The sequence below is a fragment of the Heptranchias perlo genome, chromosome 6 (assembly GCF_035084215.1).
Source record: "Heptranchias perlo isolate sHepPer1 chromosome 6, sHepPer1.hap1, whole genome shotgun sequence".
Classification (NCBI taxonomy): Eukaryota; Metazoa; Chordata; class Chondrichthyes; order Hexanchiformes; family Hexanchidae; genus Heptranchias; species Heptranchias perlo.
In genome coordinates, this window is record NC_090330.1 from 35,484,764 (window position 1) to 35,556,852 (window position 72,089).

The window sequence follows — 72,089 nt, forward strand, 5'->3', positions numbered from 1 at the left end:
TGAGTGTGCAGGTTGGTGACTTTGACCGTCAGGAGGGGGGTGGTGGAGGCCACACTTTGTCCCAAGTGACAGAGCGGCCTCCTGCAATGGGTGAGGGTCTCCCCCCCCCACCCCACCACCTGTCAAATGGACCTTTGCAGCTGCCACAGGCTGACGGCTGCAACACGTCCAGTTCAACTAGGACTGTTTCCCCCAGTGTGTGAAACAGTCCCATGTTTCTCCAAAATCACACACAGTCCCTTAATCAGGTCAGTTAATGACCTGAACAAGCAAAATAAATACATTCAAGTGGCATCCCGCTGGCTTTAATTGCCTACGGGATTCCCACCAGCGGGGGCTACGCACGCACCCCAGCACGTCATCGGGGAACCCGGAAATGGGCGGGATCGTGGCGCGATCCGGTCACGTGCCTGGATATCGGGATTTTCGGGGCCCCCCCGCTGGAAACGCACAGGAAACCCGCCGGTAAAATCGAGCCCTATGTTAAAGAAATTCCTCTCCGATAGTGCCTTTTTTACTCTTGGGTCAAAATATAGCTAAGAGGGCAGTAATCTTGCATCACAAGTGAGAAATACAAGTGCAGTCTACTCTGCTAATTGAAATTGGGTATGATAAAAAAAAACTTTCCAATGAAAATTTGTTGCTTAATTCAAACATCTTAATTTGAATCATGGTTACTTTGAATTCCCAGACCACATGGGTCTTGACCATGAAATCTGCTACTTAATTCCAAAAGGCCAGAGCAGCTAACCTATCTAGGCTATTCAACCTCATCTTGCTGGAAAAGGCAAATAAATTCACAAAATAATTTGGATCTGAACCATGGATCGATTGCTTCAAAAACTACCTTGCAATCAATCTCAAGTCTATTTATGAAGAGGCAAGTGACATTCCCACAGAAAACATCCAAAATTGGGTGAGTGATAACATTTATGAGATTTTGTTTTGAAAGCCTGAAGATATCTTTAATGCTGATAAAACTGGCTTTTCTTTATGAAGACAAGCTGCACCCAAGCAGAACACTAGCTTTCATCAACAGAAAAAAAATGCTCAGATAGGGGGTTAATAAAAAAAAAATCAAAGCAGCAAATTGCCATCATGGTTTAAGCTAGAACGAGTTGGGTGGGGGGGGGGGGGGGGAGGAGGTGGGGAAGAAAGCAGCTGGTGATTGGGAACCAGTGTTTTCATTGTGTTATTAATCTGCCTGCAACCTATAGAAAGGAAAAGACATGGAAGACCAGTATTCTTTGAGGAGTGGCTGCGTCACTTTACTGGAGCACGGCAATGCAAAGTGGAAAAGTCACTGTGATGGATGGTAATTGTGGGGTTCACATGAAGTGCTCATGTCTCAAAGCAGATTCTGCTGCACTGCTTTGAAGCTGCATCTGACAGTTGAGAATCCCACACAGGCAACAACTGCTGATGTGCAGCAGTGAATCTCTTCGACCACAAATTCTCTTATACCTGCTGCAGTTGCAAGTTTTGAATCCACTGTCGGTATTGATAAGGAAGTTTTGACAACCAGATTGATGGCTGACATGAAAATTATTAATGCTGTGGGAAGATGCTGCTGGTAGTGGAAGTGAGGAAGAAGCCCAACCGAGTGGATCCAGTGAGCAGATGAAGGTAGAGGAACCAGCCCCTACCACAGACATGACCTTCAATTCTGTGTGATTGCTGAGGAAGTGGCTAACAACTAAGTCAGATGTTCCAGTTGAACTTTCCTCTATACTTTGTGAACAAATGTGCTGTCAGCAGAAAGTAAACTATAATCACAATATTTTGCAAAATGACTGAAGTTTGCATTGTGCTGCTTGTACATTGCTCAAACTTCAATTACATGCATTTCAAAGCTGCTTTGATATTGTAACTTTTTTTATTAAAATGTTCCTGTAGTGTTGTCATGCCATTTCATTAAAATTGCAAATTTGAACTACTGGATGATTCAAATTTATTTGAGCAAAAAGAAACTTCAAATCAATAGCAGACTATACCTGCAATTAAATTGTAGTTTACTACACAATACAAACCCCTATACATTTACTGGCCATCTTAGCAATGCATGCCTACCACACTTTTTTTTTAAAAAAAACAAGAACTTTGGCAGCACATTTCTAGCTTCTCTGATGACCCAATTGGTGTAGTACAAAGCCATGCTGACCAGAAAATCCCAGGTTTGATCCATGTTCTGTACTAAATTAGCTGATCCCAGTCAGGGCATTATAATTGGACTCAGTGTTGTTGGGGAGAGGGAAAAATACAAGAGTTCTTGATTGATACCTCGTAACTTTCGCTGCAAAATACATATGTGAGCATTGTCTGAACAGGTTTGGGCTTGGCAATAATGTCTTTGATGGTGCTAACACTCATATAGGCTCACAAAGAATAATTACTTGGGTGAGCAATTAGAGGGCTGCTGGAACCTATGGACCCACACCCCATCAAGAGTCAGCAACTTCAAAAAAAATTGGGGGGTGGGGGGGGAAATTCTACAGCTCATCAAAAAATAGCATCAATTTCCAATACCCTGAAAGTACAAAGATTTCTGAATGTCCAACATCCAACATAAATACTTGGATCATTGCAAGATCGGTTATTCGATATCTTGTTGGATCATTAGATTGCTCTTCATTTTCTCTTGATGGCACCAGTTCTGTGATAATTCCTCTGCACCATGCACGAAAAATATTGCTTTTAACAATAATTCTCTCACCTGCATTAGAAAGAGAAAAGTAATTTCCTTTGAAATTTACAAAGAATATTGCAGATTGGGTAAAACAAACCGAATAACCCAAGAATAACTATTAGAAAATATCACAAGATACAGACTGGGAAGACCATTTACCCATGCTAGCTTGTTCATCCCAAAAAAAAAATCTACAATCTCTTACTGAATAGCATCCAGCCATTTCTTAAATTATTCCGAGGGAGGAAGAGAAAGCAATGAGGAGGAGGAGGAGGAAAACAAAGATGGGAAAGGAAGAAGGGCAGGCAATATCAGAGGAGAGAAGGGAAAGGCTGGCAATAGTGGCTGGGGGAGGGGGTTGAAAAGAGAGTTTGATTTAGGTGAGAGATGAAAAAGCAGGAGTACCTCTTCTGCCACGTCCTATACCAGTTAAGGAGAAACAGATTAGACAAATCAACTCCTGGCTTGACAGATGTGAAAGGGAGGGTTTCATATTTCCTGGGCAATGAGATGAGCTCTGGGGCAGAGGGAAGCAACACAAACTAAAACAGGAAAGTCAAGGGCAGTATGGAAGACATACTTTAGGACAGATAAGAAAAAGGTTAAGGAAAAAAAGTGAAAGAAAGACAAACAAATGACGTTTACAGCACACTGTGTATGTGCCAGCTCTGCTACAGCAATCCAAAACTAATCCCACTACCCTCACTCTTCCTCTACTTCAAATGTTCATTCATGTTTCTCTTAACATGCAAATGTCTCTACTTCAGCCACTCCCGGTGGCAAAGAATTCAATGCTCTAACAAGTCTCTACAAACACAATTTTTTCCTAAAATTTCTCCTCACTCAATAACAATTTTAAATTGATATCCTTGATCATTGATCCCAACTGGAGGAAACAGTATTTCCCTATTTAGTCAAAACCCATCAGAATTTTTAAAAAACTCAAATTTCTCCTTCAAGCCTCTCTTCTCCAGTGGAAATTATCTCAATATGTCAAGTCTCTCCTCACAACTATAGTTCCCCATCCCTGGCATTATTCTGATGAATCTACACTGTACACTTTATAATTGGATGGGCAAAACGGCATCGACTACACAGTGGTCTAACCAATACCTTTTACAAAACTGTTACTTCTTTCCTCTTGAACTCTATGCTGCTATTTACAGAACTCACAGTGTCATTGGTATTTTATGGCTTCATCTAGTTGCACTTTCACTTTGAAGGAATTATGTATTTGAATCCCATGGTGTCTTTGTTCATCCACATCCTTCCCATTGAGTGTATATTCCCATTCCTTGTTTTTTCTTCCAAATTGTATTACCTCCGATCTATCCACATTAAATTTCATCTGCCGCCCATAACACTAACCCATGTCCATCTTGAAGTCTTTACAGTTCTACTGGCTGTTGCCAAACCTCCTACTTTTGTATCAAATTGGGCAAATTGTCTACATATATACACACATACACACGAACAGTGGACCTAGCACTGACCCCTAGGATACACGACTTCCTATCCAAGTAACCACCCCCCCCCACCCCGGCCTAACCCTATTTCTTTGCATCCTGCTTCATCTCCTTTTAACCAACCATACACCTGAAATTTTAACAAGCTTCCACAGGTACCTTATTGATCACCTTCTGAAAATCCATATACACATCTATTGCATTCCCTTCACTGCTTCAAACAAAAATATAAAATTTGTCAAACACTACGTTAAAAAAATTCATGCATTTCTAAATACTTATTAATTTTATCTCAACTTATGTACTCAAAGTTTGCCTACAAATGGCATTAGACTAACTTGTCTGTAGCTGCTCACTTTATTCTCTTCTTCCATCTTAACAGGTGTTACATTGGTTACCCTTGAGTATCTCCGCACAATTTGTATATCTAAGGAGGATTGAAAAATTATGGCTAGAGTCTCTGCTATTTCCTAGCTGACTTCCTTTAACAGCCAAGGGGGCATGCCATCAAGGACTTGGCTACATCGAGTTCTAAGTTTTGAGAGAGTGAAGTGGGAAAAGCAGTTTTCACTGATTGTCAATCAGTAACGGGTTTCAAGATCACGACTAGAAGAACAAAGAAATATTTTAAGTCTGTGGATCTTCATTGCCCTGGAGGGCACTCAGTTCTAAACTACAGAAAACTGGCCAGCAACTTCCACAATATAAGCTGAAGTAATAGACTCTAAGATCCAGATTTGATAAATGTTCAAAATAAAAAGTTTAACTTACACTTTGTACTGGTATAAAAAAAATGTTTCGAACCATAAAAAAGAGCAATACTGTAGTTACCAAGTTCTAGAGCAGCTGCAGGCCATTTTTGTAACTCCATACTACGGTAGAGGTTGTCCGCTTCTGCAGTCAAGATAGCTGCCTTCTTTTTCTCTGAAGATTTCTGGACGTAGAAATGGCATGGATTTATCACATGACTGACTGAAACTAATCCCTGAAAACCTGAAGTACAATAGTTAGTTAAATAAAACTGAACAGCCTAAATAACATTTTATAATGAGGATACAGAGTACATGCGTATCCAAAATCCTACCTGCATGACAGCCAAAGGCTACGTCTGAAACATGTTTCTTATGAAAAGGCCTCTTCTGCCTCTTTGATATTGGTCTTGGAAATTGTGGATCATTTTCATCAACTGTACCTGAAACAACTGAATATGAAATTTCTGAAAACAACCTCCAAAATATAAACAGATGGCTATATATGATTACAGAACCCAAAATAATTCTGCAAAATTTAAGTCACTTTCATAACCTTTAGTAAGGTTATATTATCAAAAAAGTGTCACCCTCTTTTCTGTTTGGAAGAGTTTCTTGTTTAAAAAAAATACTGGTTGGAATAGGCAGTCTTGGAGTCTAAACAGATGTACTTTATTCAAAGATCTCTACACAAAAATTGAAGAGGACATCAGAAGATTCAAAATGGAGGTGGAGTTCATTTAAAAAAAACTCTCCCAAGTATCATCAGTCCATATTAAATAATTTGGATTGATTCCCACTGACAACACGCTAGTCCTCTACACTTCAAAATATTGCTAAATGCAATAATTTTTCAAGTGTGTGATAATTACCAAAATGTGTGAACTAAAGGGCTGATTCCCTAATGTGGACCCATACATTTAGGACATGCACATAATGGAATCAGGCAGGTGGACCCATGTGCCAACAGCAAGGCATTCCAGATTCTGCAATCGATCAGTTTTAAAGCATGTGAGTTTTTTTTTTGAAAAAGTAAAGATCCTAATATCTCTCCTAGGTTAAGCTAAGTAGTCTATAGTTCCCTGGGTTAGTTCTTTCTCCCTTTTTGAAGAAAGGAATTACATTTGCTGTTCACTAGTCCTCTGGCACTATTCCTTTTTCTACTGAATTTTTAATATATGAATACTAGTGTCTTCGCTATCTCCTTCCTAGTTTCTTTGAGTATCCCACAGGTGCAAGCCATCTGAAACTAAATTCAAATCTTAATGTTGGAACACTTGCAACTTCTTTTTAAAAAGTTAGATTTCGATGCAATGTTTGGATTCTCATTAGTTATATGGATTGACATTTTTCTAATTTTATTCAATATAAAACCATATAAAATCATTGAAGCTCAATAGAATTCTATTTTGCTTAGGATAGATAATTAACCATACTATTCTGTTTTATTTCATTTACTTCAAAAAAATAGCTTGAATCACACAACACCAGAGAGGTGCATTAAAATTCCATTCCAACCTGCTGCTATAGCGCTTTTACTGTACAGGGAGCCTATTTCCATTATTTAATGGAGCTGGTGTCACTGAACCCAGTGATGGCAGTTCAATACTCTATCAGCAACGATTTCAGGATCAATTTCCCCATATTTTGGGAAATGTCCCGTATAAGTTTATATATTCAGAAATGGATATTTCAACATTGAAGAAACTGGTGCCAATCATAAAACTTGGTTCCTATAAAAAGTAAATCAACAGTAATACATACTTGTCTTGTCATCTTGAAATATTTCTTCAACAACAACATCTGTATCTTGACTTGGTACAATTTGAGGTGTGAGGGATAACCTGTTCTGACTGTGCAATGAAGACTTTTCCCTTATTATTGGACTATTTCCCACCTGGGAAACAACCCTGACCAGTTCATTCACATCATAGTGCATTACAGAATCCATCTTCTGCTTTTTTTCAGAAGATTCAATTTTGCAGCTTGCATGATGCTGTTCTTTTCTAAATGGACTGTTTTGCTTTGTCATCGTTCCAAAAATATCTTTTGATAATTTATTTTCTATGCTTGAAGCAAGAAACCTGCAGACAGTACGAGAATGGCAGAGAATCAATTAACATTAACTGAACAAATTTTAACAATTAAAGGAGGTTGAACTATTAACAGACAGGATTTCACTGTATGCATGGATTATAGTAGAAAGTTTCAAGTGTTGATACATTTAATAATGTAACTGCCAACTCCTGAACCTTTCTTACAATATTTTGTCAATGCAAATAGAAGCACACCATATGAGATACCACAAGTTATCTGTAATAGTTTCAGTTTGGTTTTAGTTAACTCAAATAGTGAAGGAACATGAGTTCTCTGTACATTTCTGTAGTAGTTTTTCATGCTCGGCTGGCTTGACTCCAGCTACATATTCTCAGTGAGCTCCAGGTCTGGTAGGTTGCTAGCAGATAAATCTGTGGACAACCCATTTTGTCAGATGACTAGGACCAATTTGTTGTCCTTCCCGAGTACACCTGTGATGATCCACATTCCAGTGGTAAGTCATTGTTGGTGAAAGGGGGAGCCAAATGCAGCGGGCAAGGTTTCCTTTTCCTGGCCACTTACTAGTTGCACTTTCTAGATTGTCTAAATCATGGGATCAAGTCCCCTCTGGCCCAAAATGAAGTCTGCCTATTGAAGGCAATATTATAGCAGGCATCAAGTTGGGCTGGTTGTAATTTTGGGCATTACACCAGGCAGAGCTTTTACTCCCAACTGTTGCTCCTTAAAAGCTTTCCAGGGTGCACCTGACTTGCTCACCACAGCCCTGTTGCCATGAACAGTTTAGCATGGAAGTAAATGGGAAACCCTAACAACATGCATATCTAATCACTGTTATCCTGGCCGCTGCATCAAGGGCAACCATAATGGAGTGCTGTAATAGTTTGTCGATCATCTACTTTAGCCCAGGTAAAAGGAAGAAAACCTGCATTTATATAGCACCTAATCAGATCCTCACGATACCCCGAAACACTTCACAATTCAAAATTAATTCACTGATTGTAGTCACTGTTAGATAGGCACAGTAGTCAATTTCCCTCAGAGATGAACTACCAGTTAATCTGTTTTTGGTGGGGTTAGTTGAGGGAGGAATACTGGCCAGAACACAGGAGAACTCCCTGCTCTTGCTTAAATAAGTGTCATGGGATCTTTTACCAGAATAGGCAAATCTCATCCAAAGGGTGGCCAGTCCAGAATATGTGCTTAAGTCTTGGTGGAAGGCTTGAACTCATAACCTTCTGGGCTCAGCAAGAAGCCATTTACAATTACTCTCGCCATCGACTCCATCCCCCATTCTATCTGTTCACTTAGGTTAAGCCAGACTACGCGAAACCTCTGTACCTTGTTCAACTAGAGCCAAATTTTAAATACCATATCCTATCCATCACCAACACTTACTTCCACTTTTGCATCACCACCACTCTCCAACTCATCTCCTGTGCTGCCCAAAATCCTTATTCACACTTTTATTATCTCAATATTCTATTTCTCCAATACCCTAGTCATTGGCCTGATTTCCACAAACTGCAACTTGTCCAAAACTCCACCACCCACATCTTATCCTGTGCTAAACCGCCATTCAGCCATCACCCTTACCCTCGCTGGCCTGCCTTGGATCTTTGACCCCTTAATCTAAAAATGCCTCCATGGTTTCACCAATCCTATCTCTGCATCCTTCTGCGTATCCTCCAATCCCTCCACCATCAGTGACAGAGCCATCAACAACCTTGCTCATATCCGGCAGAACTCCCTCACTATTTCTTGCTCCATCTTTAAAAGCTTCCCAAAAATCTATCTGCTCAAACAAGCCTTCAATCACCACAATTCTTCTGGTCTAGATTTGATTGCCTAGAGATCAGAAAGGAATTTTCCAGATTTTTCCCTCTTTAATTGGCCTTGGGTTTATCACCTTTTCCAAGAGATTAAGTGGCACCTAGTGGATAGGGAGTGTCTTGCAAAAGGCATCACAATTGTATGAATCAGATGAGATGGACCAGCTGGTCTTTTCCTGTCTGCCACATTTGTATGTTCGTAACTCCCCCACAAAGGTTCAGAGACCATTCCTTTCCCTGAGTGAAGTTTAGGATGTTTTTTCTATGTTCAAGGTGCTATACAAGTACAAATTGTTGTAACTATTGCTGTGTGCCACTAGAAACCAACACAATCATGGAATAGGGGAATCACTTTGGCCAGAGACTCTAGATCCCCTGCTATACTGCAATGGATAACTTCCCCATGGGCTACATCTACTTCAGATCCATGGCACACAATGAATAAGTAATGCACAAATATATTCAAGAAACAGTGAACATCAACTTACATGTGTGTTCCCAATTCAATCTTTCCTAAATTTGCAAGGCCCATTACTAATGGTGCAGGTTGGATTTGAAATCTGAAATAAAAACATGAAAATTAACAGTGAGATCTGAAAACAATTCTTTACTTTCCCATTCTGCCAAGTCCTATCCCTCCAATTTGTTCTCCCGCTCCTGAAGGTGCAAACTCACTCTGGGGTATGGTTCCACAGGTGCCAACCACCCTCCAGGACCAGACTCAAATAGTCATCCTTGATGTAAGCTTGGACAGCAAGTACTGGCAGGCCATTCAACTTTGGTGGAAATCACAGCAGATCCTGACCTCCTAATCACCCAGCTCCCACAAATGCACAATTTCCAGTGTGGTGGGGTGGGGGAAAGAGAGAGAATCTGTACAGCAATCACAAGTAGGACTCCGATCTTTTTCCTCTCACTAGATCATGAATAATGAAGCCAATTTTAATATAATTTCATCAATATCTTAAGACCTCAAGAAGTTGAACCTAGCTTTCAAGTCTAGCGTGCAGTTTTTCTAAGCAGATTTAGTAATTCTAAACAATATATTCATTATGTTCTAAGGTGCTCTAAACATGTATATGGAATTTAAAGATGGCAGCAAGTTGAATAAAATTTATGGGGTAGATTTTAACCCTCCCGCCACCCAACGCCCTGCCCGTCAGGAACGTTGCAGGCAGAGTGGTTAAAATGGTGTGGGGGATTTGCACAGTGTTCTCGATTCGTTCCGGCGCACCCCCCCCCACTTTAACTTACCCAAGAACAGGCATAGGAGGAGGCCCAACCCCAGCAGGCAGGGACCTACTTTACATTGGAAAGTCGCAGGTTGATGACGTCATCGGAACCCCAACGACAGTTTAACTTCCGTATTCGGGGCCAACTGAAAACCGAGCCATGATGGGAAGTTTATGCTATTATCTACAGAATACGCTGCAGCACTTTCCATCCCTGCAGCCTCTACCATTGAGAAAAAGCAGCAATCTTGTGGGAACCTCCCTAGTTGCACAACATCTGGATTTGGACAAATAATGCCATTCCTTCTAGCCTTCCCCACCTAACACCATTGTGGAATAACCATCATTCCAAAAACAAATTGCAATTTTCTCTGATCAATAATTTGAAGAGTCCAAAATAAAGCAAGTACTTACGTCAGATCAGTTCTAGACTCTAGTGCCTCCACCATATTATTTGCTTGATCTAAGTATTTCAAATTTTCAATAATCTAAAATCAAAAAACAGGAAATAAGAACAAAAAAATGCAGAAAATGCACAGGCTAATTAGCAGTTGTAAACAGCAACGGCAGGTTATGATGTATGTATCTTTCGTCAGAAGGTATCAGATTTAAGACACAAAGGCAACCCCCAGATATACAACTTGAATGATGACTAGTTACCAAGTTTAACTGCATCTTCCAGATAAACTTGGAGGTTCTAATAGGGCACATTCCTCAATTTCTTGGCGATAATTATGTAGCTGGATTGTCATCTTTGCCCTGAGACAGTTGCTGGAGGTGCTAAAATCAATTTTTTGGGAACATTAAAGCATTCACCTATGAACACAATTCTTTATTGGGAGATCCAACACATCTCCAGGATTACAGACTCAATATTCAAGCATGAGGTTGGTAGTACTATAGTCTTGAAGCATCCATTTAAATAAAAAGAAATAGCATTTCAAAAGTGGGAGAAAAGTTAATATTCTTTGGTAGAAACACCCAGAACAAAACATTTCAGCTCCACAAGGTATTTCAATATTTTTTTATAATGCAGCTTATATATCTTGGTATATCAAAGTCTTACCTGCTGTGTAGTACAACAGGTTGTGAAAGTTTCACATTTTCCCTCCACTGCAACTTTTATGGCAGAGTCTAAGCCATTGATCTTCTCCTCTAGTGCCTTTTGGACGTTAGCAATCCCGTTAAGGTGTTGCTGAACCATAAATTCTAGCTCTTTCAACAATATTCCTTTCCTGTAAAATATAAGGTCAAACTGAATCATATTCAACAGATTTTGTTAATCAAATATACAACTATTCAAAGACACTTAACTATTTCTGTATTTGGAATAAAACTGCAAGTGCAATTGACCATTTACAAAACTGCCTTAACTTAGACACGCCCAAGTGGACAATGTACCAACATGGAGACATCCTTGCAGGTTCCTCAGCATAGATTTGCGATTTGCGATTCCAATGTGTCAGCTGACGTTTCTGCTTTGGATACTCCCCTTTTTGACTCACTCAATCTACCACTGGTGGATTAGCAGTTTTTTGAACTTTGCTTTTTTTGCACAGATCAGACATTTGTTTCAGTGTTGATTTTCTTTGCCCCCCTTTTCTGCATCAATGCTACAAGGAAAAAGGAATGCAGGACAGAAAGCATTGAATCCATCGCAGTTCAATTAAATCCCTCCTGCTCTCTACTGGCCTCAGCCTTCCCATGCAACAGTGATTATTTTCTGTTTGGAGGAAGAGGATTTGGAAACAAAGTACAAGAGAAAATAAAACAATACAAATCGAAAGTAATAGAGGAGACCTTCCGTAGAGTTGGGTCGAGGCAGATGAAGGCTTCTCACTGATGGCAGGGCAAAAAAGAGGGCAGGATGCACAAACGTCTAGAGTCTTAGGATCAAAGACAGAAGGGAGTAAGGCCAACAGCATACGTGTAGAAGCTGATAGAAGAGAAAGTGCAGAATTTCCTACCAATCCAACCCCTACTCCCTCACACACTGCAGCTTGTTCCCATCTCTCCCTCAGCAGTCAGTTTAATTTCCTTTATGAAGCCCATCACCTACTCAAAACCAGCTTTAGATCATTAAACTTGCCCTTCTCAGCCAAAATAGTCTAACTCTCCTTTTCTTAAGACATTGTTTCCTACCCTTCGTAAAAATATCACCCTTTCCTTAAAAATCCTACTGGTGACCATTGCTCTTTCAAACCTGCCCTTGCTTTCCAAGAATGTTGCTGCCATCCAACCACATAGTAGCTTCTCACTTATATCCATTCAAATGCTTCCAATCCAGTTGTGGACCAGCCCACATCACTAAAGCTGCCCTTGTCAAAGTGACAGAGGGGTAGCAAAAACATGAATAAGAGCAAATGAAGAATGGAGAGCTGGGACACAGCAAATGTGACCATGCAGGCATGGGCAGAGAAACAGTATGATTATACTGGGGGACAGGGAGGATTGGCCACAAAAATGAGATCCTGTCTGACTGCAACAGCTTTGGCACTTTTGATCACTGCTGATCTATCAAGCAGCGACTTTTGAACGTTAAATAGGCACCCGCCTGCCTTTAGCAGGAGCCTCAACAATGGCATGATTCGCCGGTATAAAAATAATAGTGGTCAGGAACGCGGCGAGTTGGAGCCTGGAGCTAGATTTTTCAAATTTTAACCCCTCCCACACACCACTCTCGCTGGGCAAGGGGGGTTAAAATCCTAACCAATATGTCCAGGTAGGTGGCAAGCTTTTGCAAATATCAGTCTCTCAAGAAACACTATTGCTGAGAGAATCAATGATTTAACTGAGAATCTGAACAGTAAACTCAGGCAAAGCAATGTCATTTGCTACTTTTTCAATTGCAACTGATGAAAGCACTGATGTTTCTGTTGTGGCTCAGCTAGCAATATTAATTCATGGAGTTGATGAGAACATGTGCATAGCAGAGGAGTTTGTAGAATTGGTGCTAATGATAGACACAACAGCAGCAAATGACCTCTTCCACAGCTTAATGGGGGTTCTGGACAATTTGGATGTGGAACAGACAAAAGTTGCTAGAATGCACAGATGGGGCACCTGCAATAGTGGGCGAGAAAGCTGGCAAAATTGAAAGCTAAATTGCAAAGTATCAACCCAACCCAGCACTTTACATCAACAACAGCTTGCATTTATATAGTGCCTTTAACGTAGTGAAACATCCCAAGGATCATCAAGAAGCTCTGTGTAGTAAAACGTTGAAAATGAAATGAATCATGATATGGATATTATTAAAACTGTGAATTTTATTTGAGGAGCAGTTCTCAACCACCAGCAGTTTAACAGGCTGAAGAATGTGAAATTCACCCGGACTGCCATATCCTACTGCAGGTTCGTGGCTAAGTTGGAGAACTATGTTGAAACACTTTTTGAATTGTGTGGCGAGATCCAATTGTTCTAGGATCAGAAAGATGTTACTAACTTACAGGACAATGAATGGCTTCAAGACCTTGCTTTCATGGTGGATATTACGGAGCACCTCAACTTGCTCAACATAAGAGTACAGAGACACAACCAAGTGGTGACAGAATACTATGACAACGTTCAAGGCTTTGAGATGAAGCTTCACCAGAATAACATGGCACATTTTCCAGCCTTGAAATCACTACGTGACACTGTTGAGACTCAATGCAATGGCGCCACAAAACAGTATTTGGGAAAATTGCTGAACTGAGAAAGGAACTTCAAGAACAATTCTCTGCTTCAGGAACCATGAAGGAGGGTTTGCAATTTTCAGCACAACATTTTCTGTCAATGTGCAAAATGTAGCAGAGAAGCACCAAATGGAAATTAGTGAATTGCAGTGCGACACTCTGTTCAAGGACAAGTTTTCCAAAAATCTTGGTACCAAGTTTTATCAATACCTGACACCAAATTATTCCAAACTGAGATCTTTTCATCAAGAATTCTTTCAATGTTTGGGACCATATACATGTGTGAACAAGTACTCTCCACTGTGAATACCAACAAGTTTAAACTACTTTCTCAACTGTGTGACAAACTTGAACTCAGTACTCAAGATAGCCATAGCCCAGTCATTTGCTCCAAATGTTGATGCAATGGTTCAAGCCAAGAGGTGCCAGGTATTGGGGAGCAGCAAGTAGAACTTTCATTTTATATATAGTGCCTTTCACGACCTCAGGATGTCCCAGAGCACTTTACAGGCAATGAAATACTCTAAGTGTAATCACTGTTGCAATATAGGAAATAAAATTCAAATACAAGTGAGTACCAATATGTTTTATCTTTATCTATTTCTATTTTAGTAACTATTGCTGAATGTGGCCCTCACCAAGTACTAGGATACTGCATCAGCACACCATGTAAAATGAGTTTGACACCCCTGCTCTAGATTGTTTTGACTCGTGTTTTAGATCACTCATGAGCAGGTCCTAACTCCCCAGAGCCTCAAGACACAGGTAAGCTTTCAGTAACTGCCTGGGATAATGAAACACAAAGCTCAGTCTGTTAACTGTTTTTACCTACTACACTTATCCTATGCCTACATAGAAACCATCACAACTTTGATGAACAGAAACAGCAACAGTAAGGCATAGTTGCCAACTGTCCACATGGACAGCATTTTCAGGCCCCCACTCATGCCAGTTTACCAGTCCTACCTCCCTGTGCCAAATGAACGAACCGCGACTGGGAAAGCAAAGTGTCTGCGCAAAAAGGAGGTTGGCATATATGTAACCCCTTAGTATGGGCTGAACTATGAACAGATATACATGTCACTGTATTGTCCATAGCAAAATGAAACCGTTACAATGACTAAGTCAGATCTTATCTCTGTTCATGTTGCAATGAGTGGTCCCAACCTATTAGCATGTTTTTTGACTATACCAGGCTTACAAATAACAGACTTGTCATCTGCAGCAAAATCAAGTCAACTGCATCAGGGCTGCAATTAAGTGCTAACCAGCTTTGGGGAACCTTATCAGAAACTGATTATTCATAATTGTTGTCAAAGTGCATTCTTTGAATTTCAGTTTAATTGCATTGGCAAGAGATAGGTTACAAATGAGAGATATGTGATGAATTCTGGAGGTTAAGGTCCAAAGCAGGCTGAAGACTGTAAATTGCCTAAATAACAGATGAGGCGGCAGGAGATGAAAAGTAACTGTGGATACAAAATAAATCTGCCATGAATAGTTCTAGGAATCATGTTTAATCCCCAGCAGTACTTGAAACAGCACCCTCTCCCCAGTGAGAGATACATAAGCCTACAAACCAAGCTTTTTGCTGTAAACCCAGCATGCTGCTTCCCGCAGCCAGACCGGGGGGGGGGGGGGGGGGGGGGGCGGGGAGGGGAATGTAGGTGGACATCTTATGGCATGGGGCAGACTATCGCCTGCAGCAGCTCCCAGCCAAATTCAGCAACATACAGATCTGAAAACACTGTCTGCAGTAGCTTTACTCACTATACAACAGCTGTGGATTATGGGTTATGCTCAACAGTCCTCAAATCAGATGTTGTCCCAGAACCTGCACAAACAACGTGATGGAGGCTGAAAAAAATCTGTCCGTGGATGGTTAGCAACTATGCTCAGAACAAAAGGGCCCGACACCATCTGGTTTCCACTGTCACAGTATTAGCCAAGTGGAATTGTTGACTTAATTTTAAGCTGTGTTTTGAATTTCACCACTTTACATTTTCAATATTCTTCTTTAGATGTTTTAGTTGGACTTTTGATTCCATATCTAGCATACATAAGGTAATAAGCAAATTAAGCTTGTAATTCTATCTATAATGAACCCAAGTGCACACAGGTACCATTTCCAATATGAATTTGATAATTAATAAGTTAAACATAAAATAAGCAGCTTTTCTTAATCCAATTTTTTTTATATATGATCAACCACTCCTGTGCATCCAACTTACTGAATTTAGTATGTACTTTTAAGAAACTGGTGTATACACAATCTCATGAATATTACCTGTTCTGAAGAGATTGGTGAATTTTCTCAAATTCTTTATGTATTTCCTTTCTAATTCCACTACGATCTTTTTCAATTGAAAAGCCAATGCCTTCCAGCCGCTGTGTAAAAGCAAAGCCATTTTAACATGGTTTGATACTGCAATGTAAGTATAGTAGTCGATTAGTCACAGGAAAAAAAAGACAAAGGCTATGGGGAAAGAATAGGGGGACGGAACTAATTGGATAGCTTTTTCGAAGAGCCAGCACGGGCACGATGAGCCGAATGGCCTCCTTCTGTGCTGTATGATTCTATGCGTCTATAAGTATGGGATGGGGAAAGAGAGAAAAATCACAAGTGTCAACATTTAAACCTGGTAACCCAATATATTAGTGGTTAACCAGTATGCAAATGATGAAAGCTATTTAACAGATTTTTAAACCCAGCCTGCTTAGATCTCATTGGCCATGTATCAGGCAAACAGATGAAGGTAGCACCCACAGAAGGAACAGAAGTTCTGCGGCAATCAGAACAGAAACAGACATTTTCATAGGACCTGAAGATTCTCCCATCTTAAAAAAACACACCATGGAGGTAGAAAATGACACTATTACTATTACGTCATGCAAATTACAAGATTTGTCATGGGATACAACACCATGGCAAATAACTGCACAGTTTAAGAAGTGAAAGGCATTGATAATATGGCTGAAAGCAGAATATTGCCAAGTTATAACTTCTCAACACAGCAGAAGACACAAAAAACATACCGGAAATAGTGGGGAACCAATGGTCTAATGAGAGGGAGTAACTTGTGATTAAGAAAAAGTATTAGAAAAATGAATGGGTCTAAAAGCCAACAAATCCCCTGGACCTGATGGCCTACATCCTAGGGTTTTAAAAGAGGTGGCTGCAGAGATAATGGATGCATTGGTTTTGATCTTCCAGAATTCCCTAGATTCTAGAGCGGTCCCCATGGATTAGAAGGTAGCAAATGTAACACTGCTATTCGAGAAAGGAGGGAGAGAGAAAACCGGGAACTATAGGCCAGTTAGCCTGACATCAGTAGTAGGGAAAATGCTAGATTCTATTATTAGGGAAGTTGTAACACCACTTAGAAAGCCATAATATGATTAAGCAGAGTCAACATGGTTTTATGAAAGGGAAATAGTGTTTGACAAATTTATTCGAGTTTTTTGAGGATGTAACTAGCAGGGTAGATAAGGGGGAAACCAGTGGATTTAGTATATTTGGATTTTCTAAAGGCATTCGATAAAGTGCCACACAAGAGGTTGTTACACAAGATTAGAGCTCATGGGATTGGGGGGGGGGGTAATATATTAGCATGGATTGAGGATTGGTTAATGGACAGAAAACAGAGTAGGAACAAACGGGTCATTTTCAGGTTGGCAGGTTGTAACTAGTAGGGTGCCACAGGGGTCAGTGTTTGGGCCTCAGCTATTTACAATCTATACTAATAACTTAGATGAAGAGTGTAATGTATCCAAGTTTGCTGACAATACAAAGCTAGGTGGGAAAGTAAGCTGAGGAGGAGGATGAAAAGAGTCTGCATAGGGATATAAACAGGTTAAGTGAGCGGGCAAGAAGGCGGAAGATGGAGTGTAATGGGGGGAAACGTGAAGTTATTCGCTTTGGTAGGAAGAATAGAAAAACAGAATTTTTTTAAATGGTGAGAAACTATTAAATGTTGGGGTTCAGAGGGATTTGGGTGTCCTTGTACACAAAACACAAAGTTAGCATGCAGGTACAGCAAGCAATTAGGAAGGCAAATGGAATGTTGGCCTTCATTGCAAGGGAGTTGGAGTACAAGAGTAAGGAAGACTTGCTGCAATTGTACGGGGCTTTGGTGAGACCTCACCTGGAGTACTGTGTACAGTTTTGGTCTCCTTACCTAAGGAAGGATATACTTGCCTTAGAGGCAGTGTAACGAAGGTTCACTAGATTGATTCCTGGGATGAGAGGGTTGTCCTATGAGGAAAGATGGAGTAGAATGGGCCTATACTCTCTGGAGTTTAGAACAATGAGAGGTGATCTCATTAAAACATAAGATTCCAAGAGGGCTTGACACAGTAGATGTTGAAAGGATGTGTCCCCTGGCTGGAGAGTCTAGAGCCAGGGGACATAGTCTCAGGACAAGGCGTCGGACATTTAGGACTGAGATGAGGAGGAATTTCTTTAAAGGGTCATGAATATTTTGAATTCTCTACCTTAGAGTGCTGTGGATGCTGAGTCGTTGAGTATATTCAAGACTGAGATTGATAGATTTTTGGACTCTAAGGGAATCAAGGGATATGGAGATCGGGCAGGAAAGTGGAGTTGAGATCAAAGATCAGCCATGATCTCATTGAATGGAGGGGGAGGCTCGAGGGGCCTTCAATATCAGGCTGTCAAGCTTACTAAGGACACAACTGAAGACGCAAGGCTGGAGACAGAAATGGATTCCCATTAGTAGGCAATGTTAACGAACTGCTTTTAAAAAGAACTCAATAAATTGGTTATTGGAGACAAAGTTAAGTGTGGATAAAACTATACGATGTCTTCAGTTATGTTGAAATCCTGCAATCACGAACACAGAAAGGAACGGTCAAGATGTTAATGTTAAAAATACTTTGGCTTTCACTCAATATTCAAGGGTGGAGATATAAATTTCAGCTTTCCCTAGAATTTTAACCAGTTTTTAATTCACCTCAATAAAATTGCAAATTATGCAGTTTGTCAGAAGAAACTAGCTCAGTTAGCCAAATGACTACTCATTCTGTCTGCTGATAAATTTCAAAAAGTTCTAAATTTCTTTTAGATATCAGATTACCATCCAAAACTATAATCTAAATTTAACTTTAGAAAATTAGTTGTCAGTACATTTTTGGTACCCAAAGTTAACTGCATACAAAGATTATTTTTGTTTCCTCATCATTCAATACAAGTGACAACCATTAGCCCATAAAATTAAGCATCCTTAAACCACAGACTACTTCAGTTACCCTCAGTGGTCTCATAGAAGGCAAGGTTCAAACCGTTAACTCAGAACATTCTCTCTGTCCCATCCCAAACACTGAATATCATATTGCTGTACACATATCAGTCTACTCACACACTGAAAAATCCCAGCCAATGTGGATTGGACAGACAGCCGATACTTCTCAAATGCAACACATCCAAGTGTGAATTTTGCTATGTTACCCCACTTCACCCTTCCAGGGAATGCTGCACAGCACCTCCACGCTAATTATCACTTTGTCCATTTGTGCTTGTCTACATGCTAAGTGAGACGGCATTATTTTTTTTTAAAAAATCACAAGTAAAACAGAGTGCCATATACTAACTATTTCATTTAATAGTCTATGTGACTGCTGCCATAGGCATCTTAGACCTCTTGGGCTTCACCATGGCCTTTAATACAGTTGACCATTCCATCTTCATTTACCATTGCTCTTCAATGATCCCTCTCTACAGCACCATTAGGTAGCTCTTTCAAAGAGCCGACACAGGCCTCCTTCTATGCTGTACCATATAATGATATCACGGCTCTATGTATCCCAATTCACATACCCATCATCTTGCCCTCGCTGAGCTCGTGGTTCCCTAGCCCTCAGCCCATCAAATTCAAAGTCCGCATCCTTGTGTTCAAATTCTTACACTGTCTCACTGTATTCTACCCTCCCAATGTTTCCAGCCCTACATCCAAGCTTGCAGGCTCAGTTCTTCCAACTACTACTTCCGACAGTAAGTCCCTTTTAATAGAGCTTTTAGTCTCCCGCACTCTGCAATTCACTTCCCAAACCCACATTCTCCCTACCTTCAAACGCCTCAAGATCTCTCTCATTATGATTAGTTACTGTAACTTTGAAATGGGAAAGGTGCTGAATGAATGCAAGCTGAAACTCAAGATGATATGGAGTCTGATCAGTGGAAAATAAAACAAGACGGGGAAGATTGGTGGGGTGTGGGGGGGGGGGGAAACGGAGGAAAGAAAGAGAACGAACAAAAATAAACTGCAAGTCTCTGGGAGGATTAGAAAGGAAAACGAAAAGCAGCACTGTAAAGACAGAATGATGCTGCCTGCCAGCTTTCCTTCACGGAAAACAGAAGCTATCTCACATTAAATTTTGTTGCTGCATGTGCTGAAAAATACATGATGCATATTGTAAAATAAAACTGAAAAACTGCAAATGCTGGAAAGCTGAAATAAAAACAGAAAACACTAGAAATATACAACAGATTAGTTGTTAATTGTATTGATTTATATCAATCAGTGTTAATTGTATTCAGGTGGTGTGTGTCAATTGGGGACTCTCTTGTATCCTTTTTATATGAGAGCTTATCTAGAGTGGTGTGCATAAGGGGGAAATCGCTGTGTGAATAAAGACTTGGAAACAACTGAAGACCACGCTCCAGTATTCTACGGTTCACCACCAGGCTATCCAGTTATAACATTAGTCCAGCATCTATAAAGAGAAAAGATAAATCACAATACTGAATGTGTGCTCAACACAGGGATCTGTGTTGGGGCTTTAACTATTCACTATTTATTAACAACTTAGATGATGGGATAGAGAGCCACATATCCAAGTTGGCCAATGACACAAAGATAGGCAGCAATGTAAGCAGTGTAGATGGAAGCATAAAATTACAGAGAGATGTTAATAGATTAAGTGAATGAAATCCATTTGCCACAGTTTTGTCCAATGTAGGCAAGTGTGAGGTCATCCACTTTGGACCTAAAAAAAGGATAGATCAGAGTACTTTCTAAATGGTGAAAAGCTTGAAACAGTGGAGGTCCAAAGAGACTGGGGGTCCAAGTACATAGATCATTAAAATGTCATGGACCGGTACAGAAAATAATCAAAAAGGCTAATAGAATGCTGGCCTTTATATCTAGAGGACTAGAATACAAGGGGGTAGAAGTTATGCTAAAGTTATGCAAAGCTCTGGTTAGACCACACCGAGAATACTGTGTTCAGTTCTGGGCCCTGCACCTTAGGAAGGATATATTGGCCTCAGAGGGAGCGCAACGTAAATTTACTAGAATGATATTTGGACTTCAAGGGATAAATTGCGAGGAGAGATTACACAATCTAGGGTTGTATTCCCTGGAATTTAGAAGATTATGGGGTGATTTGATCGAAGTTTTCAAGATGTTATGGGGAACTGATAAGGTAGATGGAGAGAAACTATTTCCACTGGTTGGGGAATCTAGGACATAGCCTAAAAAAAGAGCCAGGACTTTCAGGAGTGAAGTTAGAAAACACTTCCACACACACAAAGGATGGTAGAAGTTTGGAACTCTCTTTCGCAAATGGCAGTTGATGCTAGCTCAATTGTTAATTTTAAATCTGAGATTGCTAGATTTTTGTTAACCAAAAAGGTATGAAGGGATATGGGCTAAGATGGCTATATGGAGTTAGATCATAGATCAGCCATGATCTCACTGAATGGTGGAACGGGCTCGAGGGGCTAAATGGCCTACTCCTGTTCCTATGTACCTTTCATCAGAACTGAAGACTAATTGCATTGCAGTTTGAACTTTTAAAGAGTGATGGATCTGTAGCAGCTAAGAGAATATAATTCTCAACCACCTGGCTGGGAATTAAGTACCAGGTTGTTTATAAATGTATATTTGTATATTTAAAATTATTTTTAAAAATGGCACAGTATTCTGGCATTGTGATGCTACATTCTTCCCCGAAGTAGATATTATACAACACACAAGTGTGCAAGAATAAGTGTTTTTTTTTCCAAAAAGAAGAAACTTACCTGAAGCAAGTTATTAAACTTGTCCCGTTCATACAACATTTTGCAAAAGCCATCATTAATTGCATCTCTTTCCTAAGAAAAAAAGTGAATTAAATTGTTTTGGTAGTCATCGTTCTTCATATGAAATTGGTAACATGCCACATCTTAAAGAATACTATCCAGCTGGGAAATCGAACACATTTATGCTTCAATTCTGGAGATATCTGACAGATTCACAAAACATCCCAAAGTGTGTGTGAGATCGACATACACACAGCCTCACATGTTTGCTTGTGCTGAAATCAGGATTCAACATGGTGGATGAACAGGCCTTTAGACTCTTTTGAAGGATCAATAAACTAAAAAGTAGGACCTCAAAAGGTAGTAATCTCAGGATTGCTACCAGTGCCACGGGCTAGTCAGAGTAGGAATGACAGGATAGCTAGGATGAATACGTGGCTTGAGAGATGGTGCAAGAGGGAGGGATTCAAATTCCTGGGCCATTGGAACCGGTTCTGGGGGAGGTGGGACCAGTACAAATTGGACGGTCTGCATCTGGGCAGGACTGGAACCAATGTCCTAGGGGGAGTGTTTGCTAGTGCTGTTGGGGAGGGTTTAAACTAATGTGGCAGGGGGATGGGAACCGATGCAGGAAGTCAGAAGGAAGTAAAGTGGTGACAGAAACAAAAGACAGTAAGGGAGAGTGTACAAAACATGACCGGACAGATGGTCTGAGAAAGCAGGGCAAAGACCAAGGGAAGTCTAGATTAAACTGCATTTATTTCAATGCAAGAAGTCAGATGGACAAGGCAGATGAACTCAGGGCATGGATGGGTACATGGGACTGGGATGTTATAGCTATTACTGAAACATGGCTAAGGGAGGGGCAGGACTGGCAGCTCAATGTTCCAGGGTACAGATGCTATAGGAAAGATAGAGCAGGAGGTAAGAGAGGAGGGGGAGTTGCGTTCTTGATTAGGGAGAATATCACGGCAGTAGTGAGAGGGGATATATCTGAGGGTTCGCCCACTGAGTCTATATGGGTAGAACTGAAAAATAAGAAGGGGGAGATCACTTTGATAGCATTGTACTACAGACCCCCAAATAGTCAACGGGAAATTGAGGAGCAAATATGTAAGGAGATTACAGACAGCTGCAAGAAAAATAGGGTGGTAATAGTAGGGGACTTTAACTTTCCCAACATTGACTGGGACAGCCATAGCATTAGGGGCTTGGATGGAGAGAAATTTGTTGAGTGTATTCAGGAGGAATTTCTCATTCAGTATGTGGATGGCCCAACTAGAGAGGGGGCAAAACTTGACCTCTTCTTGGGAAATAAGGAAGGGCAGGTGACAGAAGTGTTAGTGAGGGATCACTTTGGGACCAGTGATCATAATTCCATTAGTTTTAAGATAGCTATGGAGAATGATAGGTCTGGCCCAAAAGTTAAAATTCTAAATTGGGGAAAGGCCAATTTTGATGGTATTAGACATGAACTTTCAGAAGTTGATTGGGAGAGTCTGTTGGCAGGCAAAGGGACGTCTGGTAAGTGGGAGGCTTTCAAAAGTGTGTTAACCAGGCTTCAGGGTAAGCACATTCCTTATAAAGTGAAGGGCAAGGCTGGTAGAAGTAGGGAACCTTGAATGACTCGGGAGATTGAGGCCCTAGTCAAAAAGGAGGAGGCATATGACATGCATAGACAGCTGGGATCAAGTGGATCCCTTGAAGAGTATAGAGATTGCCGGAGTAGAGTTAAGAGAGAAATCAGGAGGGCAAAAGGGGGACATGAGATTGCTTTGGCAGATAAGGCAAAGGAGAATCCAAAGAGCTTCTACAAGTACATAAAGGGCAAAAGAGTAACTAGGGAGAGAGTAGGGCCACTTAAGGATCAACAAGGTCATTTATGTGTGGAACCACAAGAGATGGGTGAGATCCTGAATGAATATTTCACATCGGTATTTACAGTTGAGAAAGGCATGGATGTTAGGGATCTTGGGGAAATAAATAGTGATGTCTTGAGTGTACATATTACAGAGAGGGAGGTGCTGGAAGTCTTAACACGCATCAAGGTAGCTAAATCTCCGGGACCTGATGAAATGTATCCCAGGATGTTATGGGAGGTTAGGGAGGAAATTGCGGGTCCCCTAGCACAGATATTTGAATCATCGACAGCTACAGGTGAGGTGCCTGAAGATTGGAGGGTAGCAAATGTTGTGCCTTTGTTTAAGAAGGGCGGCAGGGAAAAGCCTGGGAACTACAGACCGGTGAGCCTGACATCTGTAGTGGGTAAGCTGTTAGAGGGTATTCTGAGAGACAGGATCTACAGGCATTTGGAGAGGCATGGACTGATTAGGAACAGTCAGCATGGTTTTGTGAGAGGAAAATCATGTCTCACGAATTTGATTGAGTTTTTTGAAGGGGTAACCAAGAAGATAGATGAGGGCTGTGCAGTAGACGTGGTCTACATGGACTTTAACAAAGCCTTTGACAAGGTACCGCATGGTAGGTTGTTACGTAAGGTTAAATCTCACTGGATCCAAGGTGAGGTAGCCAATTGGATACAAAATTGGCTTGACGACAGAAGACAGAGGGTGGTTGTAGAGGGTTGTTTTTCAAACTGGAGGCCTGTGACCAGTGGTGTGCCTCAGGGATCGGTGCTGGGTCTGCTGTTATTTGTTATTTATATTAATGATTTGGATGAGAATTTAGGAGGAATGGTTAGTAAGTTTGCAGATGACACCAAGGATGGTGGCATTGTGGACAGTGAAGAAGGTTATCTAGGATTTGATAAATTGGGCCAGTGGGCCGATGAATGGCAGATGGAGTTTCATTTAGATAAATGTGAGGTAATGCATTTTGGTAGATCGAATCAGACCAGGACCTACTCCGTTAATGGTAGGGCGTTGGGGAGAGTTATAGAACAAAGAGATCTAGGAGTACAGGTTCATAGCTCCTTGAAAGTGGAGTCACAGGTGGATAGGGTGGTGAAGAAGGCATTCGGCATGCTTGGTTTCATTGGTTAGAACATTGAATACAGGAGTTGGGATGTCTTGTTGAAGTTGTACAAGACATTAGTAAGGCCACACTTGGAATACTGTGTACAGTTCTGGTCACCCTACTATAGAAAGGATATTATTAAACTAGAAAGAGTGCAGAAAAGATTTACTAGGATGCTACCGGGACTTGATGGTTTGACTTATAGGGAGAGGTTAGATAGACTGGGACTTTTTTCCCTGGAGAGTAGGAAGTTAAGGGGTGATCTTATAGAAGTCTATAAAATAATGAGGGGCATAGATAAGGTAGATAGTCAAAATCTTTTCCCAAAGGTAGGGGAGTCTATAACGAGGGGACATAGATTTAAGTTGAGAGGGGAGAGATACAAAAGGGTCCAGAGGGGCAATTTTTTCACTCAAAGGGTGGCGAGTGTCTGGAACGAGCTGCCAGAGGCAGTAGTAGAGGCGGGTACAATTTTGTCTTTTAAAAGCATTTGGACAGTTACATGGGTAAGATGGGTATAGAGGGATATGGGCCAAGTGCAGGCAATTGGGACTAGCTTAGTGGTATAAACTGGGTGACATGGACATGTTGGGCCGAAGGGCCTGTTTCAATGTTGTAAACTTCTATGATTCTATGATTCAATAAGGTGGTACCAGAGGTCAAACCAGTGACCCCAACGAAAAAATATATTCGACAAGTGCCCTTCCCAAGAGGAGAGCACTGTGTCCTCTTCCTGACAATCAATGCCCAGGCTTCCACTAAGCTACTTATGTCATAAGAACATAAGAAATAGGAGCAGGAGTAGGCCAATCGGCCCCTCGAGCCTGCTCCGCCATTCAATAAGATCATGGCTGATCTGATCCTAACCTCAAATCTAAATTCATGTCCAATTTCCTGTCCGCTCCCCGTAACCCCTAATTCCCTTTACTTCTAGGAAACTGTCTATTTCTGTTATAAATTTATTTAATGATGTAGCTTCCAGTTTCCTGGGGTAGCAAATTCCACAGACCCAACACCCTGAGTGAAGAAGTTTCTCCTCATCTCAGTTTTGAAAGAGCAGCTCCTCATTCTAAGATTATGCCCCCTAGTTCTAGTTTCACCCATCCTTGGGAACATCCTTACCGCATCCACCCGATCAAGCCCCTTCACAATCTTATATGTTTCAATAAGATCGCCTCTCATTCTTCTGAACTCCAATGAGTAGAGTCCCAATCTACTCAACCTCTCCTCATATGTCCACCCCCTCATCCCCGGGATTAACCGAGTGAACCTTCTTTGTACTGCCTCGAGAGCAAGTATGTCTTTTCTTAAGTATGGACACCAAAACTGTATGCAGTATTCCAGGTGCGGTCTCACCAATACCTTATATAACTGCAGCAATACCTCCCTGTTTTTATATTCTATCCCCCTAGCAATAAACGCCAACATTCCGTTGGCCTTCTTGATCACCTGCTGCACCTGCATACTAACCTTTTGATTTTCTTGCACTATGACCTCCAGATCCCTTTGTACTGCAGTACTTTCCAGTTTCTTGCCATTAAGATAATAACTTGCTCTCTGATTTTTCCTGCCAAAATGCATAACCTCACATTTTCCAATATTGTATTGCATCTGCCAAATCTCCGCCCACTCATCCAGCCTGTCTATATCCCCTTGTAGCTTTTTTATGTCCTCCTCACTCTCTACTTTCCCTCCCATCTTTGTATCATCTGCAAACTTTGATACGTTACACTCGGTCCCCTCCTCCAAATCGTTAATATAGATTGTGAAGAGTTGGGGACCCAGCACCGACCCCTGCGGAACACCACTGGCTACTGGTTGCCAGTCCGAGAATGAACCATTTATCCCAACTCTCTGCTACCTGTTAAATAACCAATCCTCCACCCATGCCAGAATATTACCCCCAATCCAGTGATTCTTTATCTTGAGCAGTAATCTTTTATGTGGCACCGTGTCAAATGCCTTCTGGAAGTCTAATACACTATGTCCACTGGTTCCCCTTTATCCACCCTGTACGTTATATCCTCAAAGAACTCAAGCAAATTTGTCAGATATGACTTCCCCTTCGTAAAGCCATGCTGACTTTGTCCTATTAAATTATGTTTATCCAAATGTTCCACTACTGTCTCCTTAATAATAGACTCCAAAATTTTACCCACCACAGATGTTAGGCTAACTGGTCTATAATTTCCAGCCTTCTGCCTAATACCCTTTTTAAATAAGGGTGTTACATTAGCAGTTTTCCAATCTGCCGGGAACTTTGCCGAGTCCAGAGAATTTTGGAAAATTATTACCAAAGCATCCACAATCCCTACTGCCACTTCCCTCAAGACCCTAGGATGTAAGCCATCAGGTCCAGGGGATTTATCCACCTTGAGTCCCATTAATTTACTGAGTACCAATTCCTTAGTGATTTTAATCGTATTTAGCTCCTCCCCCCCACAGAGCCCCCTGTTTGTCCAGTGTTGGGATATTCTTAGTGTCCTCTACTGTAAAGACTGAAACAAAATATTTGTTCAGCATTTTTGCCATCTCCATGTTTCCCACCATTAATTTCCCGGTCTCATCCTCTAAGGGACCAACGTTTGCCTTAGCCACCCTTTTTCTTTTTATATAACTGTAGAAACTCTTGCTATCTGTTTTTATATTTTTTGCTAATTTATTTTCATAATCTATCTTCCCTTTCTTAATCAATCCTTTAGTTACTTTTTGCTGTCTTTTGAAGACTTCCCAATCTTCTATCCTCCCACTAAGTTTGGCTACCTTATAGGTCCTTGTTTTTAGTCAGATACTATCCTTAGCCACGGATGGCTGTCATTTCTTTTATACCCTTTTTTCCTCAGTGGAATATTTTTTTTTGAAGGTTGTAAAATAACTCCTTAAATGAACACCACCGCTTATGTACCGTCTTACCCGTTAATCTATTTTCCCAGTCCACTTTAATCAATTCCGCTCTCATACCATCATAGTCTCCTTTATTCAAGCTAAGTACACTTGTTTGAGAACCAACCTTCTCACCCTCTAATTGGATATGGAATGTAACCATGTTATGGTCACTCATTCCAAGGGGATCCTTAACTAGGACATTATTAATTAATCCTGGCTCATTACACAGGACCAGGTCCAAGGTTGCTTGCCCTCTTGTAGGATCAGTTACATACTGCTCAAGAAATCCATCCCTAATGCACTCAATAAACTCTTCCTCAAGGCTGCCCTGCCCAATTTGATTTGTCCAGTTAATATGATAGTTAAAATCCCCCATAATTATAGCTGTTCCCTTATTACATGCCCCGACTATATCCTGATTAATACTTCTTCCAGCAGAGTTGCAACTATTAGGAGGCCTATATACTACGCCCACGAGTGTTTTTTTCCCCTTATTATTCCTTATCTCTACCCAAACTGTTTCATTATCCTGATCCTTTGTCCCAATATTATTTCTCTGTATTACAGTGATTCCTTCCCTTATTAACATCAGTACTGAAGAAGTCACTGCATCAAAAACAAAAACAACTTGCATTTATATAGCACTTTTAACATAGTCAAACATCCTAAGGCGCTTCACAGGAGTGTTTTCAAACAAAATTTAATACGAAGCGAAATTAGGACAGGTGACCAAAAGCTTGGTCAAAGAGGTAGGTTTTAAGGTGCATCTTAAAAGGAGGAGATAAGAGGGGTAGAGGGGTTTAGGGAAGGAATTCGAGAGCTTAGGGCGTAGGCAGCTGAAGGTACATTCGCCAATGGTAGAGCGATTAAAAGCAAGGATGAGCAAGAGGCAAGAATTGGAGGAGCACACGGATCTCAGAGGGTTGTAGGGCTGTAGGAGGTTAGAGATATGGCCATGGAGGGATCTGAAAACAAGGATGAGAATTTTAAAATCGAGGCGTTCCCAGACTCAAATGTAGGTCAGGCAGGACAGGGGTGATGGGTGAATGGGACTTGATGCAAGTTAGGATACGGGCAGCAGAGGTCAAGGACAAGGTCAAGTTTATGAAGTATAGAAGATGGGAGGCCAGCCAGGTGAACATTCGAATAGTTGGGTCTAGAGGTAACAAAGGCATGGATGAGTATTTCAGCAGCAGATGAGCTGAGGCAGGAGTGGTAACAGGCAATGTTAGAAGTGGAAGTAGGCTGTCTTGGTGATGGAGCGAATATATGGTCGGAAGTTCACTTCTGAGTCAAATAGGAATCTATGGTTACGAGCCGTCTGGTTCAGCCTCAGACAGTGGGAGAACCGTCACCACACGGACTGCAGCGGTTCAAGAAGGCGGCTCACCACCACCTTCTCGAGGGCAATTAGGGATGGGCAATAAATGCCGGCCTTGCCAGCGACGCCCACATCCCGTGAACGAATAAAAAAAAAAGTCGGTATGGTGAACCATATCCCACCGTGAGTTTTTGCTTTCAAGTAAGGGGATGGTAAAGAGGAGAAAATCAGAAAGAAAAGTAAACCTTCACATTATGTACTACACAGTTCCTCCACACACACTTTGGAATGTTTTGAGTCACAGCTGGTATCAACAGATTGAAGTAACTGATTTGTTGGAAAGGGTGAATCACATCCAAATATGACCATGTCCTCAACTGTCATTAACATTCAAACCCTGTAGGGATTGCTAGATGTCAGGCAAGAATAGAAACCTTGGTTAGTCAGTTTTTCCCTTTTCTTTCTCAATACTGTAGATGTCAGTTTGGCTCAGTTATTAGCATCCTGGCCTCTGAGTAAGAAGGTTGTGAGCTGAAGCCCCAGTCCAAGACTTGAGTACTTAAATCTCAGTGCAGTACTGAGGGAATGCTGTACAGTTGAAGGTGTAGTCATTCAAAAGAGACATTAAACTGACATCTGCCTGTTCAGGTGAATATAAAAGATCCCATGGCACTATTCAAAGAACATGGGAGTTCTCCCAGTATCCTGGCTAACATTTATGGAACCTTGCTGTGCACAATTTTGGCTGCCACATTTGCCTATGTAACAGTGACTTCAAAAGTAATCCATTGATTGCGAAGCATTTGAACATTCTGAAGATGTGGACGGTGCTATACAGATACAAGTTTTCTTCTTTCCTTTAACTGAAAATTGTAACAGAATTCTCCATCCCCCACCCATGTTTAGAGGGGACATTGGTTATATACACAACTACTTCAGTAAATGTTTGTGCATTCAGATTCTGCATTGGAGTCACCTAGTGTGTAAGCAGCTCCCCAGGGAAAATAAAAATGATCTTAAATCATCTGTTTTTGGAGGAGACACTGAATTAGTTTGGCAGATCACTCAAAAAAAGGTTGAAATTAGAAGGGAAATTTATTGAAAAATATGAACAATTAAATCCATCTTCTATTTGGTAATTAGAAAAGCACTTCACACCGTGTGCCACACAGATTCCTCCCAATTGCTGAGCCACAGCTGACACCAGCAGGTTGAAGTAACTGCAGTTTGTTGGAGAGGAAACAAGATGCATTCTAAATACGCTTTTTGAAAACTCTGCAGAATTTTGCACAAAGTATAAATACCTGGGAGAAAGCATGTGCTAAAGTAAAAAAAGTGTACCACCCCCTTTTATGGAGGGCTTCAAAATAGTATTCTGCACATTTTTTAAGAAGCGGTCTGAGAAGATAACCAAATATACACTTTTTAAACTAGGTAATTGTAAATAAAACACATTGGGCGCTAAATTGGGCCATGTAGCGCCCATTCTTTCCGCGCTACTCGGCCTCTCCGACATCCAAGATAGCGTCTTGGATGCGCACGCACATTTCCAGCGTGACGTGCGCCAGACGCCATCTTGGTATAGGAGTTAGCGCGGGTGAAGATAATTCCCGCTGAAATCATGTAAAGTAGGGAGAAAATGGCTTCAGAGTGCAATGCTGATTTAAAGTGATAAGTCCCAAAATGGTGTCTAACGCTCAACTCAATGCAGTCTTAACCCCGACCATCTGAATGTGCCTTAGAGTGCCTGGTGGACTCCCCCACCGGCGCTATTTAAAGGGACCATGCAGGATTTACAGGTTAGTGGCTAGATTATTGCTTCTGGCTGCCGAGACATTTGTAACTGTTTTTGGAGGTCTACTAGACTTGAGGACGCGGGGACATAGCCTAGCATTTAGAGCCAGGACGTGCAGGAGTGAAGTTAGAAAATGCTTCAACATGCAAAGCGTGAGACAGGTTTGGAACACTTCTGCAGACAGCAGTTGATGCTAGCTCACTTGTGAAAGTTAAATCTGAGATTGATACATTTCTGTGAACTAAGTGTATTAAGGGATATGGGGCTAAGGCGGGTATATGGAGTTAGGTCATGGGTCCACCCTGATCTCAGTGAATGGCGGAACATGGTCGAGGGGCTAAATACCACTGCCACTTGCTGCCTCTTGATATGCGCCACCTTCTCCTGCAAGAAAGCAGGACGTGAGTCTGTGTGATGTGCCTGTCATGGTTGAATAGCTGCCAGTGTGTGTGGCCTGTGAGTTGTGGGTGGGCAGCTTGAAACAGTGGTAACGTGTAAGGGTGAGAGAAAGCATCTGATTGGAAGAGTTGAGTACTGATGGAAAGAGTTTGTTGGTATGTGAGGGATGGGGGTGCATGGTGCAGTTGGTAGGAGATGCCACTTGACAGTTGACCTCACTCACCTTGACCACTCATGTCAAAGCATTGAACTTCTTCCTGCACTGCATCCATTATGCTGTGCGCCTGGCATTGACTTCGTCCCCTACTGCCTCCCACTGCCTTTTGGGTATATGTCTGGAGGGCCTCTTGCCCCCCCCTCCCCCACTGCCGATACAGGATGTCCCTCTTTCTGTCCAGCTTTTGCACCAAGGTCTCTGATGCATCAGCAGAGAACCTTGGTGCACACACTCTTGCAGGCCTGGTACAAACTCAGATCGGCAGATTGGTGAAGTCTGGCGTGCAGATTGGAGGATGTAGGATTTAGTGGTGCGCAACCTTTATTCAATGTTTTAACATAACTCATCAGTGTGTAAACATAGGGACTGAACCTGCATCTGTGCTTTACGTGTGCAATGTCTGATCTCCGTTCAGATTCCGTGCAGACAACAGACTACTATTTTCAGCAAATAACAGGTATCAGCAACCTTTAAGAGATTTCTAACAGGCAGCCTGCCTTTAAGAGTTTGGAGCTCCGTCTGCTGGTGGAAAGTGCGAATTGCATTGAATCCTAGTTCAACGTTGATTTCCAAATCAGATTGCAGGTAAGTCCTCAGGTGTGACGAAGGTCTCGTCCTGCCTGCGCAGGAGCCATTGGGCACGGGGTAATAGCGGATCATGCTACCCCCGCCCAAAAACAGGTCCTATCCAATTTTCCCCCCATTGTTCTCTTGGTATCAGGATGCCTTAAAGGAACTTTGCACTTAATTAGGTCTACAGATGCAACACAAAGGAGTCGATTTTAGGATGGCCGAGCGGGTGCGTTGGGGGCTCGTAAACAAAAAAATCGGGGAATCCCTGAGCGGGTCTGGAGCCCGGCTCCAACCCGCCCACTTCCAGGTTCCCCAGTGATGTGTTTGGGTGCGCGCGCAGCTCCCGCATGCGGGACTCCCACCGGCAATTAAAGCTAGCGGGATGACAATTTATATACTTACTTACCTAGTTGAGGTACTTGACAGGCCTCATTGACTAGGGTGCAATTTTTGTGGATCCGCAGGGTGTTTCCCGTGCTGTGGGAAACACTGTCTGTTGGAGCAGACGTGTTTCAGTCAGCAGCCAGTGGAGATGCAAAGGATTTTTTGACAGTTGGGGGAATAGAACATTTATTGCAGCAGGGCACTCTGTCACTTCAGACAAAGTTTTGGCTGCAACACCTTTGTGTTTCCACTCAAAATTATTAATTTATACCCTAAACTCTGCTGTGCAAACACATTTACCTACTTTGCGGACCCTCTCAAACTCACACTGTCAGGATGGGGGGGGGGGGGGGGGGGGGGGGAACGCCATGGCTGCATTCATCACTTCATCCGAGGACGAGCAACATCACCAGCCTCGCCAGGCACGCCGTCCACCTCCGCCACGTGGAGCTCCACAACACAGTGCCGCGCCACGCCACAGGCACCTGCACAAAATAGTCGTGCAACTACACATACACCCACTGTAGGGTGACCCAATGGGTGGCATCAAGTGTGGGTGGTCATGGAGAACTTCATGAAAGGGACTTATTGCACAAGCCAGTCAAGAATGGCCAAGATGTGGTAGTAGTGGTGACAATATATTTAATGTGAGTTGAACCAAAATCAAATATAAATAAAAAAAACATGACAAACCATCAAACACCCTTGTGCATCCCCTTTGTGCTCATGAAACCTTTGCCTTACGCTTCCTACTACTCATACGTGATGCATCCCCTGTGGCTGCAGCAGAGGCAGCGGCAGGTTGGGCGAGGGTGACTGTGAAAGCGATGCATTAGAGGGTGAGTACGAGACAGAGGCATGAGATTGTATGAGGATTAGGTTGAGTGGTAGTGGTGGGATAAGTACCGGGAAGGTGAGTAAGTGCAGGTAAGTTGAGGATGAGGTTTGAGTCGGTGTGAGGAGTGATGCGAGTAGCGTTGGCAGTGCAGAAGGAGTTGTGGGGTGGGGGCGGTGATGTGGAAGACGGAGTAAGTGTGCTCACTTTGGCTGACCTAGTTAGGTCATTGAAGCACTTCCTGCACTGTATCCAAGTGCGGGATATGTTGCTGGTGCTGGTGACCTCTTCTGCCACCTCGAGCCAGGCCTTCTTGGTGGCAGAGGCAGGCCACTTCCTCCCATCCACCGGGTAGAAGATCTCTCTCCTCCTCCTCACCCCATCCAATCACACCTGGAGTGAGGCATCATTAAACCTGGGAGCAGTCTTTCCCCTGGGCTACTCCATGCTGTAATTTTGGCTGTTTGCTGCAGGAGCAGCATTGGAGGACTGCCCGTTTAAATAGGGCTCCTCCAGCTGACAGCCTGTGATGCGGGTGCGCAGCCGCCCACTGCGCAGGTTTCCAACTGGAAACCCGGAAGCCAAGGTAAGTGGCTTCAATTTACTCGCGATCGCGTGGGAAACCCACCGATTTTACTGGGCGGGTTACCCACGTGCCCAGTCAACCTCCCCGCTGCCAACTCGCTTGCCTGATAATATCGGGGCCAAGAAATCAAAACCCTTAAATCTAAAGAACGTTACCCATTCAAAGTGATGTGGGGAACAAATTATGATCTTGTTGACACAAGCAGTTACATAGGTGCATGGCTCTAGATCAAGAAGTATTGATGCTGGCAACACTCCAAGTTGTTGGACTCAGTCCGACTTTTGGAAACTTGGACCAACATAGCACACACAAAACCTGCAAGAATTTTTTGCCTCAAAAAAAAAATCTAGTTCTTTAAGTGCTTTGGTACACTATATTTAGTTTAAACAGACATAGCATTCATGGCCTATTTATTTCTTTTCACTTTATTATTGAGGATCAAAAGAAATTTAAATTTTTAATCTTTGGTTATTTGCTTCTCCCAGATCAAGTTGCAGTACGTCCATGACTGTGTAAACATAATATTACTTGCATTGCTGGATCCTTGTGATTATTATCTGTTCACCTGAATTAAATTTAGCATGTAGGGCATGACTGCAACACAAACTGAAGCTATTTGTACAGCATGTTACAACTACCTCATTTGTTTCCGTTCTGTTACAGGAGAGATCTTTAGGCCAATCATCTCTCTACCACACAATCACAAGTCATCTATGTACAGAAACGTAATCAGTCCAAAAACTCTGCCCACAGAGGTGCAGTATTTTGTTAATGAATTACATACCACTTTCAACCCTAAATAATCCTGACGTTCCTTATGAATAGCTGGCAATTCTGGACACATAATGCTGTTCTCACTTTCACCATTCAGCGTCACTAGTTTGGAACAGCTGTTTAACATACAAGTGAAATATATTAGTTAAAACACAATTCTACAGCCTTCCAATAGCCAATGTATTTACAGTCAATTATCTTTTACATGTTTTGGAATAGAATTAACTTATTTCTATGTGTTCTTATTTAAAGTGGTCTTGTTAGCAGTTGACAGCCAACAGCAATACAGGCTTGAAACCACACCACAGAATTCCCAATCTCAGCAGCACTTCTAAGCAGTATGGGGATTGGAGGTGAAAGAGACACCAAACAGGCCACCTTTACCAACACACATTTCAGGCAAAGGGCCACCAATGAGATTGGCGGTGGTCTAGGAGCAGGCTACTTGCTCTGCCTCAACCACAGGAGAGTAAACCAGAGGAAAATGTGTCAATATACCCTACATTAGAAAAATTACATCAGAATTTCTGCAACTAAATTCCCAACCATGGTCAATTTATCATAATTATGGTATCAGTAAAGATGATTTTTAGAACCAGCTGGTTTTTAGGCAGTGAAAGTAGTTATGAATTTTTTTGGTTTTAAATAAAATCCAGTCAAAAAAAAGTGCCATACACATTCTTTGGCTTAAGTTCTCTATAAAAGAATTGTAGTCCTTCAAGGTAACTGCTATTTAAATTGCTCCTTTTATTTTTGTTGGCAGTAGTCACATCCTCATTATGGACAATTTCTACAGCTTAAGTAGTGCATTTCAGCTTTTAAAAAAAGACAGGATTCAATAAAAACAAGACTTCAAAAGTCAGACGGAAGACCCTTGATAAAAAATGCCTGGATACATACCTAGTGCCGATTACATTCCTCTCAGCATCATAGTCACTAGTCCTGCCTTTACTCTCAGCAGGCTTCAGCTTGGCCTGTAAGCCACCAGTTCCCTCTCCACACCATATTTTATTCAGATTTTTATTTTTCTCTGTGCATTGTTGTTCTCTTGTCCATTTCCTGCTCTCCGAACTGCAGTTTTTCTCTTTCGGTTGTTTTTTCTCTCTCTGGTAGGCCAGCTTCCCAGGGTAATTTCCAAACTGCACATTAGACGGACACATATCTTTGCAAGCCTCTGCTTCCTCCATCGCAAAGCTAAGAAAAAAAAAATCCCAATTTGAAAGTACACATCAAGAACTGCTGTAGTGAAGGGATAAGGATTGCTGAAAACAAGAGTAAACAGCACAAATAGCTACGGAGATTATAACATTGGATTATAACAAGGCAATTGGATAAGCAGCTGAAAAGGAAGAATATAAATGGACATAGGGAAATGGGATTAGTGTAAATAACTCCAGTTAAAGTGTGAAAACTGGCACAATGGTTCTTTGATTCAATTTACCAATTAGCAGTCAAATTCAATAAAGAAAATTACTTAGCAGGCTCAGCACTCAAAACTGTACTAAACCTAGCTTTGTCAGTTATAAAAGGGGCAACCTGCTCACCTACAGGTATCAGTTCTCCTAGGTTTTCATGCTTCAAAAATGGAGAAGTTCTGATCAAAAGTCATCTAGGAACACTGCATAATTTTCCTTGCAACATCATTAAGCTTCATAATTCAGTTCAGTCAACTGTCTGGAATCAATTCCATTCCCCAAGAGTACTGAAACCATAAAATGCATTTCCCAACAAATTTTAAGTGTACAAGTATTGCAACTTTAATTCCAACCCTTGTCAAGAACCATTTATTGAACAATACATTGATTAAGCTAAATCTCAACTTTTTACTGAATTTCTCAGAATTTTCTCACACCTGCACTGCAAGCTACAAACAGCAGTTTCTGAAGGCACTTATGGCATCAGCTTGCAGTTCATTAATTTTACCTTTCAGAAGTTGATAGTCTAACATTTATTGCTTTCTGGCTCCAGTAAATCTGAAAGTAGAAAATATGAAATTTCCTTTAAATGCAATGGATTATTACAAAAAACACTACTTTGTTAACTTATGAAGTTTCAAGTCAATACTTAAGGTTTTTCCATCTTAAACCATTACCTAAATTCAAAAAGATATTAACTGCTTTTAATTTGACTAGCTTTTTTAAAAAAAAGTAATTACAAAGTTGCATCAAATTTAGTTCAGTGCTTCTTTTAGCTGCATAAAGAAATATCATCTGGTATGGTCAATAGCACTACTCTCAACTTCCTCCCAGTACAATGTGTCTCTGCTGCCTGTAAGAATTTCTCTCTTCCTCATCCTTCCCCCCCCAAATTTTTTTTTTGATCTGTCATAGGTATCGCATTCATTTATGTAGTTAGACAAAGCACTGTTAAATTAAGCTAGGCCCAATGCTGGCTGCATTGCTCAAACCCCAGTTTGAAGCTTCTGGCCACAAAGTTATCCAAAGGGACTAAAAAGAATCATTGTCTAGATTGGAGATGTGGGCAGAGCCAAAGTTCATCAAAGCCAATACCCCCAAGATGTCTTGCTTCAGATGACCTGGAATTAGCTGTGAAGACCTGTCAGAACAAAAGACATTAAAAGACTAGACTGTAAAAAGGTGTCACTATGGGAAACCACATGGGTCCTAGCAATGCCTGCCTTTTCGTGGGATATATGGAACATTCCTTGTTCCAGTCCTACTCGGATCCCCTCCCTCGGTGGTTAACAGGGCCCTCGACCGTGTCCATCCCATTTCCCGCACTTCTGCCCTCATCCCTTCCAGAACCACGATACGGGTCCCCTTGCCCCGTTTTCTACTCCACCAACCTCCACATTCAACGGATCATCCTCTGCCATTTCCGCAACCTCCAGCTCGATGCCACCGCCAAACACATCTTCCCTTCCCCTCATTCCGAAGGGAATGTTCCCTGTGACACCCTGATCCACTCTTCCATCACCCACTCCCATGCAAACGCAGGAGATGCAACTCTTGCCCTTTCACCTCCTCCCTTTCCACCCTCAGGCCATGCGGACTCAGGATGCCACTTTTCTGCCACCTTAAACAGGCAGACAGATACTTCCGCTGTGGCCTTAGGATGCGTCACAGGCATGCTCCAAGCTGTTATCCAACAAAACGGTAGGAGTAGGAGTGATGGGGGAATCATGGCGAAAGGAGACACAGAAGTGGAGACTTCACTCAAAGTGCTCCCATGTCTCATCCGTTGCCCACAATGCTGCTGTCTCTCCCGATGGCCAAGTCTGCCCCTGCACAGAGGAGCAGTCTTTGGCCGGACCTTCAATGGCTCCAAATCCCAGAGGGCGAAGGCAGAGAATATCTCAGCAGTCGAGGCAGGGACCCGAGTAACCTGCCACTACCTCTGCTGAAGCCACAGGGGATGCACCACGTAGAAGCGGTAGGAAGAGGACAGCTGAGGTTTTATGATCACCAAGGGTATGTGACGTAATGTCATCTTTTTCATTTATTACATGCATAGTAAATGTTATAATTGTCACCACCATAGCCAAGTCTTGTCCATTCTTGAGTCCCTTTTTTGAAAGTGCCCTTTCATGTGCTTCATGAACGCCAAGATTTGATACCACCCATTGGGTACGTTTACAATGGGTGTATGCGTGGTTGAAGGACTGTTTTGTGCAGAGCAGGGGGTTGGGGACAGCTGGTGTTGGTGGTTCCAGGTGGTCTGAGTAGTTCACTATCGTCATTTTGCAAATCTCCTTCTGCAAACCTATTGGATCAGAGTGACTCTACGGCATCATGAGCAGCCATGTGTGCCGCCGCTGATGGGTTGCCCATCTCAGTCCTCGTCGTCCTCCTCATCGTTGTCTTCAATGTTGCCAGCTGATGCGGATGCTTCATGTGCGCAGTGGAGCACCTCCACCTGTAACCTTCTCTGTTGAGCGATGTTGTGGAGGATGCAACACACGACTATTATTCTGAACACCCTCGCTGGTGAGTACTGAAGGGCTCCCCCAGATCAACCCAGACACCTGAAGCGCATCTTCAGTATTCGTATGGCTTGTTCAATGACAGACCTGGTGGTGATGCGCTGTACCACTGTACTGCTGCTGTACTTCTTTGGTGGGGTTTCTCACAGGTGTCATGAGCCACGTCTGCAGGGGGTAATCGCTTGCCTCCAAAAGAGCCAGCTCTTAAATCTGTCTTGTGTGGGGAAGGGGGCTGGGATGTTGGACTCCCGCAAAATGAAGGCAACACGGCAGCTGCCAAGGATTTTGCTACACGCCTGCAGAAATCTCTTCTGGTGGTCGCAAACCAGTTGTGCACTGATGGAGTGATATCCCTTTTGGTTAATGAACAGTCCTGACTCATGTGCAGGTCCTCAGATTGTTATGTGTGCGCAATCAATTGCACCTATGGGAAGCCAGCCAGGGTGGAAACCCACTGCCCTCTCAGTCTGGCTGATGTCGTCGCAGACACAAACAAGCCTTCTGTGACCTGTCATATACACTATGTGCAGACGACTGAGAGACCCTGGTGATGTCACCCATAGCGTCCTGGAAGGATCCAGCGGCAAAGAAATTGAGGGCAGTGGTTACTTTGAGTGCGATGGGCAATGTGTGGCCACGAGGCCCAGCCAGGAGCAGCTCTGCACGAAGGAGCGTGCAGATGTCTGTGGCCACCTGCCAACTCAATCTCAGCCTGTGTAGGCACTACTTCTCAGAGGTCCATGGAGCTCAGCCTCTGCCAGTACAACCTCTCGTGTGGGTAGTGCCTCATGCGACCTCGGCCCCTCTGTTGGTAGCCTCTCTGCAGGTCCTTGTGGTGCACCTCTGTCTTGTGGAGCTGTAACCCCCAAAATTGCACACTGTGCCTGCCACGGATAATGTGCCTCCTCCTCAGATGTAATACTGAATAAATCCATTGCGCCCCCCCATCGTGTTGGTGTCAGTTTGAGGAGGTCCAAAAAGTAGATAAATTTATCTGAACACAAGAATTCTGAACGTGAACAAAGAAATCTCAGTCTAAATGCAAAGAACTCTCATCAGCATGAGGCATCAGCTTTCCACCATATATATTGATGTCTTGGACGAAGGAATAGAGAGTTGTCCATCCAAATTTGTAGATGGCACTATTGGGAGGCACAGCAAGTTGTGTAGATAGGAGTAGGGAGTTACAAAAGGACATCCAGACTAAGCAAGTGGGAAAACCTATGGCAGATGGAGTTCGCCGTGGGCAAGTGTGAGGTTAACCACTGGATCAGAGAAAGACAAAAATCAGAATATTTTCTTAACGGCGAGAGACTAGGAGCTATGGAGGGGCAAAGGGATTTAGTTGTCATTTTCAGATTGGCAGGCTGTAACTAGTGGAGTGCCACAAGGATCAGTGCTCGGACCTCAGCTATTTACAATCTATATTAATGACTTAGACGAAGGGACCGAGTGTAATGTATTTAGATTTGCAGACAATACAAAGCTAGGTGGGAAAGTAAGCTGTGAGGAGGACTGAGTCTGCAAAGGGATATACACAGGTTAGGTGAGTGAGCAAGAAGGTGGCAGATGAAGTATAATGTGGGGAAATGAGGTTATTCACTTTGGTAAGAAGAATAGAAAAACAGAATATTTTTTAAATAGTTAGAAACTATTAAATGTTGGTGTTCAGAGAGATCTGGGTGTCCTCATACAAGAAACACAAAAAGTTAGCATGGAGGTACAGCAAACAATTAGGAAAGCAAATGGCATGTTGGCTTTTATTGCAAGGGGGTTGGAGTACAAGAGTAAGGAAGTCTTTCTACAATTGTACAGGGCTTTGGTGAAACTTCACTGGAGTACTGTGTACAGTTTTGGTCTCCTTATCTAAGGAAGGATATGCTTGCCTTAGAGGCGGTGCAACAAAAGTTCACTAGATTGATTCCTGGGATGAGAGGGCTGTCTTTGAGGAGAGATCGAGTAGAATGGGTCTATACTCTGGAATTTAGAAGAATGAGAAGTGATCTCATTGAAACACAAGATTCTGAGGGGGCTTGACCGGGTAGATGCTGAGAGGTTGTTTCTACTGGCTGGAGAGTCTAGAACTAGGGGGCATAGTCTCAGGATAAGGGGTCAGAAATTTCTTCCCTCAAAAGGGTTGCAAATCTTTGGAATTCTCTACCCCACAGGGCTGTGGATGCTGAGAATATTCAAGGCCGACAGATAGATTTTTGCACTCTAGGGGAAATCAAAGGATATGGGGATCAGGCCTGAAAGTGGAGTTGAGGTCGAAGATCAATCATCTTACTGAATGCCGGAGCAGGCTTGAGGAGCTGTATGGCCTACTCCTGCTCCTATTTCTTATCATCTTATGTTGTCCAGTACGCATATCACTAAAAGCTAGTGAACAGGCACAAAAAGTAATCAAAAAGACTGATAGAATATTGGCGTTTATCTCAAGGGGGTTGGAACACAAAAAAGTGAGGAAGTGACGCTTCATTTGTACAAAGCCGCGGTCAGATTCTATCTGGAATACTGTGTTCAATTTTGAGCACTGAACCTCAGGAAAGATATACTGGCCTTGAAAGGGGTTCAATGCAGATTCACGAGAGTAATACTGTGGCCTTGAAAGGGGTACAGTGCAGATTTACCAGAATACCAGGGCTTAAAGGGTTAATTTATGACGACAGATTACATAAACTTGGCTTGGATTGACAAAAGTACATAGGCAGGCTAAGTGAGTGGGCAAAACTGTGGCAGATGGAGTTCAATGTGGGGATGTGTGAGGTCATCCACTCTGGACCCAAGAAAGATAGATCAGAAATACTCTCTAAATGGTAAGAAGCTAGGAACTGTGGAGGACACTGTTCCCTCTAAGCTGCATGCGTGCACGGCTACTCAGCAGTTTATGTGCCGCGCACGTCATCATTCCTTCCGTGCACCAAATCAGTGCTCTCTGGTGGAGATGCTGCCGAGGTGACGTCAGCTACCAATCACTTTGCAGCAAGGGCGAGAGTTAGTTAGGTTGGACAGGAGCGTTTAACTGCGGATGTCAGCGTCTACTGCGGGTCAGTGGTACAGCTGCTCAGAGACCTGTCTCCACAAATAGTATACTGTCTGATGGATATGGAGATATATATAAAGTATGTATACACACACACATATTCACTGGACAAAGAGTGTAAATGTATATAAACAAAATATATTAAAGAAATAGTGTAACAGTATATAAAGTGTAGAAGATATACTAATTTGACAAAAAGTAAAAACACACGCACACGCACCTGATTTGAGTGTCCAATCAGAAAACTCCAGCACACGAGGATTCAGTGAGGAAATGCGTTCAATTAAATGAAAACTTTTCACCTCTAGTGCGAATTGTGGAGAACTATTACTTTAGTCCAAAAACAAACATATTTAAGGCATTGGTAGCAAATAACATCGGAGGGAGTCTACGATTAGCGCAATTAACAGTTTTTGTCACCATCCTATTCGACGTTAGCTTCTGAAATAAACTACAAATGAACCCAAATTACCTGGCATATTCTAATAACTGTTTATCAATATCTATATTTCATATTTACAAATTAAGTAATTCTGAAACAGATCATGTGTAATACTGTTATGAAAGATCCTTCTACAGCTGTGCTAAAATATACTTTCCAATCACATTGGTACATTGTAACCAGAACAATGCAGTTAATTTAAACTGTTTTATACAACTGCTATCCAAAAGCCCTCAGTTGCCCCAAGGATTGTCTCTTTTTAATCTTTGTCCGTTGCCGCCCTCAGTTCAAGTTCTTCATGACCAAACTGCTCCCTGCTTTACATAGAGGCAGCCAAAACTAATGAGGCCTGCAAGATGTACAATTATAATACAATAATTTTTTTAACCCTGCTGTGGATTCAATGTGGGGGTGGGGGAGCTTTAATTGAACTGTTCCCTATCCGCAAATTCATACTGACTGATTTAACAGCTATTTTGAATTTCTGACTCAATTTAAAAATTCTCATTCAAACAGTAATAAATTGTGTGCAGTCATTAAGCTGATTTAACAAAAAGCTGATGGGAACGATTCCAATCAGATATATTTTATTAAAAATGTAACAAGACTGGTCTGCTCAATCCTAGTGCAACTTAAGAAACCCATTTCATAAATTATATAAATTTATCAGCCAATATAACAACATTAAATTGTTACAATTATCTATTATTTTGCACATTTGTTATATACCCTGAATAATGTTTTGTAAAAAGATATTCTATTCAAAGTTGTGTTTTTTTTTAAAAACGGTGGCGCACTCAGCCTTTGTATCGGTGCACAAACACATTCATTCCGCACATGGCTAAAAAAAATTAGAGGGAACATTGGTGGAGGAGCAGAGAGATTTACAGGTCCATGTACAGAAATCACTAAAAGCTAGTGGACAGGTATAAAAAAGGCATATGGAATGTTAGCCTTTATCTCAAGGGGGCTGGAATACAAAAAGGGGTGAAAGTTATGCTACCGATGTATAAAGCTGTGGTCACGCTGCATCTGGAGTACTGCGTTCAGTTCTGGGCAACACACCTCAGGAAAGATATATTGGCCTTGGAGGGGGGTGCAGCACAGATTCACCAGAATGATACCGAGGCTAAAAGGGTTAAATTATAAGGATGGGTTGCACAGACGAGGCTTGTATTCCCTTGAGTATAGAAGATTACAGTGATCTAATTGAGGTGTTTAAGGTGATTAATGGATTTGATTAATGGAATAGAGAGAAACTGTTTCCTCTGATGAGAGTTCCAGAACAAGGGGACATAACCTTAAAATTAGAGCTAAGCCATTCAGGGGTGATGTCAGAAAGCACTTCTTCACAAAGAATAGTAGAAATCTGGAACTCACCCCCAAAAGCTGTTGAGGCTAGGTCATTTGAAAATTTCAAAATGGAGATTGATAGATTTTTGTTAGTTAAGGATATTAAGGGATATGGAACGAAGGCAGGTAGAAGGAGTCAAGGTACAGATCAGCCATGATCTAACTGAATGGCAGAACATGCTCAAGGGGCTGAATAGCCTACTCCTGTTACTATTTTCCTATGATCTCTGTTTAAGCCACTCAAAACCCAGTACAACTAGGTAGAGCATGCATGGCACATGCTCCACCCATTTGTACCAAATTTTGCAATAGGGTCCTACAACTGATGTTAGGACCCCGATTTTCATATGCAAGACACCAAACGCCTATTTCGGGCAGGCGCTTTGGACACCTAAAAGGCACCTGCTTCCAATATGGCAGAAGCTTGCAGTGCAGATTGGGCATGGGAGATCGCTCGTCCAAAATTTGCAGGCTCAGCGACCATTTACTGTCCCACAACGGGCAACGGTAAGTTGACAATTTCCCCCACTTAAAAACTTATTCTATCAGAATCTTTCATTACAAAAAAGCAGCCAAATGAACTATAATTTACTACAAAGAAAAATCAAAAGAACGTGTAAAACATCTTTCACGTCCTCAACGTCCCAAAGCACTTCAAGCCAAATTATTTTTGAAGTGTAGTCACTGCTATAATGAAAATGTGGCAGCCAATCTGCGCACAGCAATGTCCAACAGTAGTGAGATAAATAACTAGTAAATCTGTTTTTTCATTTGATTTTGGTTAACAAATAAATGTTGGCAAAGATAACAGGACCAAAAGCACAAAGAACAGAAAAATGCTGAAAATACTCAGGAGTTCAGGCAACAACTATGGAAAGAGATATATATCTCATATTTGCAACATGGCAGCCTCCCTCCTCAGTTTGGTCATCTAATTTCTTTCCAACTTTTCTCTGCATCTGGCCGCACAATCAAACTTATTTTATACAATTTATCAGAACCACTGATAGTGATTGAGAATATCCAGCATTTAAAGCACGAAATTACAGTATTTGCCAACTGCATTGGGCAGAAGAACAAAGTCATTCAAAAATCTTCACAGCCAAAAGAGGACCATGACAGGTATTGGAGAGCAAGAAAAAAGGGAGGTGCGCGCAGGAAGCAGCAACTGGGAGTTAGTAATGGCATAGGCACTCAGAGGGAGTGGCAGTGGGGGTGAAGGACAGAGGCAACAGATACAAAATACAATTTTCCATGCTCAGAAGCTGGTGGCACAATCTCAAACGGAGCTGGGAGGCCTTAGAGTTAACTATGTAGTTAAACAGGAGGGGAGGGGAGTCTTTCCCATGATCTTGCACTGTTTTAATATAAACTTATGTAATATTTAACAAATCTCCCCACTGCATGAGAGACCTGTGCCATGAATCCTAGAATACCATGCAATAAAAACCAATTTAACTTAATCACCATTGAGTTAGGTGCCCTAATAACAATTGTGCATTACACCTGTAATAAAATAGCATTTTTCTGAATCACCACGATCAACACCACAGAAATCCACTAAATATGAAAACAAAGTTGTGCGTTTAGCATGTGTCCATTATACTTCAGGCATCACACTTCATATGTAAAGTATTGTCAGTTTGCACCGATTTCTTCATATGAATTTGAACAAGTGACAGATCACAACTAGGAGGTATCCCACGTACCAATTGAAGGCAGGAAAAGTGGGTCGACAAACTTAAAATTGAAAAACTACAAAGAGCATATGAAAATAACCAATGCAATGACCAGTATGCAGAGTCCACCAATAAAAAAGGCAAACTAATTAAAAATCTAAATATTTTTTGAAAACATTTTTGTCTGCTTCTTTATTTCTCACCAAGGTGAAAGTCTTACTGGAAGTAAGGTTTGTAATACTACATAAATAAAACTACAACATTTAGAAGAAAATAATTAAGGTGACCTATACAATGCCCCTATGTTTGAAATGCAAATGTTTTCAGTTGGAGATCTGTCCCAGTCTGAGATGCTGGAGGAGAGTACAGAAGACTTTTCAGATGATATCTCACTGCCAGCTCAAAAGGAAGCCTCCCCACAAGGTTGCATGCTACAACTCCCAACATGCACCAACGTGACTGTGTTGTGGCATGTGGAAGAAACTTACTTCAGAATCTAATGAACACAAACACATTTTAAAGCTGGAGGGTGGGGTGGGGCAGAAAGGAAAGGAAATATTTTTTAAGACTTCATTTTTTTAATGTAGCAAACTGGCTATTCACAGATCAGAACTGTAAGCCCCAATTCTTCCCTAGTGCAGCAATGACAGGAATGACCAACACACAGTCAGGAATGCCTTTATTTCCCACAATTAAAAACATTAAAAGACAACTTTTTTGTACAAAACCTGAAAACAAAGGAAAGCATGAACATTTAGGCTCCAAGTTAACCATATTCAAGTTGAAGTATGTAACTACAGGCAATTCAGGCATCAATTTAACTACAGCATGCAAGGGGAACAAAATGCAGGGGTAAGGAAACACTATTTTCCAGGAACAAAAAAAAAATCAATTGCTTACTTCATGGTCTAGACTTCTTTCCAAATTCATTCAGTGGTGAGATACACCTTCCCCATCCCAACATCCCATCTACATAGCCTCCAACTCATCATAAGCCATGCCATTAGATAGAAAGTACATCTTCACTGATACACGTTTACCTTTTCAAAGCAGTAACTGTCCAATTCTGAATTCTCCTTTGTCATGCGCTTGCATTTCTGATGTAATTTTCTTTCTACAATTTAAAAATATTCTTTAGCAACATTGATTGAAATTTTTTACCACTATTACAGATGATAGAATCAGACTACAAGAAAGTGTTTTTCATACCACTGCTACATAAAAAAGTTAGTCTACTACTTTAGCACCATATCAATGTTCTTATATTTGTATTATTCAAATACTCAATTCATTTTGAACTTGATTCCCATAAATTAATCTGCTGCATGCTTTTTGCAATGCCTCTAAATTCTTACAAAAAGCAAAAGGAAGACACGGCACAGGTTCCTTTTATGCAAACTAGCCTTGTTGTTATGGTACTGGACTGGCTACCCAATGGCTGGGAATTCAAATACCACCATGGCAAGTTGTGAAATTGAATTCAATCAACCTGGTAATTTGCGGGCAAGCACCAGAAAATGACCCTGAAAGCTACTAGATTAAACCCAACTGGTTCATTATTGTTCTTCAGGGAAGGGAACCTGCCACCCTTACCCAGTCTGGCCTACATGCAACTCCAGTTTCATATAGTCACGGTAATTAGGGTCAGGCAACAAATACTGCCTTGCTAGTCTCGCCCACATCTCAAAGAAATAAATACAAACTAAGGTCCATGGCTCAAATCCAGCCCAGATTTTATGGGATGAAAGTTTCCCCACTGCTAAAGGTCCTGGGTGAAATGGGTTTGGACAGTTTCAATCCAGTTTCTTCCAGGCATGGGTCCACAAACACTAGCTTGGCACAAATTAGTAATTTCACTGAGAAGCCATTTTTATGATATGGGGTGGAAAGGGGGAGGAAGAGAAGATTGGTTTCTTACTCATCTGGGGTTAAAGCATATTGTTGGGGCACACAGACAAAACTTTACTCTGGATCTTGATAAGTAATACTGCACCAGAGTGCTTGATACAAATTGAGTGCCAAAATTGTACCATTAACAGCATAATATATCACCAGAATTTTTTTTAAAAATAAACAAAAAAGGCTTCTCCAACAGCTACAAGGATTCTGGATCAGTTTAGTTGGTCTATTTCCTAACACAAACCTGCCCATCATTTGCCACACTCACCCAGAGGCACAAGTACTGCTGAAAAGAAATAGGAATCTAATGCTGATACAAGAGTATTCAAATTTTTGAACCAGTGTAGCAGTTCTGTGCATCACAAGTAAAATTGTCCACATATGATCAAATCATTTAAGACATATAGAATCATGATTAAATATTAAGGATGTATGATGAGTACACCTCCACTAATTGTTAAGGAGTTGCCACACTTCAGATTGTTGACTTTCAGAAGCACTCTGATGCATTGCACAACACAGATTCTGGAGAGAAAATTTAGGCCGAATGTATTGGATTACAGGTATGTATATGAAAATGGGTTAGGAATGGAAGAGTAAGGCTGGGAGAAAGTGACAGGAAGAGGAAAGGGAGCCCAAAAAGTGTAGTCAGGAGGCAGTCAGGATAAGAACTCTTTTTTTCTTCAATCTAGAGTAAGATCAATCTTCTAAAGATGTTTCTGAAAGAATTAAGAGGATTATTGAAAAATGCCTGGACCATGGCACTACATGAAGAGCCAGTGAGCACAGTAGACAAATGGCAGTAGTTGGAGTCTCAATGATAAGGGTGGTAAAATGTGCATGTCTGTGGGTGCAACTTGGGAGCCCAGGATGGTACACTGCCTCCTTGGTGTCAGAATGAAGATCAAAGAACTTGTGAACAGAATTTTGGGAAGGACAGATAAGCAGCTAGTGGTCCTGAAGAAGGGATCTTACACAAGGAATATAAAGAGCGGGCAAGAAAGCTTAAAAAAAAACATCCAAGCTAGCATTTTCAAAAATACTACCTGTGCTACATACAATTGAGCTGCTGAACATGTAGTTGCAAGAGTGGGGATGGTTTCAAGTTTGTGGGCCATTGGGATCAGTTAGAGCAATGCCCATGTACATTCCAAAGCAAATTTGCAGAAAGCTTCTCCCCATCTGACTTCTCATTTGTCCCAATGGTACAAAAATACCTATTTTGGTGCACAGTTTTGGTCTCTATCTAAGGAAGGATATACTTGCCCTAGAGGCGGTGCAATGAAGGTTCACTAGATTGATTCCTGGGATGAGAGGGTTGTCCTATGAGAGATTAAGTAGAATGGGCCTATACTCTCTGGAGTTTAGAAGAATGAGGGGTGATCTCATTGGAACAAAATTCTGAGGGGGCTAGGCAGGGCCGATACGGAGGGATTGTTTTCCCTAGCTGGAGAGTCTAGAACTAGGGGCATAGTCTCAGGACAAGGTGGAGATGAGGAGGGATTTCGTCACTCAAAGGGTTGTGAATCTTTGGAATCCTCCAACCTAAAGGGCTGTGGATGCTGAGTATATGCAAGGCTGAGATAGATTGATTTTTGGACTCTAGGGGAATCATGGGATATGGGGATCGGGCTGGAAAATGGAGTTGAGGTCGAAGATCAGCCACGATCTTAATCAAATGGCGCAGCAGGCTCAAGGAGCCGTATGGCCTACTCCTGCTCCTATTTCTTATGTTCTTATTTGATAAAATTTTTAAAAATATTTTAACAGACCTGCCACATCCAGTTTATTTTCTTCATTCTCTTTCTTTTGCTCATTGTCAACTTCAGGGTCTTCAGTGGCCATCTGGATAGTGGTCCTTAATAATTGTCATGAATGATTTAAAATGCAAAAAATTCTAGTTTAAGGTAAAAACAGGTAGTATTGGCACAATTAAAATGATCAAAGTTACACAGCAATCTCACAGGTTTTTACATCTTCAAATCCCAATGAATTACTCTGAAATCTTGTATTCATGTTAAAATTGAGCCAAAGAACAAATCAGACCAGAGACAAAGTAAGACTCCACACGACTCAGGTGCTCAGGAGAATTTACGATGGCAAGTTTCCTGTGTATGTTACTATGAACCACAAGAATATATAAACACTCAAATACTGAAAGAAATAATTTCACAAGTCATTTCCTTCCAGAAATGGATCACTGCAGTACTCAAATCTAATTGTTCAGACAAGAGGCAAAACCCATCTGATGCAAGGCAAAAGCAAACCTTCTAATTTTTTTTTAAAAACACAACACTGCTCTGCAATTCACAAATTTAATGCATGCCAAATAAAATATTTCATGAGTTAATGGTAAATTTATATCACACAAAGCTCAATTCTTCTTGGATCTCTGGTATTTTATTCCTTTACGGAGTCATTTGTGCTCCGTGCACTCCTTTGCTTCTTGGAGACAGCTTGTTCCCAGGGCTTTGCTAATGCTAATAAAGCCAACTGATTGGAGATATGCAAAACAAAACAAGCCCATCAATAACTTGCTAACACAATTTTCCTCTTTACCCTACCCAGACATGACTGGCCTCAGTTCAACATTTCTTTAATGTCATGGCCAAAATGAGGAACTCACAAAGAAATCGTGACATAGCAGTGAAGCGCCTCCTTAAAACACTATTTGATGTAGGCATAGTTACAAACAAAAGGAGAGCAGCTCCAGTCAAAATTGGCCTTCAGTTGAAAGTCCTAGGTTCTAACTCCTAGTTAGAAGTTGTCAGACTCTCTCAAGACATTCTTCTCCCATCTCCTCAAGCCAGACATCATCCACAGCAGAAAGAGTAGTTGAGATTTATGGTCCCAAGCTTTTGCGAAAGACACTCAAACTAGCAAATCTTTCCAATTTAGGGAAGCACCTGGCTTTTACTCAACACCTACCATCATGGGACTGATGAGGTATATGTGGAATTGTACACGTCAACCTAAATCAATGGTACAGCAGACTAGTGCTAAAATATATTTTTCAGTCATAATATATTCATAAAATAAGGGATCTTACTTTGAATTCTGCAGCATTTTTTCTGTGTATAATGCACCAATAATGCATTTATCAAGAGGAAGAGCCTCCACTCCAATTTCTGCATCCACAGGTGTAGGGACCTGCATAAAAGTTTCCAAGAACAAAGTTTTAACAAACAAAGTCAAGCAACAGTTTCCATGTGACACAGCAATATACGTGTACTTCCTTCAATCTAGTATGCTGCATTAACTACTACTCACAGTGCAGTTTTCTCTATACTAGGAGATAAAATGCAGATTGGGTAACCACTTTACTGAACATCTCTATTCTATGTGCAAGCATCTGGGATAATGTAAAGGTTCTGCTCTTGACCGTCAAACTGGTTCAAATATGCTAATCAAACTCGGAAATCACCCTTTGGGTGTAAATGATACCCACAATTCACTTTGGAACAGACAGGTCAGAAACAGATAAACATACAATGTTGCAAGATAAATACACATCTTTAATGTCTGCATTGAATTTGCTGGTGATCCCTGGGCAAAGCAACAAGAATATAGGATATATAAGACCCAGGCTTAGGGACTGCTGGAAGAGTAAGAAAATGAGGATGAGGAGATTCAACACAGAACATCTCCAGGAACTTTTAGTACAAAACTCTATGTGTATACTATTTATTGGAGGGTTGCTGTTCTAAAGTTCAGGAGTTTAGCAGCTAGTTGTTGTGCTATTCAGTTTGTTCTGATCTGTTAAAATTATTTTTTGATTCATTCTTGAGATATGGCCATTGCTGGCAATGCCAGCATTTACTGTCCATCCCTAGTTGCCCTGAGTGGGTGGTGGTGGTGGGCTACCTTCTTACAACTGAGTGGCTAGGTAGGGGGGCAGTTAATAGTGAACCATGTGGAGTGGGACTGGAGTCGCATACAGGCCAGACTGTGTAAGGGCAGCAGGTTTCCTTCCCTAAAGGAGATTAGTGAACCAGTTGGATTTTTGCGAAAATCCGACAGCTTTTTTAAATTTTAAACACAAAAAAAAACGATACCAGCCTTTTATTTCCAGATATTCAAATTCTCAAACTGCTATGGTGGGATATGTACTTGCGTTATCTGGGTTATTAGTCCAGGCCTCTAGATTACTAGCTCCGTAACATAGCCACTGCACTACCATACCCAATTATAAATCTAGTAATTCAATTTGGAGCCCACAATTAACTTCAGTGTCAAAAGTTGATATTGCAAAACAACTAGGAGCAAAGTAAGAGTGCAGGGTGTACTGGCGAGAGAGTCCCAAGATTACAAGATCTCTAATAGTGCAAGACCCTGAAGTGCCAACTTGCACAGGCACAGTCTTGTGACATCCTTAATTCTCTCACTCTAATAAGCTACCTATTTCAGCCATAATGCAACAGAAGGCAAGTGGAGACCAGTTTCCTTTGCAGGATATAAAAAATCCAAACTAGAAAATTATTCCCTCGATAACTCTCCCACAACACTGCTAGCCGGTTCAGAACAGCTTTTGGAGGCCTGGGAACAGATCACTTCAATATAGTGAAATATAGCAAACCAAATGGCAGAGAAATGGTGAAACCTCAGGAGTAGTAATCTCATTTTTAAAAAAAATTACAGCAATTTGAAGGTTTAACAACCAGAAAAATTAGATACCTGACAGAATAGACAGATGATGGAGTCAGAGTTTATATATTGCACTTTTAGGCATGTCCCACAAAAAACATGCTCACATTGCAGCAAGTATGGAAGATGTTCTGGAGTTGCACTGGGCGATTCTGTAAATGAAAACATACCTTAAACATGGTTTCATTTTCTCTAACAAATAGCTTACTGAATAGAATAGAAGAAAGAAAAATTATCACCCAGTTGATTTAAGATTAAGGTAACAATTCATTGTTTCACAATGTCAGGGGTATCCTTGTACACAAAGCACAGAAAGTTAACATGCAGGTACAGCAAGCAATTAGGAAGGCAAATGGTATGTAGGCCTTTATTGCAAGGAGGTTGAAGTACAAGAGTAAGAAGTCTTGCTGCAATTGTACAGGGCATTGGTGAGACCTCACTTGAGACCAAAACTGTACACAGTACTCTCTTACCTAAGGGAGGATATACTTGCCTTAGAGGCAGTGCAATGAAGGTGCACTAGATTGACTCCTGGGACGAGAAGGTTGTCTTAGGAGGAGAGATTGAGTAGAATGGGCCTATACTCTCTAGAGTTTAGAAGAATGAGAGGTGATCTCAGTGAAACATATAAAGATGCTGAGAGGCTGTTTCCCCTGGCTGGAGTGTCTAGAACTAGGGGCCATAGTGTCAGGATATGGGGTCGGCCATTTAGGACTTGGATGAGGAGGAATTTCTTCACTCAGAGGGTTGTGAATCTTTGGAATTCCCTACCCCAGGGGGCTGTAGATGCTCAGTCGTTGAGTAGATTCTCAAGACTGAGACTGATAGATTTTTGGACTCTAAAGGAATCAAGGGATATGGTGATCAGGCGGGAAAGTGGAGTTGAGATCGAGGATCAGCCATGATCTTATTAAATGGCGGAGAAGGCTCGAGGGGCCGTATGGCCTACTCATGCTCCTTTTTCTTATGTAGGAAGAGTAACTCATTTTCAACAGTTCCTGCACCCCGCCCCCCCCCAACCTCTACTCCCATCATCACATTTAGAATTTAATCAAAAATATGCCACTAGACAATGTTATTAAACAAAAATAGTCAATCATTATTTTTAAAAATACTGAAACTTCAGCGTAATGACAAAGTTTAAGTGCACATTACCATATATAATAAAAAGTTAGATTTAGTACCATTGGTACACACTACCTTTGTAGTTCAGTGTCCACAGAGTTATGCCATTATGCTCACACAGCAAAAAAAAGTTAACCGGAGACAGTATTCTTTTCAGAATTTAACATTACAACTCCTTTCCACTCTCTTCCCCCTCTCCTCCCCTCCGTCCCCCCACCCCAGTGACCCTACTCAACTTGGTTGTATGTAGGGGACTTGATTCTTGATCTGTGACTGGAATGGATAACATTGAGACAGTAAGTGCATAACAAAATAAATCACTCACATTTAAAAAGGAGCTTTTACAGTACATGCCAGAAGCCCAAAAGAAGCACTCTTCCTAACATATACTACAGACCCACCGCCGGTCTTTCTCTGAACTGGTGTCCATGTAGTAGTTTGGAGATATTAGTTAGTTTCCAGCTGGGCAGTGCAGCAAGTACGCACTGGTCCATTCATTCAGATGGTGAGATCTCGAACGCGGAGCTTTCAAACGAGTAAGGCAAATGGTAAAGCAACTTTCGGATTTCCATGTTTGACTGTGAATGCCGGAACTTGCTCTTCCATTTGCCCTGAAATAACAGTGAACCCTGTTTGTCTTGCCGTTAGTTCATGAGCAATTTCCAGGCCAATAAAAAGACTAATAGAATTTTGGGTTTTATGAAGTCGGGATATTGGCCCGAAATTTCTTGCATCACACCTACACAGAAATTATGTCGAAATTTATGCCAGTTTCTTGCTGATGGATATTTACGTTGAAACTTCCCGAGAATCACATGAGCATTCCTTGGAACATAAAAACCGACGTAAAACAAGCGGAAATCAGCATAACCAAATCGGGTCCCAAAGAAAACACAGAATATACACCAACTTCCTTCTTTGAGCCCCTTTTTAATTTTCATAACATCAGTAAGATTAAAGTCTGAAGCCATCAAAACACCATTTATGCACATTAAGCGCAACATGTTTAAGAAAAACTTCTAGAATTGCCTTTTCCTTTTTTTTAACGTAACAGATTCTGATGGCATAAAAAAAATTCATTGCAATTGCCTCAGTAAGGAGAAATTTTAAAAAACACTAAAATCATTGCTATGAAACACCAGAAATAGTGACTTTGGGCCCTGCTGCACCTAAAATTTTGGAAGTAAATTTACACCCGTTCGCATAAATGGTGGAAACTTGCGCTCTTTGCTTCCTGCGGAGGTGCAGCTATGTTAATATGCCATGTGAGGTATCAGCAGATGTAACTCGGGGGTGGCACAAATGATCGATGAAATCTGCACGCAGCAATGTTTCAGCATAAATCAGAGACGCACAAATTTCCTCACATCATGCCAAAACTTACCAGGATCACTGAACACAAGAGTAAAGAGATGAAATATATTTGTACAAAATGTTGGTTAGACCAGGTAGAGAACTGGGTGCAGATTTGGATACCCCATATATTAAAAGGACATTAAAGCCACGGAATGCATAAAATCACAAGGATTATGCCAGGAATGGGAAACAATTGTTATGAGAGATATTTGGACTATAACCGCTGCAGCAGTAAAAGGAAAAGAGGAGATATAATACAAGATTTTTAAAATTATGATGAGTTTTGATAGTGAATAGGAAATACTATTTCCTCTGGTTGGGGAGTCAGTCACAAGGACCCTCTATTTAAAATTTTCAGTAATGGAAACATTTCTTTACACACAGGTTTGTTGAAGCATGTGGAGTGCTTTGCCACAGGAAGTGGTTGAGGCAGAGGACGCTTTTTTTTTAAAAAGGGAAAATTAGGTAAACATTTGAAATAGAGAATGATTCCGGGCATCACTTTTCAAAATTTTTGATTATCTGGCCTAGACAGAATTTTAGGTAATTTATATCAAGATGTCGCTATTAAGTTAAATTCAACACACATGGTGTTATATTGCCACAAGCTATCTGGGAAAGTATATGTGTCTCAGTAGCTAAGACTAGACAAAGTGGCTAGAAGAATGGTGTTTCTCTCACGCCATGTCAGTTTGAGACAATAGATTCACTAATACACTCGTGACATTCACACAATGTTGAAATGGCCTTATTCGTTTTGAGCCAGCAAGAGATAGCGCCAAAGGACCCACATCCAAGAGGGCAGTATGGAGGCACTCCACAACATGGAGAACTGAGGGAGGGTCAGAGGTTAAATCTTCTTAGCTCGACAGGAACAGGACCTCCAACCAACGCTATATACCAGATACATCGACGACATTTTCTTCCTATGGACCCACGGCGAAGAATCACTGAAGAGACTACACGATAACATCAACAAGTTCCATCCCACCATCAAACTCACCATGGACTACTCCTCAGAATCGGTTTCTTTCTTGGACACACAAATCTCCATTAAAGACGGGCACCTCAGCACCTCACTCTACCGCAAGCCCACGGACAACATCACGATGCTCCACTTTTCCAGCTTCCACCCCAACCACGTCAAAGAGGCGTAGGGCCTGTCCCTATGGACAGGCCCTACGAATACACAGGATCTGCTCAGACGAGGAGGAACGCGATGGACACCTACAGACGCTGAAAGATGCCCTCGTAAGAACGGGATATGATGCTCGACTTGTCGATCGACAGTTCCAACGGGCCACAGCGAAGAATCGCATAGACCTCCTCAGAAGACAAACACGGGACGCAACCAACAAAGTACCCTTCGTCGTCCAGTACTTCCCCGGAGCGGAGAAACTACACCATGTTCTCCGCAGCCTTCAACATGTCATCGATGACGACGAACACCTCGCTAAGGCCATCCCCACGCCTCCACTACTCGCCTTTAAACAGCCACCCAACCTCAAACAGACCATCGTTCGCAGCAAGTTACCCAGTTTTCAGGAGAACAGCGTCCACGACACCACACAACCCTGCCACGGCAACCTCTGCAAGACATGCCAGATCATCGACACGGATACCACCATCACACGAGAGGACACCACCCACCAGGTACATGGTTCATACTCCTGTGACTCAGCCAACGTTGTCTACCTCATACGTTGCAGGAAAGGATGCCCCGGAGCATGGTACATTGGCGAGACCATGCAGACACTGCGACAACGGATGAACGGACACCGCGCAACAATCGCCAGACAGGAGGGTTCCCTCCCAGTCGGGGAACACTTTAGCAGTCAAGGGCATTCAGCCACCGATCTTCGGGTAAGCGTTCTCCAAGGCGGCCTTCGAGACACATGACAACGCAAAATCGTCGAGCAGAAGTTGATAGCCAAGTTCCGCACCCATGAGGACGGCCTCAACCGGGATCTTGGGTTCATGCCACGCTACAAAAAACCCCACCAGCAAAAGGGGGGAAAAAAATTATGTTTTTAATATTCTCTCTCTCTCTCTGCCATTTGGGTTTCTTTCTGTCTGTCTGTGTAATTGACACAATGTATATCCAGTGTACTGGGACGTGCTGTTCTCCGTGACTGGCCTGTTTGAATAACAACGACACCTTTTGATTGGTGTGATGCTGTCCCAGCCTAGTATAAGATATGCGATTTGAGAACCTTTTCACTCATTCACCTGACGAAGGGGATAATCTCCGAAAGCTTGTGATTTTAAAATAAATTTGTTGGACTATAACCTGGTGTTGTAAGATTCCTTACATTTATCCCTCAAGCAACATCACATCATCATCAACTTGCTTTTACATAGCACCTTTAATGTAGTAAAACGTCCCAAGGCGCTTCACAGGAGCATCATCAAAATTTGACATCGAGCCACATATGGAGATATTAGGTTAGGTGACCAAAAGCTTGGTCAAAGAGGTAGGTTTCAAGCAGCGTATTAAAAGGTCGGGGGGGGGGGGGGGGGGGCAGAGGTTTAGGGAGAGAATTCCAGAGCTTAAGGCCTAGGCAGCTGAAGGCACAGCCACCAATCGTGGAGGAATTAAAATCAGGGATGCGCAAGAGGCCAGAATTGAAGGAGCGCAGAGATCACCAAGGGTTGTCGGGATGGAAGAGGTTACAGAGGTAGGGAGGGATTTGAAAACTAGGATGAGAATTTTTTTTTAAATCGAGGCGTGTCAGAATGGGAACCAATGTCGGTCAGTGAGCACAACGCTGATGGGTGAACAGGACTTGGTGCGAGTTAGGATACGGGCAACAGAGTTTTGGATGAGCTCAAGTTTATGGAGGGTGGAAGATGGGAGGCCAGCCAGGAGAGCTTTGGAATAGTCAAGTCTTGAGGTGACAAAGGCATTGTTAAGGGTTTCAGCAGATGAGTTGAGGCGGGGCGAAGACACGTGATGTTACAGAGGTGGAAGTAGGCAGTCTTGGTGATGGAGCAGATGTGGTCGGATGCTGACCTTCGGGTCAAATAGAACACTAAAGTTGTGAACGGTCTGGTTCAGCCTCAGACAGTGGCCAGGGAGAAGGATGGAGTCGGTGGCTAGGGAACAGAGTTTGTGGTGGGGACCGAAGAACAATGGCTTCGGTCTTCCCAATATTTAGTTGGAAGAAATTTCCACTCATCCGGTACTGAATGTCAGACCTGCAGTGAGACAAATTAGAAACAGTGAGGGGTCGAGAGGTGGTGGTGAGGTAGAGCTGGGTGACATGAGCGTATATGTGGAACCTGACGTCGTGTTCACAGATGTCACCACCAAGGGGCAGCATGTAGAAGAGAAATAGGAGAGGGGCCCCCAAGGATAGATCGTTGGGGGAGTCAAGACGTAACAGTGTAGGAGCTGGAAGGTAACCCATTGCAGGTAATTCTCTGACTACAACTGGATAAATAAGAATGGAACCAGGCAAGGGTAGACCCACATAGCTGCACGATGGAGGGGAGATGTTGGTGGAGGCTGGTGTGGTCAACCGTGTCAAAGATTGCAGGCAGGACAAGAAGGATGAGGAGGGAGTTTACCACAGTCAGTTAGACACATTTCAAAGTCACAAATGACATCCTAAGTAAAAAAAATTATCTGGTCAGTGTCATGTTGCTGTTTGTGGGCCCTTGCTATGCACAAATTGGCAGCCACATTTCCTACATTACAACAGTGACTACACTTCAAATGTAAGTTCTTTCATTATCCTGATGATTATAGACCCAAAACACCACCACCTGACTTTTTACAATACAGGTGCTGTCTAACCAGCTGTGTTTTTCCAGCATTTTGTTTCTATTTCAGATTTATAATTTATCCTTTTTTTTACTACTCCTTAACTGTCATTATTGCTGGCACATTCCTTAATATTGCATTGTTATTCTATCACCTCCTTATAAAAGCAAAACTGGCAGAATAGCATATCATCTATCTCTCTAAATAGCATAGTCCAGTTGTGATCCCATCCACCTTGGTATTCAGTACCCAGCAATGGCAAACCATAATAATCTTCTTACTCCAGGTAACCAACTGGATAAGGGAAGAGGTGTGAAATACCGAGACTTAGCTCAGGTAAAATGGGGGATACTTGAGAAAATGCAAAGAACAACATTTAACCAGCGCACCCTGACCTAACCGGGTAAGGCTTCCGTTTGACAGTCCCCACCTCTCCCCGGCCCGTTGTTCACTTTTCTTCGGCAGAAGAGATCGCAGAAAATCAATCCCTTTAACAGTCACAACCACACACTGATCTGATCCAAGCTGCCGACTTCTATACTCACCGGGGAGCTCGAATGGCCTCTGACATCGCGAGCAAGCGATCCTCGCCGCTCCTCCACCTCCCTCCGCCATTTTACACCTGCCTCGTGATGTACACGGTTCCCGCCTGTTCACTCCAACACAGGCAGGAAATACATCACCGTCTCTTCCGGACTTGCGCATATTAATGCTTGAAGGCCGCAGTGTAATGAAGAGGCATTCTGTTTTAACAGCGGTTGAAGATTCTCTTTGTTACATGCGTCTAGTCACTGTATGTGGAAGTAAAATTATCCAACACCAATGAGTGTTAACTATTAATATCACCTGATTTTTGTATGGGACAGAAAGTAGAAACACTTTCAACTCATAGTATTATAGCAGGTACAGCGCAGGAGAGGCCATTCGGCCCATCGTGCCTGTGCTGGATCTGTGAAAGAGCTATTCAGTTAGTCCCATTCCCCTGCTTTTTCCCCATAGCCCTTTAAATGTTTTCCCTTCAAGTATTTACCCAATTCCCTTGTGAAAGTTACCTTTCAGGCAGTGCATTCCAGATCATTACAACTCCCTGCGTTAAAAAAATGTTTCTTCATATTGCCTCTGACTCTTTTGACGATCACCTTAAATCTGTGTCCTCTGGTTACCGACCCTTCTGTCACAGTTTCTCCTTATTTACTCTATCAAAACCGTTAATGATTTTGAACACCTCTATCAAATCTCCCCTTGACCTTATCTGTTCTAAGGAGAACAACCTCAGTTTCTCCAGTCTTTCCACATAACTGAAGTCCCTCATCCCTGGTGCCCAGAATTGAACACAATACTCCAGTTAAGGCTTAACCAGTGTTTCATAAAGGTTTAGGAAAATATTCTTATCCTATACAGCACTTAATGCAATTTAGAATTCTTTGTATATTTCATTTTATGATAGTTGGTAATGATATCAATAAATATTTATGTAAAAGAAGTGCCGAATGGCGCCAACATGAAAATATTACAATGTTTAACTTGTACCTATTTAGTGATAAGCAATTTATTCTCTTCTGTAATTCATTATATTGCCAAACTCCTACTTTAGACATACTACAGTTGAGTTCAACAAATATACTATTTTAGTATTTGAATTAGCTCTCAAGAAACCTCTTTGTGACATTAGCGGTTATAAGTGAGTTTATCTCAAATGGTTGTGTTTGGTGTTTATAAGAAAGATTTTGGAAATAATATCTGAAATCACAGATTGGTGTTCTAACGCAGGGTGGTCCAAACGGTAGCCCTGAACAATGGTAATACAGCCTTCAAAGTCCACTTACTCTGTCCTATTTGACCTTATAATTCTTATTTGCTGGTTTGTGTTTTGTGGATATTGAGGTTTGAAAGAGCTGTTCTTAGCACTGTTAGGTTCGGGTGGACTTTGGACTAATAAAGTTATACACCAAGCTAAGTGTCTTGTGAGTTTCTTGAATCAAATGACATACCATTTGGTGTGATCAACAAGAATTTTTCAGGTTTGATTCATTCCATGCCAAAAATACTTTTCTAACTGAAGAATATTTGAGTAGAAGGAAGCAAAAGTTACAAAAAACATTTGCTACAAGACCTAGGCTTAGTACCCTATGTTTTCTGCGCCATGACAATTGCTGACCCGCTGTAGTTTCCAGTGTCTTTCTCATCTGAATAATATGGGCAATATCCACCCCCTCCATTAACGGTGCACTGTGGCTGCAGTATGTACAATCTATAGGACATGCTGCAGCAACTCACCAAGATTACTTCGACAGCATTTCCTTCTCTTGCGATCCCGACACCGAAAAGGATACGAGCAGAAATATAGTGGGAACACATCCAAGTTTCCCACCATCCTGAGACTTGGACATATAGTGCCACTCCCTAATCATCGCTGGGTCAATATCCTGGAATTCCTTACCTAACACCATTGTGAGAACATCATCACTACAAATACTATATATGAATATACGTACGAACATACGAATTAAGAGCAGGAGTACGCCATTCGGCCCCGCGAGCCTGCTCTGCCATTTGATAAGATCATGGCTGATCTGATTGTGACCTCATCCCTACTTTCCCGTCTACCTACTATAACCTTTGACTCCCTTGTTAATCAGGAATCTATCTAACTCAGCCTTAAAAATATTCAATGACCCTGCCTCCACCGCTCTCTAGGGAAGGGAGGTCCACAGACTCACAACCCTCTGAGGGAAAAAAATTCTTCTCATCTCTGTCTTAAATGGGAGACCCCTTATTTCTAAACTGTGGCCCAGTTATAGTTCTAGTCTCTCCCACAAGGGGAAACATCCTCTCAGCTTCTACCCCTTCTAGTCCCCTCAGAATCTTATATGTTTCAGTAAGATCACCTCTCATTCTTCTAAACTCCAGTGTATACAGGCCCAACTTGTCCAACCTTTCCTCATAAGATAACCCCCTCACCCCAGGAATCAGTCGAGTGAACCTTCTCTGAACCACATCCAAAGCAATTATATCCTTTCTTAAATAAGGAGACCAAAACTGCACACAGTATTCTAGATGTGGTCTCACCAATGCCCTGTACAACTGTAGCAAAACATCTCTACTTTTATATTCCATTCCCCTTGCTATAAATGACAACATTCCATTTGTCTTCCTAATCACCTGCTGTACCTGCATACTAACTTTCTGTGATTCATGTACTAGGGCACCCAGATCCCTCTGTACCTCAGAGTTCTGCAATCTCTCTCCATTTAAATAATATACCACTTTTCTATTCCTCCTGCCATAGTAGACAAGTTCACATTTTCCCACATTATACTCCATCTGCCAAATTTTTGCCCACTCACTTAATCTATCTATATCCCTTTGCAACCTCCTTATGTCCTCTTCACAACTTACTTTCCTACCTACCTTTGTGTCATCAGCAAATTTAGCAACCATACATTCGGTCCCTTCATCCAAATCATTGATATAGATTGTAAATAGTTGAGGCCCAAACACTGATCCATGTGGCACTCCACTCGTTACATCTTGCCAACCTGAAAATGACCCATTTATGCCTACTCTGTTTCCTGTTAGTTAACCAATCCTTTATCCATGCTAATATGTTACCATGAGCTCTTATTTTGTGTAGTAGCCTTTGATGCAGCACCTTGTCAAAAGCCTTCTGGAAATCCAAGTACACCACATCCACAGGATCCCCTTTATCCACGTTGCTTGTTACTTCCTCAAAGAACTAATAAATTAGTCAAACACGATTTCCCTTTCACAAAGCCGTGTTGACTCTGCCTGATTGCATTGAGATTTTCTAAGTGCCCTGCTATAACCTCCTTAATAATAGATTCTAGCATTTCCCCTATTACAGATGTTAAGCTAACTGGACTGAAGTTTCATGCTTTCTGTCTCCCTCCTTTCTTGAATAGAGGAGTTACATTCGCTATTTTCCAATCTAATGGGACCTTTCCAGAATCTAGGGAATTTTAGAAAATTAATACCAATGCATTAAGATGGGTATAGAGAGATATGGGCCAAGTGCAGGCAATTGGGACTAGCTTAGTGGTATAAACTGGGCGACATGGACATGTTGGGCCGAAGGGCCTGTTTCCATGTTGTAACTTCTATGATTCTATGATTCATTTACTATCTCTGCAGCCACTTCTTTTAAGACCCTAGGATAAAATCTGTCAGGACCCAGGGACTTGTCAGCTTTTAGTTCTAATATTTTTTCAGAACCCTTTCCCTGGTGATTGTAAATGTTTTAAATTCCTCCCTCCCTTTCAACTTTAGATTCACAATTATTTCTGGCATGTTATTTGTATCCTCTACAGTGAAGACGGACGCAAAATATCTGCTCACTTCATCCGTCATTTCCTTATTCTCCATTATTAATTCCCCAGACTGAAGAAATACAAGAGTTCAAGAAGAATCTTGAACCATCACCATCTTCTCAGGGCAACTAGAGATGAGCAGTAAATATGGTCTGGCAGCGTCACTCATATCCCAAAAACAAATTTTTTAAAAGTGTTCCTTCACTCACATCCTTACATGCGTTCACCTAACCAAAAATGTCACATAAATGTCACGTCGTTACATTTATCTGTTTTCACATCCATTGTGAGCTGAAAACTAACTCCTGAGTTTTACTGCTGAGCTTTTTAAATTCACATTGGCTTTCTCCAGCACCTAGCAACACTGCATACCCGTTTAATATGGACAAGAACATGATTCAGTGCAAATGAGGCAATGCTAATGGAACATGGGATGTGTGACATTACTGCCTTATTTGAGCACGCCCACCAAAAAATGAGCAGTGCATAAATGGGTGACAATCTGGCATAACAGGTGCTATCCTCATCAAAAGCAAATTTATGTACGATCTTACTTTCAATTAGGCTTCCTGTGATGCAAAAGTTATGATTTAATGAATGAGAATATAAGTGGACAAGTTACGAGTCAGAATATCTCAATTTAAGCAATTACAAATATAATTAGGCATTCATTAGCTTGCTGCTACCTGGCACCTTGTTTTCTTGTTGAGGTGCTGCTCTAGGTTAAAATTTCATCAGGATCTGAAATACATGATGAGACCCTGATTTTTGAATGTCAATGAGGCCCTTGCTTGTAGCATGCCAAAGGTCTGAGACTCATTTGAAATTGGGCCTCAGGCCCCATTTGAATAATTCCGGAGAGCTGCAGATGCCTGTTGGGCCTCCTGAAGCAGCTTGCCAGTTTCCTCTGGACCAATTTGGGCTGGCTGCGATGCCGGCAGCAGCCCATAGGTAGGTCCTGAAGACAAGAGGCAAACAGGAGGGGGTCAAGCGTGGGCCAGCAGCAACCCACAGTAATGCTGTGGAGCGAGTAGGAGCACTCCTGCTCTCCCTGGCTCTGCATTAAGGTAAGTTAGAAAGACAAAATTTCCTTTATGTTGGAAAGAACCAGAAAAATTGAACAGAGGTTATGACCAATTTTGGAGAGATGCCCTTAAACAGGCTTGGGTCCCTCATTAGCATATGCAAGAGGCCTAAGACATTTTTAAGGCGGCTGCCAGGGATGCCTGAATATAACCTGAGCCAATATGGCGTCAGGCGTATTTCAGGTGGCCTTAGGGTGCGGGATGTAGCCCTGCAAAATTGGAGCTTTTTGCTCCCATTTCACGTTCAAGAAATGAGGGAAACAAGTTGCACTCCCCACACCCCTCCCCCACACCACCACCGTTTGTTTAATCTGAGACATTTTACTAACGTCAACTTCTAAATAAATGGTCAAAAAAATAAATCTGTCATTTAGAATGTTCCTGAAAACTGAATACAGTAGCTGAATATGTCCATAACTCAAAAAAATTGTCTGCAATTGATCAAGTTCAGCACAGTGAAAGGATTTCAAATTCAGAATTCTATGACTCGGGTCATGCCAATATTGATCTGCTTCATTAATTCATTAATGCAGATGGGGTAGGCCACTGGTCGCACGCTTCTGAGATCCCTGATCCCTATTATGCTCACTGTGACCTATTCAAATTACTTTTCCAGGAAATTTTGGAGTAAGCTTGAAACGGGAAGATGGGGGTCACAAAACGGCGTAATTAATGGCGTACATCCCCATATGCGTCTTTCCAGGAAATTCCGGGCCTAAGATTAATGGAGATTAACACTAGTATGTTTCAGAATCAAATAACCACAAGATGGCACTGTTGTGAAACTTATTTTCTATTCATAATGCACCTCATATCCAGTATATCTTTGTTTAGTGTTAGTTTTTGAGCACAATACAATTTTACATTTATTAATGTAATTATTTCATGAAGACATATCAGAATGATGACCCCACTATTGCCAATGTGATAACAGATTAGTAATAATTCTCGGTTTCCATGTATTCGCGCCATGGGTTAGCATGATAATAAAACAATATGTTAGTTAATAGACATTTTTTTTGGTCAGCCAGATGTCTGACACACATGGATGCATAAGAGTCTCCAAATCAAGCTACTGAGAAACCCACAGAGTATAGTTTGTGTTTGAGCAATATGAAGTGCACACTTTCTTTCCATGGGGACATAGCTCATTTAACTATGTGGAAGGAATTTGCTAGCAAGGTTGTAAGAGCCAAGGCTTAGGGACCCGCACATGTTTGCAGGGGTAAGGCTGGAGTTTATCCACCTAAAACTCTGCATTTTACCAGCACAGTTTCTCACTGCTTGTCTAGCCACTTTATCCATTAAGGCATTGGCTTGCAATGTTATCTGGGGCTGTGTGTAAAGGTCCACTCTTCCAGGACCCACTAATGATACAGGCTGGCTGCTCATAATCATCAGTGCCCTAGGGTACTGCAGACCTGCTTGGCTCAGGTACTGGAATATCCAGTCTGCCACAGAGGGTTGACTCAATTCCAATCTTTCATCAATGGACATGTTTGCCTGGAATTTCCACAGGTGTCATCCAGCAGGAGATTAGCAGAACCCCCAAAGAAATGGCATAAACAGCCAAAAACGGCCTTTATGTTGTCTCTCCATGGTGTCTGACGAAGTTATGGTGCAAGATTGAGAGAATCCCATTGAAATTCTCCACCATTACATTGGAGCCAGTTCAACCCCAAAGAGACTCTGCTTACCTCTCTCATAAATTTATTGAGACAGTTTTTTATTTGTTTTTGTTGAATTCAGTTAAAGGTTAGATCAGCTCTTGGGTTATGGTACATTGCAAGTCAAATTACATGGTATTTACAGATACATACAGGGAGCATTTTACAGAGTTCTATACATTTTGTAATGCTATATATTGAGCGTTGAGAGGATCATTGTCTTTCCTGGGTAAAGTAAAGTTAGAGTCAGATGAGAAAGGGGGAGGTTAGGAGCTCGCTATGTAATGGGTGTGAGTAGAGTAATACCTCAGGGTTGATCATGGGTTGGAGTCCCTTCAGTCACTAGAATATTCTTTGGCTGGTAGGATGGGGCTGCAGTAGACCTGCAGAAAGGGATCCATATATTATAGTGTTTCTGCAGTTCCACACACAGCATATGTATCACTCACTTGGATTGGCAAATGTCCCATGGCTGTTTTGTCCAGATGTTTATTGTGAGAGGTGTTGAATTATACCATACTTGAAAGATGCATCTTCTTACAGTTAAAAGTAAGCTTTGGGCAGGACAGGTTTTAACAACCTTCTCAAATCTTACAAGGCATACCAACTGGCCCACCAGTGGTTGTGGGGCTCACCTGGGATCTAGGCTGGATCCCTGAAGATCTGACACAGATTTTAATTTTTTTTAAAAGCAGCTCCCTTTGTCAGTAGGCCACGAGGGCATGTACAGGAGAGACCCAACATTCCATCTAGCCCAGCACTTCCCAGCTGGAATATCTGGCCTCACTTTTGGGTGCCTCATTAGCACCCATAGTCCACTCGATATTTAAATCACGGGACCTCCCTGTGACCCTGCAAACACGGCAGGGTCAATGATGGAGTGCAGCGTCAGTGCATCATGCCACAATACATTGCCTCGCAGATTTTCAGGTCAAACTATTTTGGATCACTGTAGTTATTTTATAACCTACTAATAATAGCAAAGATGAACTGAATGAACAAATCATTTGACTTTATTTGCTGATATAAATGACACAACTTTCAGAAGATTCAACATGATTCCCAACATCACTTTCCCAGTATAAATTACACTGACATCAAAAGTGAAAGAAGTGGATGCCACAACACCACTCATTGAAACCTACCCAGTGTCACTAGTGTAGTGGTTCTACTTGCATTTTACAGTAGGATGCTCCCTCAATGTCTGCAAAAAGTTTGGAAGAATTTTATAACGAACTATGCATGCACATACAAGCCTTCTCTGAGAAATCTCTGTTTCTAACTCCAGTAACAATTTCTAGTACTTAACATACAAACTAGAGCTGCAACTATAATAACAGAATCCAACAGGGTTAAAAAGGTTTTGAAGGATAGATAAAATGTTTTTACACAATGCAAGCAGTATTCTGGAGAAACTTGGAATTAGAGACATATGTAACCAGTGAAAATATTGACATTACTGACATCACAGAAACATAGCTGCTTTTGAATGAATGGTGGGCAAAATCACACACGAGCCATCCAGTGCAGCTACCGAACATTGAACTCAATGATCCGAATGCTTTCCTACTTACCTGCTACTCCCCCAGCGTACTGCTGCAATATTCATCAAGACTTGACTTTTTAAAAGCTGCACTCTAACTTCCAAGCATCCCCAGCACAGCACTCCTATTTTACACAGGATTTGCACCAGCGATCCTCCAATGGATATGTAGGTGAGCTGACCAATTAAAGTCCAATGGATTCAGCGGATGCAACTTCTGACATATGGTGAAAATCAGACACATGGAATTATTTGGCCTGGTAATTCACCATATTTACAGCACAAATAACATTTACTGGCAAGACATTTAAAAGAAAGATTATTATCTAACTGCATGAAATGTAAAAAAGGCAATAACTTTCAGTTCATTATTCTTTATTGCATTATTTCTTCAGTATTTAACTTTGTATTTATTTTATTTTCCAGTGAACATGTAGAAAGGTTTGTTGACCTCCAATAAATTATTGCACTTGATAAGTATCTGGTGTAAAGATAAGAATGATCTATTTTGTGGAGTTTAAACTCAAAAATGCATGGAACTTTCTTTGAAGATTTTGTAGCAATTATTAGGCTATTTGTGTGATTGACAACACAAGGATAGTCCTGTGCTCACTTTGATTAGCTTAACATTTTCCAAAAAGTGCTTTTATTAATCATAGGAAAGCATATGAAATTTGGAACTAATTGTTTTTCTTAATGATTTATTTTGATGTTTTACGTTGTATCCATCTTGCACTTTATAATATCTGTGATAATCAAGGGCAAGTTCTCAGAAAAAAACACAAAGCTACACCAAAGGAAACTTTCATAAATTAATTAATTTAGCTAAAGCCAGTGTAGAAATAACAATTTAATATAAAGGCAGAACATGCTGGAAATACTCAGCAAGTCAGGCAGCGTCTGTGGAGAAAGAAACAGAGGTAATGTTTCAGGTCGATGACCTACGTGAGCAGTGAATACAGTATACTAAATTGAAAGAAGTATAATTAAATCGCTGCTTCACCTGGAAGGAGTGTTTGGGGCTCTGGACAATGGGATGGAAGGAGGTGAAAGGGCAAGTGTTGCATCTCCTGCGCTCACACAGGAAGGTGCCGTGGGAAGGAGAGCAGGTATTGGGGTGATGGAATTGGGGTACCAGGGTGTCGCGGAGGGAACAGTCCCTTCGGAATGCTGAAAGGGGAGGGGAGAGGAAGATGTGTTTGGTGGTGGGATCGTGCTTCAGGTGGCGGAAATGGCGGAGGATGATACGTTGAATGTGTAGGCAGGTGGGGTGGAAGGTAAGGACAAGGGGGACCCTATCATGGTTCTGGGAGGGAGAGGAAGGGGTGAGGGCAGGAGTGCGGGAAATGGGATGGACATGGTCGAGAGCCCTGTCAACTAGAGTGGAAGGGAATTCTTGGTTGAGGAAAAAGGAAGACATATCGGAAACACTGGTGTGGAGGATGGCATCTTCAGAACAGCTGCGAAGGAGAGGGAGAAACTGGGAGAAGGGAATAGAGTCCTTACAGGAAGCATGGTGGGAGGAAGTGTAATCAAGGTAGCTGTGAGAGTTGGTGGGCTTATAGTAGATATTGGTTGACAGCTTATCCCCAGAAATGGAGATACAGAAGTCGAGGAAGAGAAGGGAAGATTCGGAGATGGACCATGTGAAGGTGAGGGAAGGGTGCAAGCACAGGAGATGCAACACCTGCCCTTTCACCTCCTCCCTTCCCACCGTCCAGCGCCCCAAACACTCCTTCCACGTGAAACAGCAAGTTACTTGTACTTCTTTCAATTTAGCATACTGTATTCACTGCTCACAATGCGGTCTCCTCTACACTGGGGAGACCAAACGCAGATTGGGTGATCGCTTTGCTGAACACCTCTGCTCAGTCCACAAGCGTGACCCTGATCTGCTGGTAACTTGCCATTTTAATTCCCCGTCCCACTCCCAATCTGACCTCCCTATCCTCTGCCTCTTACACTGTTCCAATGAAGTCAACAGAAGCTTAAGGAACAGCACCTCATCTTTTGATTAGGCACTTTACAACCCTCCCCTTTCGGTGCTCTGCCACAACACACATCACTTACCATCTGATTGGGCAAATAGGAGAAAATGTCACTTTGAGTATGACAGTTCCTTGCAATAACTTGTCCAATGATGTTTTGTTTTTCCCTCTGACAAAGCATTTCATCTTTCCTAATCTGCCTGGGATCAGGAAGTCACTATGTGTAGAATCATAGGAACAAAGGAAAGAATTTTTGTGACAGTATTGCAATATGTTAATAGTTGCAATATGTTTGAAGCTCAATAACACTTTGAGGACTGTGGAAGCTTTTCTGAACATATAAAATGAGTTAACAATATTAAAAATATTTAGCTGATGAAAACAATTCCAGGAATGTCTTTTGCTGCCATCTCTTCCCACACCCTAGTAATGACCATCAGAAATCATTTAGATATCTGCGGATCTGTTGAGATAACAGTACTCAAAAGCTTACCTTATTTATAGATGTTATTCAGTGCCATATTATTAAAGAGACACTACCACAGAATAGGCTCCTCTTCATGTCAATCAAGCTGTCTGATGAATTGTTGAACATACAATATGGTCCCAGACTTCAACTATTTTCCTCTGTCACTAACTATAAGGAGACCTTTCTTCAGTGAACTACCAGGCCCCTGTACATCATTTGCAGAGGAACCTGGTTTATCTTTAATAGCCTAGAGATCAGGGCCAGAATTCTTCTCTTTAGGTGGCGTTCTCACGAGGCAGGACTTCTGCCCACCATTCCAAATCTGTGCCAATCCCAACCCATTTCCCAGGCCCACATCTCTTTGTTTCCCCTGGGAAAAGGGGCGGAATTGACTGTTTCGCTTCAGTACAGAGAATGTATTCTTTTTACAGCCTACAGTGTATGGGGTTTCATAAGTCAAATAAAGATGATTGGTGGAAGAAGGTGTCCATTCCTGGAGGTAGTTCTTGATCACAAGGTTCTGCACCAAGCTCCCTGCCTGAACATCAGGTCCCTCCATGACTCCCTCTTCCCCTTCCTCATCCTCTTCCTGTAGACCTGCCTCACCTTTTGCCTCCTCATTGTTCTACTGCATGTTCATTACATTTTGAATGCAAAATTGTGCAGCATGCAGCATACAGTAATGACTTTGCAGACCTTGGCTGCACTGTATAGCAGTATCCCACCCAAGTGGTTCAAACAATGGATTTGTTGTTTGAGCATCTCTACGGTGTGTTAAACAATAACTCGAGTGGTGGCTTGGGCCTCACTGTATCTGCACTCTTGCTTTCTGTGGATTTCCAATTAGGGTAATCAGCAATGGGTGCAAATGATGCACCCACTTGGTCTCCCAAGTCATCCATTCATTCTCTCGGCTCAGTCAAACAATACAGGTAACGTAAACTGCTGCAAAATAAATGTAACGTGGTGGGCATCAATATGTGGTCTGAAACTACATGCCCTATTATAGAGTGGTATCCCTTTCTATTTATGTATGCATTGGAGTTGAAGTGTAGAACCTCCTCATTTGGGTTCCACCTAGAATGCTCTGGGAAGCCAGACACGTGGTAAACCTTTTGTACCTATTCTAGTTGGTGCGTCCTTTCCACTGAAGTGATAAAATTGTTTCCACTGGCAAACATGGCACCAGTAACTTACTTTATACAGCAATGAACTGCTTTCTGGCTTATCTGGCACATAAAAGATCCCATGGCACTCTTCGAAGAAGAACAAGGAACTTCTCTTGGCCAACATTTATCCCTGAATCAACACCATGAAAACAGATTATCTGGTCTTTTATCATATTGCTATTTGTGGGGCTTTGCTGTGCGCAATTTGGGAATTACATTTGTCTACATTACAATAGTTACTACACTTCAAAAGTACTTCATTGGCTGTGAAGTACTTTGGGACATTCTGAGGAAGTGAAAGGTGCCATATAAATGCAGGATTCCTTTCTTTCTCTCTATGTCCCTTTACAGTTGATGAAAAGACCCTGCTGTATAGACTTTGATGCTGTAATGACCTTCACAGTCCTTCAGGTTGTCTGTAAGTCAATTTGCACAGATGGCATAGCTTAGTCACTGCCTCCACAAGGAGGTGAATATAATGAGGAGAGGTGCCCCCTCATATGTCCAGGTAGGAGTGATGTGGCTGTAAACATTGGTCCTTGGGTATTGAAAGGAGTGAACATGTACCTGAGATGTCTTTGGACCTGAAGGTGTTGTCTCTTCATGATTTAGCCTTCCGCGTCCAAATCATGCAGCACTATGGGAACAACCAAAGGGATTCCCATTCTTCCAACCTTGTTAGGTGCAACTTGTGCTGTTGCAGTATTTGGGAAAACTTCAGAAAAGTGTTGCTTTGCAAAATTATGGACTTAAAAAAGGAGAACTAGGAAAGGAGGTAAAAGTTTGTAAGATCTTCAGTGCAGAAGCAGCAAAATGGTTCCAGCCACAAAAGTACACTTCAACAGCAAGTGAAAAAACAGTACCTTAGTTTTAAGAAGTAAGCCTAGCCTGTTTAGCAGCCATGTGCCCAGTTTATGTGGTTAAGGTCAATGCTGGAGATGAAACCTCCTCCACAGTCATGAAATTGGGTGTGGGACATAATCTAAATAATTATACCATGTAAATAAGGCCCATGCATGCCAAATTTGACTCCCTATTTAGCACACTACACCATTAAGATCCTGAGCCGCTGGTAGGTCCTCAAAATCGGCCATACAGTAACTACATCGCTTGCCAAATCTTTCAGCTTCTATAGACTTCAGGCATCCCGGCAGACCTGCATTGCGGCCTAAATTTCGGTCCCCATCTGCACATTCATCCTCTCTCCTCCATCGGGCCTGATTGGAATTTTGGGCCTTAATTGCATAAGTTCATATTGTTGTTGATTTATCTTTTAAACTGGTTTCCACGTAGACTAAGGAGTAATAGCAAGTTCTGTAGTTTGGGTGTATTGCTTGTAAAAAAGGAAAAAAATTATCAGACTGCTGAACATCCCCTCCTTCATATAATTAATTATTATGAAATTAAGTTGTACTGTGCAACAAAATTGCAAAACTCCCACTGGAAAGCCTTGAATGAGTGAGAAAGCTTTGTTTTCTGCTTATTGGTGCATGCTACCAGCTCATGTTTGTAATTGAGGCAATTCCCGCAAGTCATTCAGGAAAACTTTTATCCTAAAACAATCGTCTGTGTGTTATTGGAACAAAGTTATTAAAAAAATTATTAGTTTATCTTAGGTCATATCAAGTTCAATTGCCTATCTGGCAATCAGATGAAACCAACCTTTTTGAAATTGAGTTGATGGAAATTGAGTTGTGTCTGTCTGTGGCGCAGAGCACTTTTCTGAGAAATCTGGATGGTTTTGCTCAAAAAATTGCTGGGCCCATACAAAATCAGTACAAATACAAAACCTTGTGAATTACATGTTAAGATTGGTAATTTCAGAAATATAAGCCTGGATTTTCTAATCAGGTTTGTTCAATTTGCGAGCACAAATCACGCAACCTTGATCTGGAAACGGAGAATAGATCTGTTACAAGGAATCACTGTGCCATTTTTTGCACCTCCCTCATTTCCTGATGGGTGGAAGAAGTGCTGCATTTTTGTGCGGTTCCATGCAAATGAGGCAAAAACGATGTTACGACATACGTGCCTCATTTTCAGTCATTTGCACTGTTTCCTCTTCTTGCCCATATAAATCTGACATCCAGTGTTGCTCAGGCTTTG

At 41.7% G+C, this 72,089-nt stretch overlaps 1 protein-coding gene across 1 annotated transcript; it reads right to left on the minus strand.

Moving 5' to 3' along the window:
- Positions 1-35,211: 35,211 nt before the first annotated feature.
- LOC137322497 (uncharacterized) lies at positions 35,212-58,354 on the minus strand. Its single transcript, XM_067985416.1, has 7 exons — positions 58,280-58,354; positions 51,518-51,639; positions 49,893-49,993; positions 48,616-48,701; positions 45,985-46,058; positions 36,408-36,457; positions 35,212-35,678 (listed from the first exon to the last, which is right to left on the minus strand). The coding sequence occupies exons 1-7, from the start codon at positions 58,347-58,349 to the stop codon at positions 35,303-35,305; spliced, it is 879 nt and encodes a 292-aa protein (XP_067841517.1). The 5' UTR covers positions 58,350-58,354; the 3' UTR covers positions 35,212-35,302.
- Between the last annotated feature and the right edge of the window lie 13,735 nt (positions 58,355-72,089).

Bases quoted from the DNA above. Each gene is read 5' to 3' on its own strand.
- LOC137322497 (XM_067985416.1), bottom strand. From the start codon at position 58,349: ATGGCGGAGGGAGGTGGAGGAGCGGCGAGGATCGCTTGCTCGCGATGT. The intron at 48,702-49,892 runs GTAAGATCCCTT...ACAATTATTAAG, and splicing joins AAAATGCTGCAGAATTCAAA to GACCACTATCCAGATGGCCA. The intron at 35,679-36,407 runs GTAAAATTAATG...TTTTTTTCTTAG, and splicing joins AGACTATCAACTTCTGAAAG to CTTTGCGATGGAGGAAGCAG.